Source organism: Aotus nancymaae, unplaced genomic scaffold (genome assembly GCF_030222135.1).
Source record: "Aotus nancymaae isolate 86718 unplaced genomic scaffold, 86718_ANA_hifiasm-v0.15.2.pri h1tg000032l_0, whole genome shotgun sequence".
NCBI classification, from domain to species: Eukaryota; Metazoa; Chordata; class Mammalia; order Primates; family Aotidae; genus Aotus; species Aotus nancymaae.
This window is the reverse complement of record NW_026988445.1, coordinates 15,120,302-15,191,792: the sequence shown is the minus strand read 5'-3', so window position 1 is coordinate 15,191,792 and position 71,491 is coordinate 15,120,302. Positions and strand designations below refer to the sequence as shown.

The window sequence follows — 71,491 nt, the reverse complement described above, 5'->3', positions numbered from 1 at the left end:
TTTTCTCCAAAGACATTTTGTTAATCTATACTCTCACTTACAGCATTTGAGAGAATAGCAACAGCTGGGGAGGCTATATATGTCTATCTTTGCTCTTACATAGTAGAATGGAGTAGTGAAACGAACACTAAGATAGGAGTTGAGAAATTCATGTAGAGCCCATTTGGTGTAGCACAAAGAACAGAGAGTTATGGAGACTTAAAGACTTCAAATTGATGGATTGATTGATTGAGATGGAGTCTTGCTCTGTCACCCAGGCTGGAGTGCAGTGTTGTGATCTTGGCTCACTGCAACCTCTGCCCCCCGGGTTCAAGTGATTCTCCTGCCTCAGCCTCCTGAGTAGCTGGGATTACAGGTGCCCACCACCATGCCCAGCTAATTTTTGTATTTTCAGTAGAGACAGGGTTTCACCATGTTGGCCAGGCTGGACTGGAACTCCTGGCCTCAAGTGATCCACCTGCCTTGGCCTTCCAAAGTGCTGGAATTACAGGTGTGAGCCACTGCGCCCAGTCCCAAGACTTCAATTTATTTGTGACTCCACTATCCATGAATATGGTGAAGCTGGGGCAGTTCACTTAATTATCCTTAGCTTCAATTTTCTTAACTATGCAAGTGGGGATAATGCTCCCCTACAGTGCTACAAAGGTTTAATGAGATAATGTATATAAAGGGTAGACGTTTTGTGTTTGCCAATTCTCATTTTAGTTTACTTTTCCTAGTCTACATTTCCCAGCCTCCCTTACAGTAAGGTGGGACCATGTGACTGGGCTCTGGCCAATTGGATGTGAGCAGAGAACCCACAGGGTTGAACACATTCCTACCTCCATCCCTTCATCTGGAGCAACAGGAATGATGTGGTGAGACAGTGTAGGACAGCGGAACCCAGCCTGTGCCCTCTGTGGAGGAGTGCCTCTCTGCACTCTGCCTACACTGGACTTGGATTATACTTGAGCAAGAAGTATTTATTTTTTTTTGAAATGGAGTCTTGCTCTGTCACCCAGGCTGGAGTGCAATGGCACGATCTTGGCTCACTGCAACCTCTGCCTCCCAGGTTCAAGCAATTCTCCTGCCTCAGCCTTTCAAGTAGCTGGGATTACAGGTGTGCATCACCACGCCAGCTAATTATTGTATATTTAGTAGAGATGGGGTTTCCCCATGTTGACCAGACTAGTCTTGAACTCCTGACCTCAAGTGGTCTGCCCACCTCGGCTTCCCAAAGTGCTGGGATTACAGGCGTGAGCCACCTTGCCCAACCCAAGAAATAGACTCTTGTGTTGAGGTTCCAGAGCTGGTGGTCAGTGCACTATAGCCAAGCCCACCTTCACTGGTACAAGGGTTTCATCAGTGTTGTAGGTGTTCTGGAAGCATATATGCTCTTTCTAGGATCTAAACTGGGTCTGTGGCTTATGTAGTCACCTCAGGGAAGTTCTTTCTGAAGGCCTTAGCATCCTCATTAATTAAATGGGAGTGCTGAGCTTGATGAACCAATCCAGATGTCCTTCCCAGCTCTCATACCTGATGGCTTAGAATCACTGGAGAGCAAGGTAGAGTCTAAGACCTTGGTGCCTTGGGCACTGTGATGCAAAGTAGCAAACGTAAGAAGCCATGTTTGCTAGTTTTTGCTTGCCAGCAGAATTTCTCAAAGCCCCTGGCTCTGTGTGGAGGTTCAGTTCTCTGAAAAGATTCTTTAAAGACAAAACAGGATACAGCACACAGTTCCCCACACCTCTTGCCTGAATCACTACATTTCTTAAAAGATAAATGACTATGGTCATTTATACGGGGCCAGTAGTTATGCTTCTGTAATTTGTAACCAGATGTACTCTTATATCCAGACTTTGATATGATTCTGCTTCAATGTAACTTCTGAGCAAATTTGATGCAATTTTGCATGTACTGAACCGCCACCATTGTATATAAGCAGCGGGCTGAAATACTGTACTTGAGCAGTCTGTCAGGCCAGTCTGATAGGCCTTGGTCTGTAGTTCTCAGCAATATGTCTAAATATAATAAAACTAATTTTAATTCTTTAAAAGCTTAACTTTTTGTTTCATTGACAGCGTAAATGCCCATAAACCTCACCAGCAAGGCTGCATGGCATGGGGTTATAAGCATGGATATCAGAGTCAGACTCCACAGTTTCAAATCCTACCCACCCACCCCTGCCCCGATAGAAGCTGTGTGAACTTAGGCAAGTGACTCAACCTCTCTGCCTCACTTTTCCATTTTTTGTTTTTGTAGTTTTCCTCAGACAGATCTTGCACATATATTGGTAGATTTGTACCTAAGTATTACATTTTGGAGGGAGCTAATTGCCAGAAAGTTTTTTCAGGCGGCCTCAGGGTGACCCAGTTCTTCCCCCTTTCTTGTTTGGAGTTCTCAAGAATAACTATAGAACATGCTGGGAGTGCAACACGCTGAGATAAGGAGGAGCTGATTGGAACAGCCAGGCTTCGTTCCTGGTCGCCCAAGAGCAGGATGGCCTTCAGTGCTTTAGCCTAGCATGTCGTGTTCCTCTGAGGGTATAAAGCCCAAGGTAAGCTGCCTTCTGGGGTCCCTCGGCTGTGGTGCAAGTGGGGTCAAGTGCAGTTGAGTCTCCATCCACCCTGGGCAGCTTTTCTGAGCCTCGGGGGACTGGCTTGTCATGAATCCCAGGCTTCTGTTGTCTCTCACTGCCTGTCTGTGAGTAATAGACCTGCTTTGTGTAACTTGTGTGCATGAGCGTTCTGTCTCACTGGACTTGGGCAAATAACCCTTTCACAGTAAACTGGCTTCACCCTACTATAAATAGTATCATGATTTTAATATCAAATTCTACTTGTTCATTGCTGAGACATAGGAAAGCAATTGACTTTTGTATATTAATCTTGTATCTTGCAACGTTGCTATAGTTGCTTTTTAGTTTCAGATTTTTGTGTTTTTGTTCTTTCAGATTTTCTACATAGACAATCACGCCATCTGCAAGCAAAACCAGTTTTATTTCTTTTTATTCTTATAGCTTTTATTTCCTTTTCTTTTCTTATTGCATTAATGAGGACTTCTAGTATGATACTGAAAGGAGTGGTGAGAGGAGATCCATTATTTTTTAAATGAAGACAATGATGGAATCTACCTAATAAGAGTCTTTGAGGCTCAAGGAACTAGCACATGTAAAGCGCTTAGATGAGACCTGGAACTTAGTAAGTGTTAGGTAAATGTTTGTTAAAGAAATAAATTACTTAGAACTCCCTGTGTCTAGATAATACCTAGACTTGGTGACTTCACCAAGTCCAGCTTTAGGCAGGATGCTCCCCTCAGGTAAGAGAGCTGGGGACAAGGGAGTTAAGTCTGATAAGCTATCCTGCCCAACATGCTCCTGGCTAGACCTATGCATCACAAGGACGGGAAATGACCCAGACTCATTATAGAAACTCTGTTGCTTCCAATTAGAGGTGAGAATGAAAGCCAGAGCTCTTTTCTTTACTTAATTTTCTTTTCTTTTTTTCTTTTTTAGAGATGGGGACTTGCTCTGTTGCCCAGGCTTGAGTGCAGTGGCACAATTATAGCTCACCGCAGCCTCAAACTCCTGACTTCAAGCAATCTTCCCACCTCAGCTTCCTGGATTGTGTTTATCTTTGGGCCACAATCAAGAGACTTGGAAAGTGTTTGAAGTCTTTCTCATTTAAGGAAAACTCTTTAGGAAGAACTTGTAGATGACACAGTAGAATCTTTAGATGCTTGGGGTTCATCCTTAACTTGCATTGTCACTGGGCAACCTTCAGCATGACCTTGGCACAGGGCAAGTGTGTGCTGCCTCTGCTGCTGGGGAATTGAGAGTGTAATGAATTAAAATTATTGCGTGTAGAACTGTATAGAATTCAGCAAAATAGCTTTACAAGAGTGCCATTCACAGTCCAGTATGCTGAAGGTGGCAGTGATTTCCTGTGGTTTTAGCAGGAGTCTGACCAGGAAAGAAGTGCTCCAGCACATCCACAGGAAAAAAATTATGACCTAGATCCTTGGCACCTCCATTGCCTGCTGGCTGCATCCAACAGTCCCCAATAAAGTTCCTTCCAGAGGCTGAGGTGGAGCTAACATTGAGAACAGAACTGAATTAACCTGGTCAAGGAGAGGGCAAGATCAATGTCTGATATTCACGCTGTCATTGATGGGAGGGAAAGATTGTTCTTCTGTGGCACCCAGTGTGCCACATTCTGCCCTGGGAAAAGCCGTAACATGAAGTGACCTTGCACTGTGTGTTGTTCCTCTCTGCAACAGAAACTTGTCCACCTAGAGGGAGGAGCAGGGCCACGGCCAAACGTCTGAGGACATTTGCTGCTCACTCAGCCAGTCTGCCCCGGAAGCTCACCTGGTGTGCTGCAGAGCTCCCGTCGGAGGTGATTAGTGATTTGCATGCTCCCTGTCTCTCTTTCTCTCACTCTCACTCTTTGAGAGACAGGGGCTTGCTCTGTTACCCAGGCTGGAATGTAGTGGCACAATCATAGCTATCTGTCATCTTGAACTCCTGGACTCAAGTGATTCTCCTGCCTCAGCCTCCTGAGTAGCTGGCACTATAGGCACGTGCCACCAGGCCTGGCTAATATTCTAAATTTTTTGTAGAGATGAGAGTCTTGCTATGTTGCCCAGGCTGGTCTCGAAGTCCTGGCCTCAAGTGATTCTCCTGCCTTGGCCTACATGTTCTCTTAAATTCAGGTTAAAGGGCCAGCTGAGGGTCAGTGTACATCCTAGGCAGCATTGGTACATGGCTGATGCTCAGTGAAGGGGTGAAGGTTGGTTGTTTGAAATGATAATCCTTGGCCGTTCCTGGCAATGGTTCAGGTGAGAGCTGCTCAGGGTCCAGAGAGCATCGGGGCAGATGCGCTGTAAGAAGTCTGCACTGCTGCCGGGCCTGCCCTGCGGGAGCCTCTCATGCCCCATGCCTTTGTGCAGGAAGCATCTCCCTGGCTTCCTTCTTCAGCTCATCAAGGTGGAGGGCCTGGTGGGCACTTACGTCAACCAGAGTGCTGAGGAAGGCTTTCCTTCCCGAGGAAGGCTGTCCACCTACCTTCTGAGTTATGGAATTCAGAGCCAGGCTCAGGACTCCGTGAAGGGTCTGAGCACATTGGGCACTGCAGGAGCCTGCTAGGAGCAGTGGAGGCTCAGGGTTGGGGCCTGAGGTGAGTGAGGACCTTGGAAAAATTCAGCCAAAGTTGATAAGAAGGACAGAAGGGGACACTTGGTTCAGACCATCTAAAGGGCTCCCTCCTGCTGCTGATGCAGAGGGCAGGGGACACACCAGCTACTGCAGCTTGTCCAGCTGGCCCTCGGGTTGGCACGTGGCCACCACCCACATGTCAGTGGCAGGACCAGAAGCATGGAAGGGGAACTGTTTGCAATTCGTGGTTTACCCATAATTGCTGCAAAGTGGGGGAGCCCTGAGTGGCTTTCCACCCAGTCCTAGCCTGGCTTGGAAATGGGATTTGTGCTTTCCAGGGAGCCTGGTTGATAGCGTCAAGGAGCAACTATCGCTCCATCTCTGAATTTGAGGTAATGTAGCAGAAAAGAAGCCAGACAGGCCCAAGCTGAAATCGCAGTTCCAGCACTGAGCATTTGTGTTGTCTTAAGAAAGTCTCCAAATATCACAGTCCTCATTTGTGAAAAAAAAAAAAGAGGCAAAATTTCATTGCTTGGTGGTGGCTATGACAGAGCTCATGCGCTCAGGACAGCTCTTACGTGGAGGAGAACCCCTGAGCTGGTTGCCAGCATCTCTGTGTCTCCTCTGAGCAAGGAGTTAAGCTTCTCAAGTAGTAAACCTCTTAGAGACACATATAGAGGCAGAAGTTACTGAAATACACACGTGCCAAACGCTAGGGCATGCTTGAGTGTGAGCAACACTGTAAATTGGAAACAGCCTTGCAGCAAAGCATGACTAATTATAGCACTTGGGGACCTTATGGAAGCTCCTTGGTAGCATTCGGATGACTGTATTAAAGAGAACATTCTAGAATTTTCAGCTGAGCTTCAGAGGCTGAGTGTGACATGGTGTCACTTTGTCCTTAGGGTTTGTACTCCCTCAGCCTGGGAGGTGCTATATTTGCACATTTCAGCCCCCTGAGCACTGACGGATGGTGAGTACAGAGCAGCAGGGCCAGAGCTGCACACTCTACTTCATTTTTCCTTCACCCTGGGCCACAAGCTGGCAGGCTTTCCTGATTCCGAGCTGACTCTGATCTGAGCTGACTCTGTGAGCACTGTTTTGTTCCTTTGGGGGGCATGAGCTGATGGGGGCTGGCAGGGGAGTTGTCTTGGTGGCTGGGTAGGAGGCTGGGAGAGAGGAGAAAGGGAGAGAGAGTGGGAGAACTGCAGTTTTTGATCTTGGAGCCCCTTTCTCACCCACCAGGCAGTGCCCCCGTCACCCACTCCTTCCTCTCCCAGAAGGTCCTGGCTGGGGCTTGTCTCTGCGCCGCTTCTCTGGAATGACGTAGCCTCATTTTGTCCTCAAGTTAAATGAAAGGTACACATCCAGCACACATATTCCTGGTGGGTTTTCTGGCGTCCACACCTAATGCTACACTAAACAGAAGCATATTTTCTAGGTATAAAAGTTCAGAATCTTTTTTTCTTTACTCTTTCCCACTTCTCTTAAGCGTAAGGAGCCCGCATATGTAGCAGAGAAATGTCTCCAGTTCCTTAGGCTGCTGGCTCAGCGAAGTTCTGACTGGCAGATCGCTGGATGGAAAACTGTGTTCCACACACAATCTTTGTAAGAAGTACTGCCCTGTTATGGACTGGAGGAACCCTCAGCACCCATGAAGTGCATTTGACTGAGACAGACACCACCCTGTAGCCAGCTACTGTTTATGGAGCACCAACTTTGTGTTGGGGACATGGGCAAGTGACTCCTCTAGTCCTGGCAACCGCTCTGCCAGGGAGACCCTGTTAGGCTCATTTTACAGTGTGGAACCTGGAGTTCGCACAGGCATACTAACTTGCTCAAGATCATGCAACTGACCCTAAAGCACGCTTCTCCTATAGTACTGTCCTGCACACCGGCCCCCAGCGGGTGCACAGGCCCGGGTGGGGGAGCAGGCCACAGAGTTAACGCAGAACATGAAATGGGAGTCATCGGATCAGCAGCACAGATGACACTGGAAGAGCCACAACTTAGACCTGTATGGATCCTTTTTTTTCCTTTCTGCTTTTAAAATCCATATCCCGAGGCTCAGAGTTCTCACCCTAGAATCATTGTGACTGGGAAATTTTTCTGCTCCAGGGTCTCCTTTCCCACGGACAAAATGGAGGTAATAAAAACAACAGCAGGATTCTGAAAGTTATGCAGCATTAATGTCCAGAAGATATTTACTGTTTTTGAATGACTGCTAGTTGAGGGCTTTTATGCTGATAAAAATAAAATGCATGAAAGCCCAAGATAGCCACAAGCTGTGTGTTTAATTCAGAACTGAGCTGTAGAAGAGAAAAACGGCAGCCAAATTCAACCAGGGATTAAGGGAGCCTCCCATTAGGAGAGAAGACCTTGGACTTCACAGAATCCATCCCTGTAAAGCATGGGTGAGTGAGTGACAAGCCTTTCAGCCAATGAGATTCCACATCAGAAGCAATGACATCATGGAGGCAAAAGCTTATTCGTTGTTGGCCTCTGAGACCCAACCCCAAGCTACTGGCATGTGTAAAAACTGCTTTTCATTGTCGTGGAGGACACAGTGCACCCCAGAACAACGCTTTATCCAGCCTCTAGCAACCAACTGCTTCTGAAGACCCTTGTATGCTCTCTAGATGGGGGTTGTTGTGTGTACCCCAGGGGTGTTGTGCAGCCCTGGGGCAGTTGAGAACACCTGTGATGAACAGTGCGGCTCATGCATTTTCCAGTCGGTTTTCCCGAAGAATCCTGCTCCACCTTTGCGGTTTTTCTAGTGTCGCTGCAGGACAGACGCAGTCTGTTAGATCAGGAGCTGAGAAAGACCAGGACCAGGAGCAGTTTGCTCATTTGCTTAGCCATTGGAAGTTATGTATATATTCACCTCTCAAAGCAGCTGCAATCCAGACTTTTGCAGTTTGAAGGCTCTTCTCCTCCCCAGGGAAATGTGCCTCCCCTGGGCACGACAGAGGTGGAAAGAGCACTGTAGACTCTATAGATAGCGGAAGTGGAGGGTGCATTTATCTCATGGGCAATTCCAGTGAGAGATGCTCTGCATTCCTGCCCCAGGACAGCATTTCCAGCTGGGAATGGAATCTTCTTTGGCTGAGAGGGTCTGGTCAGAACTACGAAAAAGGGTGATATGATGCATGCTTGGCTTGTCTGTTATTTTCACATTTTGAGGTCATGTGGCAGTAAAACTTATGAGAGAAAGAAATTCAAGGCCACAGACTTTCTTTTCTTCATGTATTATTATGCAAGGAAAGGCCATTGGATTTGAAGTCAGAATCGGTGTCTGAAACAGGCTCCCAAATTACCAGATGTAGGACTGGACAAGGCCTCTTTGGGCCTTAGCTTTCCCAGGTATAATGAACTGTTGATAAGAACACCTATCTTACATAGTTGATGTGAGGATCAAATACAGTGATTTGTATGTAAGTATTTTGTAAGATATAGCGGACTTTAGCAGTGTTATTAGATTAAATCACATACAATTGCTGATTTTGGCAGTAAAACCAGTTGAACACGAGCAATTTCATATGATTCAACCTACCAAGTATTATATAGGGCCTGATGCCTAGATGGGATTCTAGTGGATTCTGTGGTATGCTATGCAGCCACCTCCTTTAGGACTGAGCATTGATTCCCACAGCTAATGGAACTCTGTGTAGCTGACAGCTCCAGCTCAAGGCTTTCAACTGAAGCTCTTGCTAGGAATTGCCCTCAGTGGTCATGAGCCTCACTTAAGGCCCTCTCCTCTTCCTGGGGACAGCCCAAATTCATTGGCTGGTCAGTGGGGGATAAATATCTCCTTGCCAATAGGTGGGACGGGAAGCCTCTAAATGGCCACCTTAGTTCCAGGGCTTCCTTTGGAGACATTTGTGGCCTTTGCTGTGGCTGCATCAAAGCTGAACTCCCTCCTCTGCCACCCTTGCTTCCTTCTCGTCCTCTGCTGGTGTTGATCCCCGGTAAACTTTCTGCAGGCAAACCTCCATCCTAAGTGTCTGTTTCCTGGGAGCCTGACCTAAGAAAGAGATCACTGAATATTTTTTGAATGACAGATGACAGACTTGGGCACCTGGATGCCTCATGTTATTTCATCAGCTATGTGCCCAGCCCTAGACTTGATGCTGTGGACATGAAATATAAGACACCGTCCCTGGGCTCAGTGACTTTATAACCTAATTTGGGAGCTAAGAAGCCCGACACTAATGGAATAGAATCGTAAAGGCAGTTGTTTGCTTACAGCAAGTTTTATTCCTGAAAAAAAGGCACTCATAGTCATCAACAGTATAAATTAAATCAGTTATATCCTTCAGGAGCAATGGTCAAGTTGGTTTTTTTTGTTTGTTTGTTTTTGTTTTTTGTTTGACGCCTGGGCTGGTGAGCAGTGATGTGGTCGCAGCTGGAGGATCTGCCTCTAAGATGGCTTCCTCACGTGGCTGTGGGTTGGAGGCTCAGCAACTCTCTGGCTGTTGGCAGGAAGTCCAGGTGCTCCCCATATGAACCTGTCCATGGAACTGCGTAAGTGTTCCCATGAGATAGCAACTAGCTTCCCAGAGTGAGTGATCTAAGAGAAGGAGGAGGAAGCCTTTTAATCCTAATCTTAAAAGTCATTCAATGTGCCTTTACCCCATACTTTTTGTTAGAAGGAAATTTAGGGTCATATCTCAAAACCATTACAGCCATGATTCTGCCTTCTGGAAGAATCTCTTGCTATTGTTCTAGTAGTGGTATCAGTAGCCACACCCAGAATATTTTCCGAGACGTCATTATCAGGCCTGATCTGTTTTTCTTCTTTATCCTTGTGGCTGTTTGTCAACTTGATGAGACTACATTGAGTTTAATCAAGAAAATTATTAGGAAAACCAGTTCCTTAATCTGATCATTGGTGGTTATTTCATTCAGCTGAGAAGTTTACTAGGCCTTTGTCACTAAAAGTCTTTTAAATCCCAAGTAATAGGAAATCTTATCTGCTACTGCTTGGGATTTAAAAATAGCTGGCCTTTCTAACCCTTCAATACTCACATTTCTCTACAAATTCTCTTTAATTCTGCCTACTCACCAGTCAGCCAAAAAAAGCCAACAGTAGCCAATACGACTACACGGTTCTATCCCATCATTTCCTCAAGAGGCCCTGCTTGGGAGGCACATGGTCTGCCTTCCAAATTATTGTAGGTGACACTTTTACCAACTCCTTTGTCACTGAATACCGTGGGGTGCCTTCTTTCCAGATGGGGCCCACTCTCCCCCTGGCCCCACATATGGCTGCTAAGCAAGTGCCATATTTTATTTTCCATGGTGGAAACTCACTGCTGGGCTCCAATGACTATATCAGTTAGTATTTGGTCAGAAAATCAGAAACCACTCTTTATTTTAGTAGAAAAAGGTTTAATATAAAGAATGATAGATATACTTACAAAATTGTTGGAAATGTTGGAGGAACAAAAGTCAAGAGAATAGCTGTTGGATTTGAGGAAATTAGAAAGTGCTGAATTGTAGGATGCTACCTCTAGGAAGTTGGCTACCTGCTGAATTGAAGCAGGTAACTCAGGAGCTCTCCTAGACACTGCAAACCCTGTGTCTGTCATCTGATCACACACCTACCCACTGTTGTTAGAAGAGAATAACGCTTCATCCTTTGCTTCCATTCTTCCAAATATCAGGTACCTACCAGTGAAGCTAGACCAGAAACTTCCTGTAAAGAAAGTATAAGACATGCAATTGCTGAAGGCCAGGAGTTCAAGACCAGCCTGGGGAACATGGTAAGACTCTGTCTCTACTAAAAATAACTTAAGGAAAAAAAAAAAAGTATATTTTCAGGGTACCAGCCGTTGTAACACAGAAAATATCAGAAGGATAAGAATAGTGCTGAGTAGAAACAGACAGTAGAAGGCAAAAGGCAGCAGCCTGGAAAAACTAAGCTTGCTTGAATCTGGAGGAGAGATAGGACTTGAGTATGTAAGGGAATTGGTGATGTCTTTGCAAGTGAGCAAAGTACTATGACTCGATCATGCACACTCCAATCTTCCTAGCGGTTTCTGGCTCAAAAGTGTTCACTAAATGCATGACAAATGAATGTAGGAGGGAATGGGTGTGGTATATTCATGGAAGGAGACATCTGCATAGAAAGAGAGGAGTGTACTGAAGATTAGGACATGATGCTGTCTCACATGGTGTTTCACAGTTTTCAAAGTAAGTTAGCTTTGACTCTTTCAAAGTATTGGTAGGGTGGGGGTAGATTATCTAGGTACTTGAAAACAGGCATGAGCATTTAAGTTTGAGGTGTTGAAAACAATGACTGGGATGGGCGTGGTGGCTCAAACCTGTAATCCCAGCACTTTGGGAGGCTGAAGCGAGCGGATCATTTGAGGTCCGGGGTTTGAGACCAGCCTGGCCAACATGGTGAAACCCTCATCTCTACTAAAAATACAAAAATTAGCTGGGCACGAGGCCGGTGCCTGTAATCCCAGCTAAAGGGATTTAAATCCTTTGCCCATATTTAATTGGGTTGTTTGTCTTTTTAATTATTGAGTTGTAAGAGTTCTTAGTATTTTCTAGATACAAGTTCTTTATCAAATATATGATTTACATATATTTTTCCCATTCTTTGGGTTGTCTTTTCATTTTCTTGGTGTTACTAAGTTTTTAAAATCTGTAGAAATAAGGGTTACTGTTGGTGCCACACTTAGATGGTTTTTAGGAATGAAGTTATATAATGATGGAAACATTTTCAAACAGCTATTTTAAAAATATCTTCTCTAGCACACACCTTTCTTTCTAAAAGAGTTATTCTCTCACTCCTGTTAAAACCTTACCTTTACTTTGAAGACTATGAATGTTGTAAAAATTTATTTAAATGTCTTAATAATATCTGCTGGGAGGCAGACTGTTGAACGCCACGTGTCATCACGAAACATATTGGCCAACTGGGAACATCTTTTACGATAAAAATTATTGGTTTTGACGAGGTTTTAAAATATTTGGCCATGAGGCAACCCTTGTGCTATAAAAATTTCATGATCATCCAGAATGAAAGTTTAGAGATCTTATTTTTATAAAACTAACCACACTGGTGACATTCTGCAGCACTTGTTGCATTGTGGTCAACTTGTATGCCACAGTAACTTTTATTCAAATGAATTTCAAGGGAGGAGTTTATTTGTAAATCTAATCCCATAATTTCTTGTACTTGAAGAAGAAAGTTTGAGTCAAAGCAGCAGCTCCTGTGGCTGCACCTTGCAGTCTTCTTGTGGGGCACTATTTTTATTCAAGTTGTTATTTAATGTTGAGTGCATCTTCTCCAGGGTGTCTTTTAGGGGTTCACAAAAATGTGATTTGAAGATATATTTCACCATCGGCCGGGGGCGGTGGCTCATGCCTGTAATCCCAGCACTTTGAGAGGCTGAGGTGGGTGGATCACTTGAGGTCAGGGGTTCGCAACCAGCCTGGCCAACAAGGTGAAAGCCCATCTCTACTAAAAATACAAAAAGAAAAAGTCATATTTTACCATCAATACAGAACCTAACAAATGCTATAAGCCTAGGCCTGCTGGGGACATCTGTACTGTCCTCTAATTGTATAGTAAGCCTCCCTGGCTGCATAACTTGTTCTAATGCTTGCTTCTTCAAATGCTCACCAGTATTTGACTGTGTGTCTTTCAATAGTATCTACTAACAAAGGATTACATTTTAGTCTGTTGCCAAGTTGTTTTTCATATTTTATTTCAGCCATTTTTTTTTTTTCCTCTGACAGGGAAATCTAATTCCCTAGTAGGGAAAAAAATAAGGGTTTCCCAAATGTTAAGTGATGTTTTTAGTCTATTGCTGTGAAGTGAGACAATCTGAAGGAAGTTTTTAGATTTGTCATTAAGTGCAGTGAGCTTTTCAAAGTGGTGGATTAAATATTTCCTCACTGTAACCACTGCTGAGGAACGTGTAAAGGTCTGTCCTTTTATGCATGTTCTTGTTTAGCTTCTCAATGTCTTGATGCTTTATGCTATCATTAGCCACTATCACTGCACAATACACACATAGGAGAGATTAATAGTGGGTGTAAATCCAGTCTTTACATCTTCTTGATGGTTTCAGTGTTTGTGGCTGCATGCTCGCCTGGTCTGTCTCAGCTGAGACCAGGAGTTCGAGACTAGCCTGAGCAACATAGTGAGAGCTTGTGCTGAAAGCTTGTGTCAGGAGTAGGGAAGAGGTCATCGCTGCTCTTTTCTGCTGGATCAGCTGGCTTGCATGGTTAACTTTATCTTCCCTCTGCAGTTTCTTTGCAGGAGTCTTTGATGTCCGTTTTGTAAGCATGAATCTAGGTTAAACTAGACAATCTAAATGGACACAGGTAACTGCATCACACAGCAGCTGTGGAAGGAGTGAAGGAATGAAAAAATGAGAGCCGCGGGCTCCCTCCATCCAGGCCCCCAGGATAGCTGTGCATGGTGCCCAACAAACAGTTAATTTAAAAACAATGTAGTTTATGCATAAACATTATATCAATACAAATATTGATATAGTTTATAGGCCAGTATCAGCAGCTCAAACCTGTAATCTCAGTATTTTGAGAGGCTGAGGAGGGAGGACTGCTTGAAGCCAGGAGTTTGAGACCAGCCTTGGGCAACATAGCAAGACACTATCTCTACAACAAAAATTTTAAAAATTAACCAGGTATGGTGGCATATGCCTGTTGTTCCAACTACTTGGGAGGCTGAGGTGGGAGGATCACTTTAGCCCAGGAGGTCAAGGGTGCAGTGAACCATGATTGCACTTTAGCCTGGGAGACAGAGCAATACCCTATCTCAAAAACAAAAGATAATAGATATATTTTAGAAAACACATACTGTAATTTTGTGTGTCTGCTTTTCAATGTACATAAATAGTAATATGCTATAGCTATCATTCTGTTTCCTTTTTTACTCAGCACAATGTTTCTCTGTCTGTGTTTTGTGTGTACACGCAGTGTGTGGTTTCACACTGCTGCATAGGATTCCACAGTGAGTACCCACCATGTGATATGCCTCACCTAGAAACAGGTGCCTAGGCCCCCTCAAATCCCCAGTACCAGGACAAAACTGGGATGAACATTCACACATTCATTCTTCTCTAGGACATCTGTGAGAACTTCCCTGGGAGATGTACATATATGTCCAGCTCCTGAATATATATATATATATATATATGAACGAGCTGGATTGCTGAGTCATAAAGTATTCATATGCCTGATGGAATAACAATCACCATGTTGCTCTCCAGAGTGGCTGCACCAGTCCACCCCATTCCTGCCCCAGCAATGCAATTAGCCTCCTGGCCTCATGCCCAGTTTTTGAATTGTTGCAATCTCATAGGTGTAATGTGATGCTTTGTTGTTTAATTTTTATTTTTCTGATAATAATGAGTTTAAATATCTCTTTCGAAGGCTTGTGAGTAGTCCTTTGTATCTCCTCTCCTGTAAATTGCCTGTTCATACACTTGGCACATTTTTGTTTTCTACTGGGCTTCTCTGTTTTATGCTGTTGATTTATACAAGTTCCTTGCATATTCTAGATTTGTGTCCTTTGTTTTGGATATAGTACATTTCTTGTCCCAGTCTGTCACCTCTCTGTGGCATGGTCCTGCAGGTCAGTGGTTCAGAACTTGGCTCTAAAGGCCTGAGTTTGAATTCTGGCTGTGCCTATTACCTATGGGACCCTGGGCAGATTAACCTCTCTGCATCTCAGTACCTTATGGTACCCACCTCATGGGGTTGCTAAGAATATTGAATCAGTCAGTATTTTAAAGCACCCAGAACAGTGCTTCACACATAGTATATATGAATGTTTGTTAAATAAGTACAAAATATTAACTCTGTCCTGGGGTTCTTGGTTGAAAAGAACTACTAAGTTCCAACACTATTAATCAATATTTAATTTCTGTTTCATTGTTCTGTTTGGGGGATTCTTTTTAAGTTGTTCCTCTTCACTCCTAAGGCACAAAGGTATTCTCCTACATCATCTTCTATTAAACTTGTAATGCAGCCTTCCACATTTGGATGGGATCCCATCTTGATTCTACTATTATACATGGCTTTAGACATCATCTGTTATTTTTTGCCACGTGGCAAGTGAGTTTTCCCAGCCCCATCCTAGACAGTCTGTTCTTCCCTCAGTGATTGTGGAGCTGCCTTTATCACAGCCCCAAACACACCTGGGCCTGTGTCTGAGCTCAGGACTGTGGCTGTTGCTGCTGCACCATTGTCATGCTGTTCATTAGTGTGGCTTTAGGGAAAGTGTTAGTATCTAGTAGGTCAAGTCTCTCTCTGCTCTTGTTTTTCAAAATAGTTGGCTATGCATGGGCATTATTCTCCCATATACATTTTAGAATGAGCGTATCAAATTCCTAAAGAAGTCTGGCATTCTGGCATTGATTTTGATTGGTGTAGCATTAAATTTATACATCAGTTTGAGGAAGAATAGATATCTTTATAATATTACACTAATCCAGCTGAAAGCGTGAAATATCCCTTTTCTCAGATCTTTAAAAAAATGCCCTTTAAAAGAGTTTAAATTTGTCTCGCTCTGTCACCCAGGCTGGAGTGCAGTGGTGCGATCTCGGCTCACTGCAACTGCTGCCTCCCAGGTTCAAGCGATTCTCCTGCCTCAGCCTCCCAAGTAGCTGGGACTACAGGTGCATGCCACCATGCCTGGCTAATTTTTTGTATTTTATTTATTTATTTATTTATTTTTTAATTTTTTAAAGACGAGGTTTCACCATGTTGGTCAGGCTGGTCTTGAACTCCCAACTTCAGGTGATCCACCCGCCTTGGCCTCTAAAGTGCTTGGATTACAGGTGTGAGCCACCACACCCGGCCTATTTTTTGTATTTTAATAGAGATGGGGTTTCACTGTGTTGCCCAGGCTCATCTTGAACTCCTGATCTCAGGCAATATACCCGCCTCAGTCTCCCAAAGTGCTAGGATTACAGGAGTGAGTCACTGTGCCTGGCTGTTTTTTTTTTTTTTTTTTTTGATTTGGTGTTTCCCTCTGTTGTCCAGGCTGAAATGCAGTGGCTTGTCTTGGCTCACTGCAACTTCTGCCTCCTGGGTTCAAGTGATTTTCCCGCCTCAGCCTCCTGAGTAGCTGGGACTACAGGAATACATGTATTAGCTGGCTAATGTATTAGCTGGTGAATTTTGTATTATTAGCCAGCTAATATATCACCATGGCTGGCTAATTTTGTATTTTTAGTAGAGACTGGATTTCACCATGTTGATCAGGCTGGTTTTGAACTCTTGGCCACAAATGATCTGCCCGCCTCGGTCTCCCAAAGTGCTGGGATTACAGGCGTGAGCCACCGCGCCTAGCCTCTGTCTTAAGTACTCTTTAATTTAATTCCTAGATCCAATATAATTTTTGTCACTATTGTGAATCATCATCTTATTATTATTCTCTTGCTGACTTTTGATGGTTAAGGGAAATGATATAAATGAGTTTTATGTTTTTCTAGTCTTTGATGATCTTTATAAACTCCATTTGGTTTTTTATTATAGATGATTCTACAGTCTGCAAATTATGACCTTTTAATCTTTTCCCTTCCCACTCTTCTGCTCTTTAAAAAAAAAATTCTTGCACTGTTGGCTGAATCCTTCAGAACTATGCTAAAGGGCAGTCCTGGACGGGAGAGCATGGTCTTGCTTTCACACTTACAGGGAGTGAGGATCAAATTTTTCCCTTAGCAGAGTATTTGCTCTAAGTTTTCTGATGTATAATCTTTTCTAAGTTAAGGCATTTCCTTTCTATTTTTAATTTCTTCACTTTGTTAAGAGATTTCCCCCACCTTAATAAATCCTTATTCAACTTTACAGTGTCTCTTCTGTAGAAACTGAGATAATCATAGGATTGTTCTCCCTTATTCTAGCAATGTTAAAAACTACATTGACAAATGCTTTCCATGGAACCATTCCTGCCTTCCTGAGCTGAATACTATTTGGTTGTAATGTTTCTTAATACACTGTTAGACTCAGTTAGATTGTGTAGCATATTAACTTTCCCTTGGAATTTTTTGGTAATGTCCACCAAATTTTCAAGGGATAGCTAATATGCTACACAATCTAACTGACTCTAACAGTGTATTAAGAAATGTTTTGGTAGACATTACCTATGAAACCATCTGGGCCTCACACCCCAGGTTTTGCTAGGCAGTGTTTTCATTGTGATTTTATAATTTTCTTTTAGTTTAATATAAATATATTTGTTAGTATTGGTTTCCAGATACAGTTGACCCTTAAACAACATAGGTTTGAATTGCACAGGTCCACTTATACTGGAGTTTTCTTCCGCCTCAGCCAACCCTGAGACAGCAAGACCAATCCCTCCTCTTCTTCCACCTCCCCAGCTACTCAATGCGAAGACAGTGAGGATGAAGACTTTGATAATAATGGTCCGCTTCCACTTAATCAATAGGAAATGCATTTTCTCTTTCTTAGGATCCTCTTAATAACATTTTCTTTGCTCTGGCTTACTTTACTGTAAGACTACAGTATATTATATATATATATAACATACACAATATGTGTTAATCAACTATTTGTGTTATCAGTGATGTTCCTGTCAACAGTGGGCTATTAGTCAAGTTTTTGGAGGGAGTCAAAAGTTATACGTGGATTTTTGACTGAAAGAGGGGTCAGTGTTCCTTACTCCCATGTTGTTTAAGGGTCAGTTGGATATGGTATTTCAAAAAGATACTTGATATTGATTTCTAATTTTATTGTTATGTGGTCAGAGAATATATGGTATATATATATATAAAATACTGATTCCTTAGAATTGACCATTGAGGTACATAGTCAATTTTTAGAAACATCCTATGTGTGCCTGAAAAGAATGTGTATCTTCTTTTTGTTAGGTATGGAGTCCTGTAGATAACTCATAGTTCAAGCATACCCTATGTCTTTGCTTATAATTTTTGTCTGCTTGACCCATTAGTGTTTGAGAAAGGTGTACTAAGTCTTCACTCACAACTGTTGATTCACCCTTGCTTCATGTATTTTTTTTTTTTTTTTTTTTTTTTTTGAGACGGAGTTTCGCTCTTGATACCCAGGCTGGAGTGCAATGGCGCGATCTCGGCTCACCGCAACCTCCGCCTCCTGGGTTCAGACAATTCTCCTGCCTCAGCCTCCTGAGTAGCTGGGATTACAGGCACGCGCCACCATGCCCAGCTAATTTTTTGTATTAGTAGAGACGGGGTTTCACCATGTTGACCAGGATGGTCTCGATCTCTTGACCTCGTGATCCACCCGCCTCGGCCTCCCAAAGTGCTGGGATTACAGGCTTGAGCCACCACGCCCGGCCTTGCTTCATGTATTTTGAGGATATACGGTTTTGAATTTAGGTGATTATATCTTTTTGCCAGTAGCATATGATCCTTTTTAACTTTAATTCTATTTTATTAAATGTCGAGATTGATACCCCAGTTTTCCGATTTGAGCTAAACTTTTCTCACCTTTTATTTTCATTCCCTTAAAAAAATCTTTTTAGAAGTGGAATGGTGGTTATCAGATGCTGGAAAGGGAAGGGGACTGTAGGGATGAAGAGAAGTTGGTTAAGGGGAACAAAAATACAGCTGGATAGAAGAAATAAGTTCTAGTATTCAATAGTACAGTAGAAAATTATTCTTAACAGTAGTTTATGGTAAGCCAAGCATGGTGGCTCATGCCTGTAATCCCAGCACTTGGGGAGGTTGAGGTGGGTGAATTACTTGAGGCAAGGAATTCAAGACTAGCCTGGACAACATGGGGGAAACTTGTCTCTACAAAAGAAATAGAAAAACTAGCCAGGCGTAGTGGCACATGCCTGTAGTCCTAGCTACTTGGGAGAGTGAAGTGGGAGGATAGCTTGAACCCAGGAGGTTGAGGATGCAGTGAACCGTGACTGTACCACTGCACTCCAGTGTGGGTGACAGAGTGATACCTAGTAGCCCCCAGTGACTACTGTTTCCTTCTTGGTGTTCATAAGTTCTCATCACTTGGCTCCCAGGGTTAATCTTCTTAGATATGTCCACTGGATTCCCATCACCTACAGAATAAAGTTACAGCTTCTTAAGAATCAATGAGAAGGTTCATTGTTGACAAAGGGCCTGTTCTGTGCCAAGGGCTGGGAGACTTGGTGAGCCAGCCAAAGCTGCCACCAGGCTGCAGACAGGAAGGCACCGGGCTCTAGCAACGGGTCCCCAATTTTGCTTGTGAGCTGCATTCCACTGGCCACAATGTCTTTCATAGAGATGAGGTATTAATAGTATTTGAGGAAGACTTTATGAGGGAGATTGGACTGGAGCTGAGCTTTGAAAGAGGAATGAAATCATTTGGGGGATTCATCCACAAAAAACACAGAGACTGGCCAATATTGATTTGCAGGGTAAGTTTTGGGCATTGTAATGGGACTAGTCTTGTTGGACCAGTAGATTCTTCTGCTGAGTAGTGTGAGGCTAGAAAGACGTGTTCTCATGTTCTCATGTTAAGCTCTAGAAGTGAGCCTCTGCTGTGTGTTTCTGAATGTACTGGGGCATCCATGTGTGTGTGTGTTCATGTGTGTGGCCTAGAGGACATGTGAATGAATGTGAATGTATGTCAGGGTGAGAGAGTGTGTATGAGTGTGCATAATGTGTGTGCAAATGTGAGTGGGTGTGTCACTTTTAGAGAGTGCTAAGGTATAGACTTGCTGCATTTCTTGGTTTTTATCTAGATGGTATTAAAACTCAGAAGAATTAACGTTGGCATCATTTGTACTTACAGTTCATCAGCTGTTAATTTTCCCTGTCCAAGCATAGTGGAGTAGCCACACTGATTTAACATTTTTAATCTTCACGTATGGTATATTTTGGAAATTTGAAATTAAGCAAAAATCTTGAAGAGTGGGGAAAATAAGTACCCTTTGGGAGATCCACATAGGGGACCAGGCCCCTTTGGAACTATGAATGGGTTCTCTGCCTCACATCCTGATACAGTGTCCAGGGCGAGGGCATAGTGATTAAGGTGAATACAGATTGAGTGGGGGCGGTGTCTGAGCTGAAATGGAGTCAAACTGATCCGGACTCATTCCGAGTTTGGGCTGTGGTGGCCTTGGAGAACCTGGTAAGCATTGTCTTATTGCTGGGTCAATTTCACAGGCTTCACTTGCCAGCTGGAAAAGGAGAGAGGGGCTCTGGGTTCTATCTACCCTTGCTCTCTTGTAAGTCACCAAGATCTTGGCATTTTCCCCTAACTCTGAAGTGGTCCTTCATTCACAAAGGGGGATCACCTGAAACTGTCACATGAGAAAGTCCATAGTTTGTTGTTTTAAAGACTATATGAGAAAAGTGCTAGAAACAGCTACTTGAATTTTAACATGAAGGCCCATGTTTCAGCTTTCTTCCAATGGCCAAACAATATGGTACCTTGGACCTTATACTAAAGCAAGGCTAAAAGCTATTTTAAGTGCTTGAGGTTTAAAGTGTCTTATTTTGGGAGAAGAGGGAAAAGAGGCTAAGTGTGGACATGAGGGAGAGGTCACCTCTTCACAGATATTTCAATTTCTCTTGAATCTTAGTATCTGAGATGATTACAGTGCAGTGCCATTGATGGCAGGAACTTTCCATGCGAGGAGATGTCAAACTCTCTCTCGGATGGGCCCCACCCAGGTGACTTAGCCTGGACTGTATTTATGCTTTTCATTTTATGCTTGGCATATAGATGGAGAATTGGTCTTTTTTAATAAACTGGACATGTAAACACTGGAAAAAAATGACATTTGTTGCCTTTTGATGTGCTAAAGAAAAGTGGGAGTCTCCAAAAAATTATCTTGGGCTTAGTCTTAGTTAAATCGACAATACGCATAACTTACCAGCTGAAAGTGTACAGGTAGTCATGAAATTGTGTGGTTTTCTGACACATGTGCCTCTAGCTTGCATATCATTACCACCCAGCAGTTGGTCTGGAGCAGAATGAATTTATATCTCTTATTGACATGGGGCCCATTTCACATCCTTATTAGCCAAGAGAGTAAGTGGATCAAACTGGAGAACCCATACATTTTGTAAAAATATTTAAAATTTTTTTTTGTAGAGACTGTGACTGTCTCTAAAATTTTGTTTTTAATGGTGACAAACGTTGTTATCAGAATTGGCTTCTGTTTGCTCTGATTCAAGGGTCAAAAACTGAAATACCTTCAGAGGCCCAGGAAGGACTGGCTGTGACTGGGAAACACGGCGTCTGAAGGGAACAAGCAGCGAGTTATTTGCTCTGGCTGATTTATAGACAGTGTCACCTGCCTTTCCAGTTTATCAAGAGACTCTGGAGATTTTATGAGATTTGAATTTTAAATTTTGGGCTCCAGCAATCTGTGATGGGCTGAGTACTAGACAGCTGGCTTCTATCCTCACATTTGTGGGGTTTTTATATTTTATTTGTAGAGACAGGGTCTCACTATGTTGCCCAGGCTGGTCTTAAACTCCTGGCCTCAAGTGATCCTCCCACCTCAGCCTCCCAAAGCATTGGGATTATCAACGTGAACCACCACACCCCATTTATAGTTTTTTTGTCATGGTCACATTGAGGGAATGTGTCCTCTTTCTGGGTCCACAAGGGGGCGTAGTTTTAAGGGCAAGAACTTCCCAGGGCCACGCCACCCGCCACCCCATATCTCTCTCCATCTGGGAGATTCAACGGCTCTGTTCTAATTTTCGCAGGCGCAGGAAGAACCAAAAAGTCAATCACTCCAGCGGAAGTTCTAAGGAACTCCTTTCATTGGCCCAGGGTCTTAGAGAAGGTGGGATTTCCTCCCAGGTTAAAAGTCCCCTTCTTTCACACCCCTTTGGACTCCATGTTTGGATCCGCTTCCACCCTCGTTGAAGCAGTCTTTCTCTCTCCTGGATTTTCCCCTCTGGAGTCCACACTCCAGAGTTCCCCTCTAGAGTTTCCCCTCTAGAGTACCACACTCTCTAGTGGAAGCCTGTCTTTCCCTCCTAAACTCCATCCCCCTCCCCCTCCCCCTCCCCCCCTCCCCCTCTCCCCCTCCCCCTCTCCCCCTCCCCCCCTCCCCCTCCCCCTCCCCCTCCTCCCCCTCCCCCTCTCCCCCTCCCCCTCCCCCTCCCCTCTCCCCTCTCCTCTTCTCTTCTCTTCTCTTCTCTTCTCTTCTCTTCTCTCTCTCTCTCTCTCTCTCTCTCTCTCTCCCCCTCTCTCTCCGCTTCCACTCAGTGTAGAAGCTGCTTTCCTCTCCTGGATTCCATCTTTCTGGATTCTCTCACTCATTGTGAGAGGAGCTTTCCTTCTCTGGTTTTCCCCGTTCTGGGAACCCTTCTCACTCAGTGTGAAAGCGGCTTTTCTCTCTCTCACTCAGTGTGAGAGTTAGCTGTTCCTTTCTCTCTACCTAAATAAATCACTTTGTACAAACACTTCAGAGTCTGGCATTTGCTTTTACAAGTGCACTGTGCTGTGGTCTCTCTCCCATTCTTGGGGGAGTGATAGACCAAGAACCTAGAGAAACGTTCTCTCAGGGGAACTGAGGGGTCCCGTGAACCCCAACATTACAGTATGGCCAATAACTTTTCAAAAACATCAGTGGAAGAATTCTTGTTGGTGTGAATTGGAAACAAAACTCAAAGAACATGGCCTAATTTAACAAGTTAGTTTGAAGTGCATCTATCAAGCAGAAGACCAGCAAGAGAAAAAAATAGTGCTCCTAGGAAGAGGCAACAGGTTGCATAATGTTAAGGCAGGCGTTTTGCCCACCTGAGGGTAACTGTATGCCCTGCTGCCTTTCTTGGGGCCTTATGACTCTGTGGTCATCTGTTTCCTTGCTACTTCACTTTGGTAGGCAGAGTACTTTCTGCAGGTTTTCTCATAAATGAAAACTGCAGGAATACCAAAGATGGCAATGTTTGCATTGGTGATTTATAAACAGCAGCATGTTCAACTATAATAAGAATGATTAAAAACACACCACACACACACACACTTCCCCCAAACCAGCAGCGTGGTGCCAACATTGATGACTGAAAGTCAACTCAAATGAGACGCTGAGACTTTTGAAGTATACCTAGATGCTTATGTGTCTCATGTTGGGGTCACTGGAAGGTTTTGGAAAGCACGCTTTTTTTTTTTTTTTTTTTTTTTGCTTGTTTTTGTTTTTGAGACAGAGTTTCACTCTGTTGCCCCGACTGGAGTGCAGTGGCGCAATCACGGCTCACTGCAGCCTTGACCTCCCAGGCTCAGGTGATCTTCCCACCTCAGCCTCCTGTGTAGCTGGGACTACAAGTGCGTGCCACCACAGTTGGTTAATTTTTTTTTTTTTTTTTTGGTAGAGACAGAGTTTCAGCATTTTGCTGGGCTGGTCTGGAACTCCTAGACTCAAGTGATCCTCCTGCCTCTGGCTCCCAAAGTGCTGGGATTACAGTCCTGAGCCAGTGCGCCTGGCCTAGCAAAGTTTTTGTTTGTTTATTTTTTGCTCGAGTTCTCCTTTCTGTGATCCAGAGACTGTCAGCTGTTCCCCTCTCTGTAGCCTCTATGTGATGCATGAAAGAAAGCATTTTAGACAAAACTGTTGAAATATTTTGCTGTTCTCTACACTGTATTTGTAAATACATATCTTGTTGGGTTTCTGTGTTTGTCTTCTGGACTTAAAATTTGGAGCTGCTCTTAGGGTGGCATTGCACAGTGTGGCCTAAGGAACTACACTGAGCTGCCGCTCGCTGCAGTGTGGAGCCCTGAGAGCGGCAAATAAGGACTGAAGGCCAGTACAAATGAAAATGGTTGCCGGGATAATGGAGTTGCTGTAATTTGTTAAATGTATACATAGTTTCGATAAATACCACATTCTTCAATAAAAAAGAATTTGAGATTGTCAGAAAATGTGTGTGTGTATATCAGTGTGTATGAGTATGTGTGTGCGCGTACCTGAGTGTGTATGAGTGTGTGGGTGTGAGTGTATGAGTATGTGTACGTGAGTGTATGAGTGGGTATGAGTACGAGTGTGTGTGTGGGGTGTGAGGGTATGAGTGTGTATGTGAGTGTGTGTGGCTGAGTGTGTGTGTATGCGTGTGATTGGTTGTGTGTGTGAGTGTAAGTGTGAGTGTGTGATTGAGTGTGAGTGAACATGAGTGTATGAGTATGTGTGTGTATGTGCATGTATGACTGGGTGTCAGTGTATATGTGAGTGTATGTGAGTATGAGTGTGACTATGAGGGTACGTGTGTATGTGTGGATGAGTATGTGTGTTTGGGTATGTGTGTACATGAGTGTGTGTGGGTGTGAGTGTATGAGCGTGTATGTGTGTGACTGAGTGTGATGTGAGTGTATAAGTGTGACTGGTTGTGTGTATGAGTGTGTGTAAGTGTGTGGTTGAGTGAACATGAGTGTGTGTACGTGAGTGTATGACGGTGTCAGTGTATATGTGAGTGTATGTGAGTATGAGTGTGACTATGAGGGTACGTGTGTATGTGTGGATGAGTATGTGTTTGGGTATGTGTGTACATGAGTGTGTGTGGGTGTGAATGTGAGTATGAGTGTGTGTACGTGAGTGTGAGTGTGGGTATGAGTGCATGAGTGTGAGTGAGTGTGGGTGTGAGGGGTATGCGTGTATGAGTGTGTATGTGTGTGGCTGAGTGTGATGTGAGTGTATGAGTGACTGGTTGTGTGTATGTGTGGTTGAGTGAACATGAGTGTGTATGTGTGTACGTGAGTGACGGTGTCAATGTATATTTGAGTGTATGTGAGTGTATGAGTGTGTGACTGCGTATGAGGGTAAGTGTATGTGTGTGGATGAGTATGTGTGTGAGTGTATGTGTCTTTGGGTGTATGTGTACATGAATGTGAGTAGGTGTGAGTGTATGTGTAAGTATGCATGAGTGTGTATGAGTGTGTGAGTGTGTATAAGTGTGAGTGTACGTGTGTGGTATGAGTGCATGTGTGTGCATCAGTGTGAATGTATGAGCATGTGTATGAGTGTGTGTATGACAATGTGTGTATGAATGTGTTAGTGTGAGTTGTGTGAGTGTGAGAACACATGAGTGTGAGCATTTCTGACCAGCAATGGCCTCTTGACAGTCCCCTCTGTCTCTGGTCAGTGTCTTCAGCTGAGAAGGGACTGTGTTGCTCTTCAGTCTGGCCTGTGTTGGGTACAATGGACAAATCTGGAAGCTAAACCTGGTTTTCTTTTTCTTTTCTTTTTTTCTTTTTTTTGAAACAGAGCTGTGCTCTTGTTGCCCAGGCTGGAGTGCAATGGCACGATCTCGGCTCACTGCAACCTCCACTTCCCGGCTTCAAGTGATTCTCCTGCCTCAGTCTCCTGAGTAGCTGTGATTACGGGCACCTGTCACCACGCCTGGGTAATTTTTTTGTGTTTTTAGTAGAGATGGGGTTTCACTATGTTGGCTGGTCTTGAACACCTGACCTCAGGCAATCCACCCGCCTAAGCCTCCCAAAGTGTTGGGATTACAGGCGTGAGCCACCGCACCTGGCTGAAGCTGGTTTTTTAAATTATCCATGTCCTTTCCACTACCCTCCTCATTGCTCCCAGTGTGGGGTCTGTCCTATAGCCCACTGAATCCCCTTTCACTGACCAGCACTCCCTTCTTCCTATCCCAGGAGCACACTCCCCAAGAACTTGTAAGCTATTTTCTGATTGTTTGGAAAGACAGTGGATTAGCCTGATCAACTCATTAGAATGGAGTTCACTTTGAAGTCATAAGACCTTTCTCATCTAAACTCTAGTGTGTGCTTGTGCAAATGTCAGCTGAATTGATATGGTGAACACCCCACCATGGGGTCACCTCTTTATAGCTCTCAAGGGATAGTGGGATAGCTGCCCAGCTCAGTGGTCAGGCCCTGCCCTGGGCACTTGGACTGAGTCCCAGAAGCCTTTTTGGTCCATGCGGGTCATTTATATTATCTGATCCCTGGATGGAGAGGGTACTGATACCTCCTGGTCCGCACTGGGCATTGGGCAGTCTGCATGAAGTCAGGCATGGGAAATGTACTGTGTAGACCTGCCCTAAAGATGTCTGCCCTGCTAAAATAAGAGACCCATTACCAGGCCCAGGTGTGTCCTGGGCTGAGCTCGCTGCAGTGTCTGAAAATGCAACTGAGATTTCTTTATTCATGTCTTAGAGTTTGTTTCTCTCTCCAAGCATAATATCCTGTTCTTGTCTCTGTCAAATTTCATTCTACTTTTTTTTTTTTTTTGAGACAGGGTTTCACTCTGTCACCCAGGCTGGAGTGCTTTGGTGCAATCACAGCTCACTGCAGCCTCGACCTCCCAGGCTCAAGGGATCCCCCATCTCGGCCTCCTGAGTAGCTGAGACCACAGGTGTGTGCCACAATGCCTGGCTGTAGAGATGGGGTCTCCCTATGTTGTTCACGCTGGTTTTGAACTCCTGGCCTAAGCCAGGAGTTCAAGAAGTGATCTTCCCAACTTGACCTCCCAAAGTGTTGGGAGCCACTGCACCCAGTCAAATTCCTTTCTTAATGGTTTCTGCTTCTCCAGCATATTACAGATGAATTTCAGTTTAATCCATCACTTTCCTGGCCTCTTGTCCTTTTCCTAGTATTTTGCCATCTACAAACCTAAGGAAACTATTATCCACTATGTCACCTGGAACCTTGATACAAATTGTGGAATTAACCTGCCCCCATGCAGAATGCTATCGAACACAACTTTCTTAGTCCCGCAAAGCCAACACAGATCTCGGAAGAGAAAAGCTTGAATGTACTGACCCAAATGGCTACTGATCCACTATGCAAAAACCTAAAAGTATTAGCAGTTAAATCTGGGTCTCATAGTCTTCTCACAGACAAATCTTGAGCATTCTGAAAAGCTTCTTTGAAGAGAGAATTAGTTCTTGATGTTCTGAAATATACTGGTCTCTCTTATCATTTGAGGTGGATGAATGGCTGCCGTTTTGGAATCTGCATTGTGTATGGGCAGGGATGTGGGAGTTACCTGTTACCTGTTACCTGTTCCCCTCCCCAGGGCCTTTCCCTCCCCTTCCCTCCCCTTTCTACCCTCCCTGGGGCATCTCTCACCCCTCAATCATCTCCCCATCCACCTTCAGAGGACCATTTCCTCTTAGTGACTGATAATTAAATTCCTGAACAGAGATCAGGATGCCAGGGATTTTAACAGCCAAGACTCAACCAAGGAGACCTTGAGAAAGCAGCAGGCACACCTGTGTTCAGATAAGCTGACTTTCCTGTGTTTTGCATTTGTGACATCCGTCACCATGGGAACAATGGCAGTGCACCTGTCCCACTTGGCAGGGACTTCGGTTGGAGCCATTTCGCACCACACAGCTTGGGACTCAAACTGCCACGGAGGAGTCAAGAGACCTGTGCGCTGCTCACCTGTTCTGAGTGTGGCCTCCAGTAAACTTTAGCTTTTCTGGGCCTTACATGTTTTCTATGTTTGAAAGATGAAAAATACGTCTAGACTTCTACTCATTCCTGTTGACTCTGGTTTAAACTGATTTATTACAAACTCTTCATCCAAGTGTTTTTTGTTTGTTTGTTTGTTTTTTTGTTTGAGACCGAATCTCACTCTATTGCCCAGGCTGGATTGCAGTGGAGCTATCTGGGTTCACTGCAACCTCTGCCTCTTGGGTTCAAGCAATTCTCTTGCTTCAGCCTCCCAAGTACCTGGGATTATAGGTGCCCGCCACCACTCCCAGCTAATTTTTGTATTTTTAGTAGAGACAGGGTTTCTCCATGTTGGCCAAGATGGTCTGGAACTCCTGACCTCAGGTGATCCACCTGCCTCGGCCTCCCAAAGTGCTGGGATTACAGGCCTGAGCCACCTCGCCCAGCCTCAGGTTTTCATAAGTTATTAGCAATGCAATTGCATGACCCCACTCTTCCCTCTTCCCAATTATTTGCCCTCAGAGACTCCCTAATGAATGACCTGAGGTAAAAGTTGGGACAGTTGGGACTCATTTGGCCATTTGCTAAATGTGTTTTCCAGCACAGGGGCTGAAGGGATGGCCCTGAGGCTGGTATCCCAGCCCTTCTCAAGGCCACATAAGAGTGAGATGGGCAGTTGAGGCCTCAGAGAGATTCTGTCTGCTCTCTGAGCTGCAGGTTTGGGGCATGTGGGCCTTGCCCAGGTAAGTGAGTGTGTCTAGCAGTGCATGTGCAAAATACAGGAAAAGGGGCCCTTTGATATTTCTAAAAACAAGTCCAATATGAATTCCAGTGTTTTATTAATATTAACCACCCGGAGAAGAGGGCGGTGGCTTGGCGGTTCCTGGAATTTGTTTCATCTCTCGAATTCCTGTTTGCATCATGGATCCTGTGTGCTGCTCAGACTGTGCCGGCGCTCGGCATTGCTTGGATACAGAGACCTTGGCCCTCTCTGAAAACGCTGATTTATGATCCTTTTGTTCCTGCTGTTTGATGTGAGAGCACGAAGGGAGGACTCACCAGGGGGGTGCATGCATGGCTGGCTGGCTTGGCCTCCCAAGATAGAAGTCCCTGAAGCAAACAGACTTAAATCACTTGGTTGTTTTGAACCTCCGTAAGTGTCTTATTGAAGCTGAATTGTTGTGACAGCGATACTAAGTCACAAAGTGACTTTCTGGGGAGATGACTGTCATGCTGTATGGATTTCGTAAGAAAGGAGAGTACAGGAGACAGGAAATGCCCTTAGAGGCAGGCTGCAGGGCCAGGCTTCCTGAGGCCCTCGGGCAGAGGTGTGGCCCACGGACCCTGTGCCTCTCAGGCCACACAGGATCAAGGGCAGACTGGAGCCTTGTCATAGTACTCCGTGACAGTTCCTTTGGCTCTGTCTTGTTCTCTCTGTTGGAACTCAGCTCTCCTCCAAAGGAAGTCTGGGAGGCCCCAAGGAAGGGCAGACAGCCTGGGGGATGGGCCCCTGAGGCTCCTGGGCACCAGCCCCCTCCTCACTCCCATTTGCTTGGGCGCTGTCTGCTTACATTAAGGGGATGGCTTGTCCTTGCTGTCTGGTGCAAGGTCTCATGGCTGCCAACGGCGGTTTCCAACCTGGAGGCACCTCTGACAGCTGTGCTGAGGCCACTTTCCTTTCGTGGAGTTGCAACGCTCTCAGTGTTCTGAGTGGGTTTCAGGGGAGGATGGTACATAGCAGGCCGGCCCTCTTTGCAGCCATTCTGATTTCTTCTAGGGTGCAAAGGCTAACATCTCTGACTCCTTTACAACCGAAGATCCAGAGGTCACTTAAGACTATGAATCTGCTGACCTATGAGGGGCTTGCTTTCTGAGCAGAGCCAAACAGAAAGAGGGGAGAACGTGGGCCTCAGTTTTGCTACTGTGACTCAAACATGAGCCAGACACCTCAGCAGGGGCTTCTCTGTGCCATTGAGGTTACTGGCTGTAGCAGAGAACAGCTCCTTGTCATTCCTGGGAAACTAGCCTAGGGTTTGCTGCTTCAGCTCTCCTGTGAATTCGGTTAACCAATTACTGTCCCTGGCGACATCTCCGTGGGCTTGAATTCACTGGAGTAGCTGCTGTGCTGTACAATCAAGCTCTGTCTGATACAAAGGGTATGGCAGGAATTATCCCAAAACATGCTATAAAGTGGTTCATGGGTTGTTTTGTTCCATGGCGGGGGAAAGGGGAAGCATACATTGTTAAGGGCTTAGCGTAGACAGACGGGCTGGCAACGGAGATGTGGACAGAGTCAGACGGTCAGTTGGAAGGTCCCTGGAGAACTCAGAGCTCTGTGTGTCATTGATGTCTGTGAGCAAATCTTGACCCCTGCCCCTCTGGCTCATGCTGGCTCTGAGAGTCGACTGGGGAGGCTTCTTGCCTGCGAATACCCTTGCTGGCTGTGCCCATGACTTCCACCAGGTGTGGCTATGTCTTTCTTGCAGGTATTGGGACATTTTCCCTGTTACTAATTAGTATTAATTTTGTTAGACACAAAATTCAAGAGGATGTCACCAGTTCCTGAGAGTCTTACCTCTGGCCGAACTAGGTTCTCTCCCAGGTGCTTGACTCCTCTCTTGGCTGATTTACAAAAAGGTGTCCCAATCATGACCTCATGGGTTGTTTGGAGGTTTAAATCCATCGACTGCAACCTCCCTCCCAATATTTGTGAGCTCAAGAAAGAGTACAAATGGAAGACTCCCTCCCTTCCCTCCCAGCCTGATCCGGTTCCAACCTAGGAGTCCACACACCTATAGCACGTTCTGCCTTTGGAAGACAGACCCGGGGAGAGGACTGTGTGGCCCTGGAGGCAGAGCTGGGTTTGCGGCAGGAGATTCTGGAGTCTGGCTCAGACAGGGAGATGCTCGAGGTCCCTTGACTTCCAGACTCCTCAGCCCCCAGGGAGGGGAGCAGCCAGACAGGAGCCCGGGCAGCACCCTTAAAATGTGGACCCCGGGGCCTGTGGTGGCCGAGGTCTAAGAGCGACACTGCAACAAGCCTCCCCTATGAATCAGGATGCTTCCTGTTGCAAGGAAAAACTTAAACCCCTCAGACTAGCTTGAAGAAAAGGGAGACTTTGTGACCTCACTTAGCTGAGAAGCAAGCAAAGCAGCCTTGGGCAGGTTGGACAAAAGGGCTCAGTGATCGGGTCAGGGTCGTCTCTCACCCTCCCTCAGTCCTGGGTGCAGGTGGGGGGACTCAAGCTCCTTCTAAAGGGGGGACTTCTTCCTTGTGTAGCAGAAGGGCACACATGTCGATCTTGGACCAGCCACTTCAATTCTTTCAACCTCAGGCTCCTTGTCTAAGAGGCGAGACGTATACAGGGTTTAGGGAAATGAGCAGAAACATTTTCATGGAAAGAAGGCTTCTAGCCTCTGGGGCCAAGGGGTCCAGGATGCCAAGAGCTCTGCCATGCATGTGTCAGCCCCACGTACAAGGCATTATGCCAGGCAGTGGTGCCCACAGTAAAACATTAGACTGGGTGGTGGCCTGTATGGCATTAGATGATTCTGGGAACATTTAAATGGTGCATCTTAATACAATTAACACAAGATACTCACCACTCTGGACTTACAGATTAGTATTTTCAAACTGTGTTAGTTTTGGATTATATAGTGTATTAAGGGCTTAGCGTAGACAGACAGGCTACCTGTCTGTCGTCTCAGTGTAACACCTCAGGACAGAGGAAGACGCTTTCACTATGCACACGGGGTAAACAGCAGGCCTCAAGCCAGCCCCTCATTGAGTCACATGGAGGGTGTTGGATCAGCCAGGCTAGGGCCAAGTGTGGGAACCTGTGATGGGCGGCCCCACCAGAAACATGTGGATGCAGGGAGAGAGCTCTCCCAGGGAGGGAGGGCACAGTGACAACGCCATGTGGGGTGAGGTGCGGGGGCTGGACAGACAGAACAGTGTGTGCCCCCCACATCCCAGCCCTGCCCAGAATGGCACCTGCCCAGCCTGGGCTCTCCCGGTTCCCTCCTTGGAAGGCATTAGTCATGAACAGCTCTGCATGGAGCAGTCACTGAAGGTCCTATGTCTTTATCCCACAGAGGTTTGATGGCGCTCCAGTTTTCATGCTCCATGCAAGTGGGAGCCTAATAATACAGTTGACCCTTGAACTGTGGTTTGAACTGCGAAAGTCCACATATACATGGATTTTTTTTTCAGTAGAAGTAACACTGAGTGTGCTTGCTTCCCTGCCTTCCCTTCTGCCTCCTCCACTTCTTTCACCTCTGCCACCTCCAAGACAGCAAGACCAGCCCCTCCTCTTCCTCCTCTTCCCCAGCTACTCAACGCGGAGATGATGAGGATGAAGATCTTGATGATCCACTTCCAACTTAATGAACAGGGAATGTATTTTCTCTTCCTTATGATTTTCTTAATAACATCTTCTTTTCTCTCGCTTACTTTATTGTAAGAATACAGTATACTCATACATATAATCTGCAAAATAGATGTTAACCTACTGTTTATATTATCAGTGAAGCTTCCAGTCAATAGTAGGCAAATTATTACTTAAGTTTTGGGGGAGTCACAAGTTCTAAGGGAAGTTTTGGCTGCACGGGGGGTTGGCACCCCAGCCTCTCGTTAGCCGAAGAGTGAGCTGTATATGAAACCTTGATCCTGTGAATTACCTGCAGTCATTACCCTGCTTCCCTCTCCCCCTCCCTCCTGCCTCCCCTTCTCTTTCCCTCCCTCCTCCTCTCTCTGCCTGTGTTTTTCCATCCCTCCTACCCTGCAGATTTAATTTCTTGTTTTCAGCTGGATTCATGTGTGAACAGATGTTTTGATCATTGACTTTGCCTAAGTGCTAAGCCAGCCAACAAGTTAAATGCAGCAGGCTAGTAAAAAGTCCACAAAGTGCAAAGCAAAGCGAATTGTCTTTGGTATTTCTGCTTGTCTATTATCACATTATTTTTAGGTATCTTTCTCTTTTCAGCTGCAGGCTGTATTTTTCTTGATTTATAACATTTGAGGGATTTCCTCTGCCCACGTCCAATACGAGGCTTTAAACCTTCAAATCCAATTACTTCCTAATTAGATTTCTGGGCTTCTTCCGCAATTAGTAAATGAGCTGCCATTTCATCCATTGGGAGAGTCCTTGGCTCTTTGTTGAAAGTGGTCGTTCAATTTTCTTTTCTTCCTCTGGGTAGGCATTCCAGGGCTGACTCTGAAATAAAGCACCTGCTCAGTCATCTGTGGGCAAGAAGTCCCTTCCTTGTCCTTGGATATTGTCACTGGTGCTGCCAGGCCTGGCTGAGGCTGGCGTTTCCCAGTATGCACTGAGCATGCAGATTCTCCACAGCGGAGGCAGTGGGTACCCTTGAGGCTTGAAGGACATGGTTTAGGGTAGAGAAGAAGGAAATTGCTTTTACAGATGGCAGTTTATATAATCCAAAGCTAACACAGTTTGAAAATGCTAATCTGTAAGTCCAGAGTGGTGAGTATCTTGTGTTAATTGTATTAAGATGCACCATTTAAATGTTCCCAGAGTCATCTAATGCCATACAGGCTGCCAGCTAGTCTAGTGTTTTACTATGGGCACTACTGCCTGGCATAATTCCTTGTATGCGGGGCTGACGCATGCATGGCGGGGTTCTTGGCATCCTGGACCCCTTGGTCCCAGAGGCTAGAGGCCTCCTTTCCATGAAAATGTTTCTGCTCATTTCCGTAAACTCTGTATACGTCTCACCTCTTAGATAAGGAACCTGAGGTTGAAAGAATTGAAGTGGCTGGTCCAAGATTGACAGCTTGGGTCAGGTGTGGTGGCTCATGCCTGTAATCCCAGCACTTTGGGAGGCCGAGGCAGGCAGATCACCTGAGGTCAGGAGTTCGAGACCAGTCTGGCCAACATGGTGAAACCCGTCTCTACTGAAAATACAAAAATAAGCCTGGCATGGTGGTGCACGTCTGTAGTCCCAGCTACTTGGGAGGCTGAGACAGGAGAATTGCTTGAAGGGAGGCAGAGGTTGCAGTGAGCCAAGATCGCACCACTGCACTCCAGCCTGGCCAACAGAGTAGACTCTGTCTAAAAAAAAAAAAAAGACAGTTTGGTAGTGGCCTGACTCTCACCTGATGCTGGTCACTGTGCCCAGAGAGGGGCCCTGCGCTAGGCTGAGGGGACAAGAGAGAGTTGTGTCCATTTTATTCTGTTGGTGTTGGAGGATTCAGTGTGTGCACTTTCTCTCTTGCACACTTACTCACACACCCACACACCCCATCCACACGTGCAATTACTTTTTTCCGAGGACCTTTCTGCATTTCATCTGATGTCCTAGCCTTCCCCAGAGCAGACTTGAGCTTCTAAGGCTCATTGGCTCAAACCACAGATTCTCACACAGGACTTTTCATTTCTCTTTGTTTCACAGTTGGAGAAGGAGCTTGGAGACAAGAGTGGGCTTTTCTCCCTTCTTAACCCAACAGAATGGTAGACATAGACTCACTGGACTGTGAGCAACTTCAGGCAGGATCTAGTCGTTTTCATGTTTGCGCTTCCTGTGGAGACCACAGCACCTAGCATGCAGTAAAGCCTCCACAAGCATGTGTTGAATGAATGGAGAGCGGGCAGGCATCAGGCTGCACCGATGGGCCGTGTGGTCTCTCCCCACATTAACATTATGAGGCTACAGTGGCATAAAACATTGCCAGAAGATAAAGGGCCTAGAGACCTCAAACTTAAGGTGGAACAGGTAACATTTCAGGTCTCAGCACTGTGAAAAGTGGCCCATTGTTTGAGCTGTGAGTAAGCAGAGACACCTTCCACATGGGAGTTTCACATCCTGCTTTAGAGAAGGTCAGAGTGCCCTTCCTGTACCTGCCACTGCTGTTGTTATTTTTTAAGTGTCTTTGACTTAAAATAGTCAACACGCCAACGTGGTGTATTTTGGGGTGGCGTGTTCCGACCACCTTCATTGTCTAACTTAATCCTCCTAACAACTGCAGGAGGTCACTGTTTGCATTTTGCTGATGTGAAAACAGGCTCAGAGAAGTCGTAAAATATACCAATCTCTTACAGCAGCTAAGGGGACTTCCTTCCCTCTTGTCCCCTTTTCTTCCTCCTCAGATCTGGTGACGCAGAGGGAGTGCAGTAAGGGTGTGAGAGGAATGGAACGCTCCTTGGGGATATTAGTAAAGAAAACACACCTGTCCCAACGGGAGTTTCCCTGTGGTGGGAGACAGGTACCCCACAGCAGATCGGGCCCTTGGGTGGCCCCGGCCCTGGGCCCTGGGTGCTCAGTGAGTCCATAGAAGCTTGATCTTGACTCTTCCGTTTTGTGTCTGCTCCGTTCTCCTGCTCCTCTCTTGACCTTGCATCTCTGTTTTTTCCTTTTCATCTATCTGTTCAGACCCTGTTCACCCTCACCTTGACCTCTTGCTACGACTTCTTGGTTGGCCCCTGCCTCTGTTCTGTCTGGCTCCAGTCCAGCCTCCGCTCTAGGTCCTATCTTTAGTTCCCAAGACCACATTTTCCAAGTTTGGACCCCCCCGGGCAGGGCTGCAAAACCATCCACAATCTTGTTATTCCCAATACATTTGCCCTCGTTTCCCTTCCTCTGCAAGTTGACCCCTGCTGGCTAACAAGGATGCCCTTCCCTTTCTTCAACGCAGATCCTAGGCTCTTTCAAACCCTTGCCTTTCCATTCATCTTTTTTAAAAGCACTGCTCTTCCTCCTCCTACCCATCTAAATGTTGTTAGGATTGTGGGCTTTGAGGTTAAAGAGATCTGTGTTAAAATTATGTTAGTGTCACTTGGCTGGCTGGATTTGGCCTTCAGTCAGAGTTTCTTCGTGTAAAAGGAAAATGGTAATGGCAATTGCGTAGTGTTGGCAGAGGAGTGGCATCTGAAGAGCTCCTTGCAAAGCACGAGCACAGAGGCTGCCAAATGGGAAGACTCGAGTCAGGGCCATTGCTATCCTCTGTTCCTAAGGGTCCAGCCCCAGACCTGCCTTCTTCCTGAGGCTTCTTCGTCTTTCTTAGCTACACAGTAGTCAAGTTCAACCACACTGAGGACACTGAATCTGGCCTTGAGTTATTTTCCATATCGTGAATGGATGAGACATAGCTCTCAAACTAGATTGTACACTTAGAGGCATAGACTATGGTTTTTCTTTTTTCTTAATTTTTTGAGACAGAGTCTCATGCTGTTGCCCAGGCTGAAGTGCAGTCGTGCCATCTCAGCTCATCACAACCTCCACTTCCTGGGTTCAAGTGATCCTCTCACCTCAGCCTCATGAGTAGCTGGGTCTACAGGCATGTGTCACCAAGCCAGCTAATTTTTTGTATTTTTTTTTTTTTTTTTCGGTAGAGACGGGGTCTCTCTGTGTTCCCCAGGCTGGTCTTGATCCACCGCCTCAGTCTCCCAAAGTGCTGGGATTACTGGCGTGAACCACTGCATCTGGATGATTTCTCCTTGTTCCTTTTGTACACCTATAGCTCTTACAATTTCTTGTGGTCGGAGGTAAGGGGAACACGGGGAATTTTCTTCATCCGCAGTGAGTTCAGGTCCTCTGAATTTAGGCTCCTGAAAGCCCTGCAGCTCCCATAAGACTTAGGGCTGGGGCCACCCACCTGGAGAGCAGACACCCAGAGCTGGATTTGCACCGAGCAGACCTGTGGCCAGTGGAGGGTGTGCTGTGTCCTGGGTACCCAGCCACTTACTTATAGGTACCTGGTATCATAACAGCTTGCTGGGTGACAGGGGCTACACAACTGTGGTCCACAGGGGTCAGCCAGCCTCCTGCTTTGCACGTCCTGTAGAATCTTCAGAGGCAACAAATTGGAACAGGAAAAAACGGATTTTTTTTTCATGAAACAGGCATGTGTTCCGTTTAATGAGAGGAATTCAAGACTCAAGCTGGAGACACTACATGAACTGACTTCTTGACAATGTAATTATAACCCATTTTTCACCACTAAATTGAAATCACTTAGCCAGGCACTGGCCCGGTTTTGGTGAGCGTAAGGGAGCGGCAGCCTGCCTCTGCCTGCCAGCAGTGGATGTGAGACTAGCTTTGATGCTGGAGCACTAGAGGGCACATTGGTGTTGGAGAGCCTGCCTGCATTAAGAATATTCCTCAGAAATGGTGTACAATTGGTTTTTATAAATATTTACATTTGGTTGACATTATTGTATCAGAAGCACCGCGTTTCTCACTGAGCTTGGAGTGCCCCTGAGTGCTGCCTCTTTTAATTTCCTAAGCAGTTAATTGTCTGTAAACTGTAATAGAAGATTTCCTAGTTGAGGCAATAAGCTATTTTAAGTGAATCCTTTTGGAAGGCAAAAACTCCTTTTGCAGTGAAGAAAAATCTCTCCTAATTGATCCCTGTGGTAAATGAGGGTTCCCTTGCTGTTATATATATATATATTTTGAGACTGAGTCTTGCTCCGTTGCCAGGCTGGAGTGCAGTGGCACGATCTCGGCTCACTGCAACCTCTGCCTCCCAGGTTCAAGCAAGTTCTCCTGCCTCAGCCTCCCAAGTAGCTGGGACTACAGGTGTGAGTCACCACGCCCAGCTAATTTTTGTATTGTTAGTAGAGATGGGGTTTCACCATGTTGGCCAGGATGATCTCGCTCTCTTGACCTCATGATCCGCCTGCCTTGGCCTCCCAAAGTGCTGGGATTACAGGTGTGAGACACTGCGCCTGTCCTACAATCTTTAATGCCTTGGCATTCATGCCTCATCTACCTGGTTCCTGAGGAGGCAGACACCTGGGGGCAAGGCAGGGCACTGGCGAAGTGCTGGTGCTTCCAGCTCTCACACAATCCACTTGGAAGTCTTGAGAGGTAGGTATTGTGAGGTTTGTTCTTGGGTTCTTGCCGAGTTTAAAAAGGAAGAAACTGAGGCCAACACAAGAAGATCCAATATGAAGAGTTTATTCAGGCTCCCGGGCGAGGTTCTGCGGTCTGACAGGAGGGGCCGGAGAAGTCGCACGGACTCCTCTCAGACATGAGGTTTTATAGGGAGTGAAGGAGCTCGATTGGTTGTGGGAGAGCAGGGCTACTATTGGGTAAGGTTACAAGCCTTTGTTTGCATACAGGACTTGGCTGCTATTGGTTAGAATTACTCAGCTGCTATTGGCTAGAAAGACTCGGCTACTGTGGGCTAGAAAGACTTGGCTACTATTGGCTAGTCACAAGACCCCGCTTGCATACTGGGTTCTTTAAGGGAGAGCCAGGCTGTGCAAAAAGGGAAGAAGGGAACATGCCCGAGCATGTCCGAGCTTTCGGACAAAAGGTCGGGGGAGGTGTGCGTCCGAGCTCCCGGTGAGGCAACCGGACTTACAGGTATTATTATCCCCATTTTGCAAGTGAAAAAAGTGCGGCTCTGAAGAGGTTAAGTACATGTCTGAGGTCGCATAGCAGGTCAGGGCTGTGCCAGGAGTCAGTCCAAGGCCACGGCGCCACCTGACCTGGAAGGAGGCCCCAAGTGCTTAAAGCCCTCCTCCCGGCGCCCAGGTCTTTCCATGAGAAACAACCTTACGGGGTGGCTTTGTCTCTGGATTTCTAGGCCACACTCTTTTTAAACTCCTTGAAGCCCTTCTCAGCGTTAAGTCCTCTTGTCCTTCAAAACAGGTAGATAGAGCTGGGTACAGTAGCTCAGGCCTGTCATCCCAGTGATCACTTGAGCCGAGGAGTTGGAGGCCAGCCTGGAAGCATAGCAAGACCTCATCTCTAAGAAATTTTAAACACATAGCTGGGCACGGTGCACACGCTTACAGTTCCAGCTACTGAAGAGGCTTAGGCAGGAGGGTCACTGGAACCCAGGAGTTCAAGGCTGCAGTGAGCCATGACTGTGCTGTTGTACTCCAGCCTGGATGTCAGAGTGACACTTGACTCAAAAAAAAAAAGAAAAGAGAGGTTTTCTCTGGATGAGTGTGCTTGGGTGGTTCCACCATGGCATGCAGTGCTGTGGCTCAGGGTTTCTCTCTTGCCCTCTTTGATGCCTGGGGCCTGTGCCAAGCAGCCTTGACCCATTTTAACCAGCAGCTGGGGTTAAAGTTCTTAATGACCAGCAGCTGGGGTTAAAGTTCTTAATGACTATATATACGCTTTTTGCATTTTACAAATGCGTTAAATACAACCATAAAAAATAAGCTTCAAATTTACAAAAACCAAGATAGTAAAAGCTGATGGGATGGGAATTTTATTTCCATGTTTAAAATGCTAACTCAACAGATTTCCTTTAGCATTCGTTTAACTATCTAAATGTTTGGAATGTGGCTATGTTTCTAAAATTAGAATTAGGATGGGCATGGTGGCTCATGTCTGTAATCCCAGCACTTTGGGAGGGCGAGGTGGGCGGATCATCTGAGGTTAGGAGTCTGAGACCAGCCTGGCCAATGTGGCGAAACCCTGTCTTACTAAAAATACAAAGATCAGCTGGGCATAATGGTGGACACTTGTAATCCCAGCTACTTGGGCGGCTGAGGCAGGGGGAACCGCTTGAACCCGGGAGGTGGAAGTTGCAGTGAGCTGAGATCAAGTCATTGCACTCCAGTCTGGGTTATCTCAAAAAAAAAAAAAAAAAAAAGTGGAATTAAGCTTTTATTCAAATGTGTTTTATTAGATGTAATTGGTCTGGCATCAGACCGTTGTATAAAGTGTATGTGATATAATTTTTACAACAAATACCACCATAGCCAGCCCAGATCTTTTGAAATGATGTTGAGTGCAGCATTAGCACCCCAAGATGTTATGGAGGCATTCTTCAAAAAAAAAAAAAAAAAAGTAATGTAACCAGAGCATTTGGGAAACAATGAGTCAAACAAAGTTAAATACTTAATTTTTTTTTCTTTTTAACTGCAGGACTCCCTCTAAGATTCAAATATGCTAAGACATACTTGTATTAGCTATCTATTGCTAGGTAACAAATGATACCAAAGCTCAGTGACTAAAAACAATAAACATTGATACCACTCACAATTTCTGTGGGTCAGGCATGTGTGAACAGCTTGGTTGGGTTGTTCAGGCTCGTGGTCTTTCCTGAGGTTGCAGTTGAGATGTCGGCTGGTGCTGCATTATCTGAAGACTGGACTGGGGCTGGAGGATTCACTTCCAAGATGCCACATGGCTGGCAAGCTGGTTTTTGGTGGGAGCCCTCAGCTCTTCTCCATGGGCCCCTCTCGACAGGGCTGCTTGAGGGTCCCCATGGTATGCAGGCCAGCTTCTTTCAGAGAACAAGGAAGAAGCTGCAATGCCCCACAGTGGGGAAACTTGAAAGTCAGAAATCATTGCCCCTGCCACACTGTCTTAGTCCATTTGTGTTGCTATAAAGGAATACCTGAGGCTGGGAAATTTATAACAACGAAAGGCTTACTTGGCTCATGGGTCTGCAGGCTCCACAGGATGGTGCCACATCTGCTTCTGGTGAGGGCCTCAGATGTTTCCACTCATGGAGAGGGTGAAGGGGAGCAGGCATCCCATGGTGAGAGAGGAAGCAAGAGAGAGGAGGAGGAGCCAGTTTCCATGGGAACAAGAATGAGAGTTAACTCACTCTGTGAAAATGGCACCAAGCAGGCTCCACCTCAAACATTGGGGAGTCAAATTTCAACATGAGATTTGGAGGGAACGAATATTCAAACAATATCACATAATCTGTCAGTCACACTTACCAGCCCTGAACTGATGTGAGAAGGTACCCTACAAGGGTACGAAGACACAGAGGCAAGACCTTTGGGGGCCACCTGGAGGCTGGCTATCAATATCAGTCAGCCTTAAGTAGAGGTTATGATGTCATTTTCCCCCAACTTCCTTTACCTCAGGTTGTCACAAAATCCCTTTGTTTTCCAAGTAATGAGTATTCCTGGTGTGTGCTGACCCCCACTGTTCTGGCCCAGGTTGCTCAATTCAACCGCTAGCTTGGGGTGAGCCACTGCCTACCACCCTGCACAGTGTCAGGAGACTCCTTTGTATTATGGGTGTGTGTGCGTGTGTGGGGTGTGTGTAGTGCATGGTGGAGTCTGGCAAGGGATGACAGCTCTGGGTGAGCTGCCCAAGGGGAAGGAGCTCCTGGGCACTTAAACTGCACCCTCCAAGGGGCTCTTTCCTCGAGGCAGGGCTGCGTTAGGGACCACCTGGACGGCTCTCTCCTTCGTGGTCTCTGAGTGCCCTGGAGGTGGAGCTTCTCTCCACTGCTTGGTTCCTTCCTTGCCTTCTGCCACTTTGCGTCTGGATCCACCGTTTCTCCTTCATGTGAAAGCTGTCCTCCTGGCTTTTTTTTTTTTTTTTTCCACAAGAAGCTATGGTGGTTGAATTAGAAAGACGGGATTCTAAATCCTGGTGTGGTGGCACACACCTGTAATCTCAGCACTTCGCGGGGCTGAGGCGGAAGGATTGCTTGAGGCCAGGAGTTTGAGACCAGTTTGGGCAACATAGTGAGATCCCCATCTCTACAAAGTGCTTCAAAATTAGCTGGATGTGATGTGCACACCTGTAGTCCCAGCTGCTTGGGAGGCTGAGGCAGGAGAATTCCTTGAGCCCAGGAGATGAGGTTGCAGTGAACAACAGAGCAAGGTCCTGTCTGTAAAAAAACCCACCTGAGTCGTACATGGCAAAGGAAGTTAGTTCTTCCTTCTTTGCTGTCAGAAAGGCTCTCCCCACAAACACAACTGCCTGGTCAGCACTCCTTGGGGAAGGTCTTTCTTTCTCCCTGCCCATCCCAGAATGGGTTAAATCTAAGGCAGGAAAAACGAGACTAAAAAAACTGGTGTTTTCCATTAAGTTAGGTTGAACATTGCCCTTCTACCCTGGAATGTTGCTTTGATCACAGGCCTGTCTGTGCGCATCTCCCCTCAGACAGAACTGCAGCCTTCTCAGTAATCAAGCTTCTCTGAAGCGCTCTTACCCTATCCCAAGACACCATGTTTTTCCTGCTTCACTTTAGCAGTGATCCTCCCGCCACCTCTGCACACCTTTTACAACCACAACTGCCTTGTATATTTCTGCTCTAAACTTGGATCAGGCATGTGCCTGCTGCCCCTGTCCTAGAGAAAGCGTGAGGTCATCGAATGAGCATCTGAAACTGTGGCCCTGACGTATGGAGGCTGGCAGGCAGGCGTCCTGAGGCAGCTGGGCCGAGGGGCTGGAAACGTGGCATGCCAACTCCTTGTTTTTCCAGGAACTTGCAGGGTGCATAGGGGAAGGCCCATAAACTGCTCAGTATTGCAAGTTACTCTATGCTAGAACAGGGAAGGAAATGCAACTACATTGTTGCGGTCATCACTGAGCACGTGAGCTAGTGACGAGTGAGCATCTTTGCAAAGCAGAGCTAGGCAGGGTTAGAGGCTCTCTCTCTCTCTCTCTCATGATTTACGTTTCCATCCACCTCACTTAACGTGGCCTCCTGGGCAAAGCTTACTCATCTGTGGATGTCTTTTTCCTCGCATCATTTCCTTCCTTCTCTGAAGAGCAGATTTCCATCTGGGTGTCTGGTAAGAGGGGAAGGGAAAATAGTTCCTGGACAGGGTGGTTCTGGAAGTTAAGAGCTCCCTCCTCTATATCGTCAGTCTCCAGACCTAGAGGACATTACTCTTTTCTCCCCACACAATTGGTGATAAGCACCAGTGTTGTTATGACAAGGAAAAAAAGGTGGTTTCTAATTTTGGCAGAAAGAATGAAGACTGACCTTGTCAACAAAATGCTTATCGGGGAGTTCTAAACTATTTTGTCAAAGAGCTGGCTTCCCAACTAGAGGGCTGCCCTCCCCGTCCTCCAGTAAATCTGCTGATATTTTCACTTGTTGATACGTTTTCCTAAAGTGCTGTGCCATGATTTTTTCCTTAATTGTCTCTTGGAGCCTCTTAGCATGTTTTTCTTGAGTGAAGGATGAAACCTCTGAGGCCTGGAAGCAAGAGTTTAAGTAAATTGCTCTCGAAGACTCTTCCCTGGCTTACTGTGGCCCACCGATGCTTCACCGCTGAAAGCAGCTTCCCATGAAAGCCAGGGGTGGTTGGACGGGGGACAACCAGAATGCCATCAGCCCACTCTGCTTCTGGAGCTCAGCCCGTAAAAGAAGAAGTGGTCTCACTCTAGCCTGGGCAAATAGATTCCAGGGCTTGCGAGAGGGCACGTGACTTTCTGGTAGCAATACTAATTTTGGAATACAAGAGTATTTCAAAAAATTAGAATATTCTTTACTCCAACACCAAACCAGTTGTTGGAACTGGTTTGCTCCCAGATTTGCAGAACAGCAGCCACCCAGGCCCCAGGTAGATGGTTGGAGGGGGTGGTGTGAGGCAGAGTGAATCCTGCGTTACCTGAGTCACCTGGGCCAGGTGTAGAGGTCTGTAGGCCCTAAGCCCCAATCTGAGTGAGTGAAATGTCTCAAACCATCTGTGCTCCCCTGCCAGAGCCACTGGGTGTTCAGGTTGCAGCTGCAGAATGGCTTGTCGGGAAGTTGCGCCTGTGTCTTTGTCTTGGTGGCATGCTCCATCTCTGGGTCCTGTCCCCACCCCTCACCCCCCCGCCTGCCTTCATTATCAGTCACTCTGTTATTCTTATCTGTCTCCCTTGCCACATTATAACTGGATTTCGTGCAGGCAATGTGTGTGCATGTTTATCTCTGTGCGTGTTTATCTCTGTGTGTGTAGTGTTTAACAGAGCCTGGCATCTAGTAGGGACCCAAAATATGTTATCTGATGGAATGAGGGAACAAACCATTGTCCTGCAGCAGAAAAGCAGCAGCATCACTGTCCCCAGTGAGCTCAGAAGCATTCAGCCAGAACCCCTCCTGAATTTTAGAAAGACCTGGGAACCGGTAGCAGGTCCATGCGCCTGGCATGAAGTCGGTAGGAGCTGGTGGGAGGCCGGAAGGAGGAGGAGGCAAGAAATAAACAGGGGTAGCAGAGAAGTCCTCAGTTCATCAGGAAAACCTTTATCCATGAGTTCAGTGAACATTCCTTGTTGTCCCTGGAATTCCAGTTGTAATAAGATGCTGGGTGGTGTGGCAAGTGAGTGATTATTGAGGGTGGGTAAAGGCTGATGAGAGCTTCTTGCAGAAGCAGAATTTTTTTCCTCCTGGCTTTCTATCCCACTTTATTGATGAAACCAACAGTAAGAAGGTGGCTGCTGGGGTAGTGGGAGGCCCCGGGGGAGGCAGTCAGACCATTCCTGGGCATACTCAGGGCCATAGATGCTGGAATTGCTGCTGAGCACATGCCCCCAACTGGTTCAAATCTTTTCTACACTAGACTGTGTTAAAACACATGCATTGAATGACGAGACCCCCCAAACAGGCTTTGTGTGAGCAACATGGCTGTTTATTCACCCAGGTGTGGACGGGCTGAGGCTGAAAACGGAGTCAGCGATGGAAGGTGGGATAGGTGCTAGTTTTATAGGTTTGGAGTGGGCAGTGGAAAGTTACTGTTTAGGGCAGTTTTTGCAAGCTGGGAGGGGGTCGTAGGTTTGTAAGCTGGGAGGGGGTCGTAGGGTGTGGAGTCAAGAGGCTGACCAAGGTCAGTTACAAAGTCCAATGGCCTTATCAATTAGGGCTGGAATAAGGAACCTAAGAATGTCTCAAAGTTAAGTAGGCACCAAAGGGGTTGATCATTTCTTCCTCTTTTCATGGTCTTCCAGTTACTTTAGAGTTTCCAGGAACTCATCTGGAGTGTCTGTGCAAGTTACAGCGGTTAACATGGTGTCCATGGCACCGTCAGTCAGCCTAAAAGACCTTACAGACTGTTTTTGCAGAGGAGGGAAATTGATAAGAAAACCAGCTCATATTAGGCATTTAGCAAACGAAGAGAGGAAGGTGATGTCCAGGAATCAGCTGATTCAAGATCACCTCTGACACCAGTGCCTGTTCTGCAGTGTTTTTATGAGTGAAACTTCTTGGTTAAATGAGATCTGATATTGTATCTTAACACAAAAAACAATGTATATGGGGTTGCTCTGGTGGAGTGGCAGGAGAGGACCCAGAGACCCACCCTTGGACTCAGTCCTCCTCCCTCATGACCAGCCCCTCTAGCCTGCAGCTGACCCAGGTGCTCAGCCAGAGACCCACTGCCCAACCCTGCCCATTGGCCTCCCTCCCTCCAACTTTCTTTTTATTTTTGTAGAGATGGGTTGTTGCTCTGTTGCCCAGAGTTGTCTCAAACTCCCGGCCTCAAGCAATCCTCCCACCTCGGCCTTCCAAAATGTTGGGATTACAGGCATGAGCCACTGTGCCTGGCCAGAAAGCTTTCTTGTTAAACCAGTTAATCGAAGCAGGAAAGGCAGTGAAACAGACCTCTCGAACACCAAACTTGGAAGGAGTGATTTATTCGGCTGGGAGCAAGGCGGCATAGTTGCCTAACAGCCAAGCTCGAGCTCACAAAGTCCCTGCCCTTTTAAAGGCTTACAACTCTAGAATTTACATGTGAAAGGGTCTTGGGCCATGGAGTAGGCGTGGGGAATAGTGACTAGGTGGGGGTTTGATCTTGTTCAAGTAAAAACAGTGCCTTCCGGAAAGATGCCTCCACACCATGCCTGCCATCTATAGGAGGGTGATTAAGGTGGCTCCCGGTCTGCCAGCTGTTACTCCTATGAAATGCAGTGTGGAAGTCAATGCGGGGATGGTCTTAGATGCTTAAGGGTGATTAAGGGTCTCCTCACTCACCCCACCCTTTGAGAATCTCACTTACAACATTAGTGAGAGTTCTTACTCTCATTCTCATTTTCATGATCCTCTGAAGAAACTGATAATGATGCATGTAATGTAATTGTGATGTGGTTCTCTGGTCTATCACAGCAGTGAAAATTTCTCTAATCATCTGAAAGAACAGGGGACGCAAACAAGGGAGTAGCAAACAAACACCTATTACACAACACTTGTGATGAGAGTCTCGAATCCTCCTAAGGTTGAGAACCAACCTCCAAACAAGGACTCAGGGTTAAATCCGTGCCATGCCTGCACAGGCACGGGTGCCAGTTTGGTCATGCTCTTACAATATCCTCAACTGCTTGACCCTGGTCATCTCTGTGTAAGCAGCAGTTGGTTAGATTGAATTTTCCACAGACTCCTCCTTCAGCTGCTAAATCTAAGACCAACTGGCTCTGATAAATCCCGTTTCTCATTTGAGTTTCTTGTCGAGCCAAAATGGACAGAGCTTTGCCCATTTCATTAACGAGTATTTCCAAGGCAGCCTGCAACCAGATGATCTGATTGAGCATATAGATAGGAGTCTAGTGTCCCCATGTGGCCAGCCCATAATACTTAATAATTCTTTCCTGTGGCCACGCATTATCTTCCCATTCACCTATCTTTAGACTTCTCTTCTGGGTGGAGTAGACTGATGTTCTAACAGCCCAGCTGTCTTGGCAGACTTAATGATGCCTATGACACAGCTACCTGTCCATCTTTTAGGCAGTTGTACATATGCTCTTTTGCATAACTTTGTTTCCATCCGAGGGAACCACGGCCCCCACCCCCCCACTGGAATGATAGGCATTTATGGCAGTACAGTCATCAAACCTTAGACTGATCTGTTTTGGGCTTCCCCCTTCTCCTCTGTTTTAGCTATTAACTTAGTAGGGCTGTTCCATCTCCCTGTTAGAAGTTTAATTTCAAAAGTCGTATGTGTAGGGGGTCGTAGCAGACATCAGGCTGTCCATCCCCTGGATTACACACACCTTATACTGAGTACCATTATATAAACGGTTCCCGTCTGTGTCCCTGTACATTCATAATAACTGTAGAACAAAAGAATGGCAGTAACTTTACATGCTGCCTCAGTAACCTGGTGCACATGCTGAGAGCATTTTCCAAGATCAGTTAATGTCCCTACTACTGTACAAGTCCACATATGAAGAAGAATAAGTCCCATGACGAGTTTCCTCATGCTTTGGCCGTGTGTGGACCAGCCAGCCTCTGGAATGTCGCTGGAGCAGGACTTGTCGTCCTTCTTAAGGTGATTCTGCAGTCGTTGTCTGGGTCTGGTCTAGCCTCCCAAGTTTCAGCTGCTGCTGGTTTCATGCAGCTGTGGTGGATTCAGGCTGGGACTCCCTCTACCTTTATGGCTGTGGGGGTGGTCAGGATCACAGTCTGGGGTCCCTTCCACTGTGGCTTCAGAGGGACTGCATTCCAGACCTTTATCCACACGCAATTACCTGGTGAGAAAGGGTGAACTGGGGAGAATAAGCTTACAGGGCATTTTTTATTTACCCAGGTTGAAATATCCTGAGTGATTTTTTTCCTAGAGCTTGTAGCTGTCATCCTAGCTCAATCTCTCCCCACTCCTGAGGAGTTCCTGGGAGTGCCTGCAGTATGGGAGGGGCCTATGATATAAAACTTCATAGGGGTGATGATACATCGTGTGATGCTGTGCATGAGATACTCTGTGATACTCCGTGCGACACCGTGTGTGAGATGTTCCATGATACTGTGTGATGCCGTGTGTGATACACTGTGTGATGCCATGTGTGATACACTGTGTGATGCCGTGTGTGATACACTGTGTGATGCTGTGTGTGAGCTACTCTGTGATACTCCATGTGACACCCTCTGTGAGATGCTCCGTGATGCACCACACAGTATGTGAGCCACTGTGCACCGTGTGTGAAGGGCTTGGCCTGGTGTTTGTGCATGGCGAAGGTTGTCATCTGCTGCTGCTCCATGGAGAGCGTGTGGGGAAGATGCCATCAGGAGGGACAGGTGCCCTGCTTGTTCTGTGTTCTGTCCTCAGAGGAAAGTGAGCTGCTGCAAGAAGTCTTACCCTGTGATTCTGGACACAGATGGAGTGGTTTTGTGTTCCCAGAGGAACCCTTGCTCTGGGTGTATCGTTAGAGGAAACGGCCCAGGACGCCCAGTTCTGTCAGCGGAGCCACCGGTGGGGCTCAGGGTTACCTGCCTCTCACCTTCAAATGCTGCCAACACAAACGGATGGCTGGTTACCTGGGACACCAGACTGCACGGTTGATTAAGTGAGAGCAGAGCTTTGTGCCCAGGGAGCAGCTAGAGGCAGTGGCAGGCGGAAGGGAAGGGTTGTGTAAACACGCTGAATTTAAATACGGCTGTGTGTTGATTAGATAAGGGCCCAGGGCCTCAGCCCACTGAGCAGCACGCGCTTCCAGAGAGGTAATGGCCCTGTGGGAAAGTCTGGGGCAGGACCATCCTGGCTCGGGGTGAAGGGCGGATTTCCCTGAGGTGTCTGTGGCTGCTGAGATAATGCCTGGTGACAAGGGGACTGATGTACAGGGACCAGAGTCCACAAGCAGAGGGGCCTCTCTGCCCTGGCCCTGCTCGGTGGAGTACAGAGAAAGTCAGACATGAGCTCTGCCCCCCGGGAGTTTAAAAGCCTAATGAAGCTTAAGTCAAGAATTGTAGGTTATCCAAATCCCAAGTAAACATTTGGAGGGGTCCCCAAACATCATGAGCCGGCATTCGCAGGCTTGGAAGTCGCCCCGGGGGAAGAAGGAGCGGGCTCTGGTGCACACTTGTCCCGGCCGGGTCTTCACAGCAGTGATCTTCTCGGGCTCACTAAGATAGAGGGCATCTCCCTCATTTTGTGGATGAGGAAGTCGAGGCCCAAGGCGATGAAGAAGCCTCTCTCACATCCAGTCCCGGAGACAGAGCTAGGAGTCAAGTCCCGTTTGTCTGAAGTCAGCGCCCATGGGAAGGAAGGAAGGCAAGCAGGGAGAGGGACCCCTGAGGGAGTGAGCAGGTCCACTCCTGAGTGCCCCCCCAGTTCCTGACCCCCACACCCTTGAGTAGCTCTGAGTCACACAGGGACTCTCCCTGAGGCTCAAGTTAGGGCCTGGTGTGCGGGCTCAGTTATATCTCCCGGAATTCACACATCCTAACCCCAGCACCTCAGAATGTATTTAGTAGATACAGTGTCTTCAAAGAGGTAAAGTGGGCCTTCATCCAATCTGACCAGAGTCTTTGCCATTAGAGAAAATGAGGACACAGACACACATGGGGAAGACCCTGTGAGGACACCGAAGACGGCCCTCTATAAGCCACGAGCCTGCTGACACCGGCATCTCAGACTTCCCGCCTCCAGACTGCGAGGAAATAAGCTGTGCTTACGCTGCCCAGTCAGCGGTGCTTGGTTCAGCCTGATCAACGGATACACCAGCTTTCTCCAAAAGGCAGGCACGGCCGGGCGCGGTGGCTCACACCTGTAATCCCAGCAGTTTGGGAAGCGAGGTGCGTGGACCACCTGAGGTCGGGAGTTTGAGACCAGCCTGACCAACATGGAGAAACCCCATGTCTACTAAAAATACAAAAAATTAGCCGGTCTTGGTGGTACGTGCCTATAATTCCAGCTACTCAGGAGGCTGAGGTAGGAGAATCGCTTGAACCTGGGAGGTGGAGGTTGCGGTGAGCAGAGACTTATATTCCATGTCTCAAAGTCCCAGCCCTCTTATCACATGGTTGGTCTTTCTAGCATGACCATCCCCATACTGAGGCAATCTAGGAACCATCATGGACCACTTCATTAGCATAAAGTCAGGGCCTCTTGAAAAACAAAGACACTCCTACTACATGGGAAATGCCAAGGATTTAGAGTTGCCCTCCCAGGAGACTGGGACAAAGACCAGTCATTAAACAACAATGGCAGTTATATAACACTGCCTCTTAGCCTTCCTGTTTTATCTTTTGGATTATCTATTTATTTATGTAATAGAAATGGTGTCTTGCTGTGTTGCCCAGGCTGGTCTTGAGCTCCCGTGCTCAAGCAATCCTCCCACCTTGGCCTCCCAAAGTGCTGGGATTACAAGCATGAGCCACTGTGCCTGACCTAGATTTAGATTTAGATTTAGGTTCTAATTCAGGCATTAGCTTGAGAAAGTAATGATATTCTCTAAAGAAGGAAATAACCAGAGCTGTTCTCCACCTGCTGACTCACTCGAGGCTTGGCGCTCCCACATGTGGGTGGCTTTACTGAGATAGAGTATTGTAGGTCACTTGTGCTATGTGGACCTTGCGGGGCTGTATCACTCTGCTCCTCAGGCTCACGTGGCAGCCTCATCAGGAACATGGTCAGCTGCAGTGGCAGAGGGAAAAAGGATTGTGGCAAACCAGGTACAGTCCCTTGGGGCTCTGCCAGAAGTAACAGACATCACTTTCAATCACATCTCAAAGGAAGGCTTGTGGCAGGGGACACCTAGAACCCAATCTAACAAGTAGAAAGATGAATCGCATTAGTGGTCACAGAGGTTGACTGGAAAGAGACAAGGATGGAAGCTGCCGTTACTGTCTAGGTGAGAAAGGACCAACGAAGAGACAGGAGTTACAAAGAGCAGAGATGCAACAGGCAGAGCTCAGGTAAATGTGATGTCATCTGTGGAGAAATTACACGAGGAGGTGAGGGGGAGGAGAAACTAGAGGTTCCTTAGGGTCTAGCTTGGGTAAGGTGGGGGTGCTGGCACCCAGGAAGCGACGAGGAGCAAATGGAATGCTCTCTGCTTTGCAGGATGGTGCTGGTGGCAATGTTCACTTCCTAGGCCCCCAGACAGTAGTAGAATATAGAGAAAAGATGAGGTTTCTTCATCATAAACAATCAACTAATCAATAAGCAGGCAGCCCTCTTCCCTTGAATGTCCTGTGTTCATTGAAAACCAGAGGACTTTGATCACTGGGGATTGTGTTGCATAACTGGTTTCAATGCACTATTGTTTTCCTCTCTGGTTTTTTTCCACGATGGAAATGATTTGTTTGCCACACTGGGCAGGAGACCATATTTAAATGTTTCCTGGGTTTGATCTCCAAACAGGGGATTAACTAATGCTGTGCTAAGGTGCTGAGTAGTGGTAAACAGGTTCAATTAACTCTAAATATTTAATTAACTGCTGTTGAGTCCGAGAGTAGTCTAACGTGTGGGCACCTGCTGCTTTCCAGCTTGGTCAACACCAGAAAGCGTTACATTTTGTACTTAAAAACTCAGAGGAGTTTGACAGCAGAAGAAGCCGAGGGTGAAGGTGGAGAGGCTGAGAGCCAGGAGTTTCTAACTTATTTCTGCTTTTGCCACAAACCTAGGCAAGTGATGACATGTTCTAAAGATCTTCCAAGTGTTCAAGGGCAGAGATGGGGAGGAGGTAGGGGGTCACATTTGCAGAGATTCAGACATTTATGGAGAGCTCCTCAGAAAAGCTGTGAATGCCAAGCCACCTGCCTGAGACAATGAGACGCACGTTTCCTCCTCTCTTTGCTATGGGAGTGAACAGAGACCACGACTGTTCGCGGCAGGAGCCTTCATAACTTCTCTGCCCTTCACCAACCAAAGTGGATTCTATCTTTGCCAGCTCTACTTCTGGGCTTTTACAATTTATAATCAGGGCAAGGGAGAGAGAGAGAAATGAAGAATCAAGAAGGAAGGTGGTGGGGAGATAGTTGGGAATTACTGCAGAAGAATCAGAGATTCCTTGCAGGAGAGAATGAAGAGTAGAGGTTAAATAAAAGAAGCAAAGAAGAAAATCAGGCACACACATGGGCTGCCAGGAGGCAAGGCTTTGGTGGGAGCAGAGAGTAAGAGAGAAGTTTTGGAGAATCAGTGAGAAAGCTGGAGAAAGAGGCTTGAGAAAAGTTTCATAGCACGTTAAACTTCACCCTCTGTTGTGCCTTGAAAATCTAAATAGTAATGGAATACATTTTCCTGAACATTTTCAGTAAAACAGCCTTTCTTTGAGTTGGTGAGTTTTGAGCCTCTCTGGAACCCGAGATGCTCTGAAGCCTGGATCACTGTGGAAGTAGCCTGCTGGGGGGTGGAGGTTGGCACAGAGGATGCCAGGCAGGTGGTCACCCCCAGGCTTCAGCTTACCAATCTGTAGCCCTATAAGGACCCTGCCTGTTCCATCCTGTCCTTGTGCTCCTCAGCTGTAGCTTTCTCGTTCGGCTGTGAGCTCTTCGAGGCAGGCCTGTGTCCTCACCCCACTGTCCCTCCCACTCACTGGTGTGCACAAGAGAGGTCAATCGCTCCAGCTCTGTAGAGCAATAGGCGAGTGTCACGGTCAGAGCGACCCCTTCTTCTCCAAGACAGGAACGCTTCGCGGCCTGCTTTCTTTCTTTTCTTTCTTTCTTTCTTTCTTTCTCTTTCTTTTTCTTTCTTTCTTTCCTTCCTTCCTTCCTTTCTTCCTTCCTTCCTTCCTTCCCTCCTTTTTTCTTTTTCTCTCTCTCTTTGTTAATTTCATTGTTTTTTTTTTGAGATGGAGTTTCACTCTTGTTGCCCAGGCTGGAGTGCAATGATGCAATCTGTCTCACAGCAACCTCCACTTCCCAGGTTCAAGCGATTCTCCTGCTTCAGCCTCCTGAGTGGCTGGGACTACAGGCATGCACCACCATGCCGAGCTAATCTTTGTATTTTTTTTTTTAGTAGAGACAGGGTTTCTCCATGTTGGTCAGGCTGGTCTTGAACTCCCAACCTCAGGTGATCCACCTGCCTTGGCCTCTCAGAGTGCTGGGATTACAGGTGAGAGCTACTGCGCCTGGCTGCCGTATTTCTTTTGAAGCTATTCTTCCCCCTCTCCCCTTCTTGCCTATCCGCAGATGATGGGCTCACCAACCACATCCTGAGTCCTCTACACAGAAAAGCAAGAAGCATTGTTTTTATCCCTCTGCCCTCCCCTTTCCCTTCCCCCACCACCAGCAGCTCAGAAGCCAAAGACTCCTGCAAATAGAACTCTGCTTCCTTTGCTAGCTTGTGGCTGATGGACATACGTGGCATCCACTTCAGCTTCCTCCTCTGCACCTTCGGTTCTGCACCAGCTGGAAAGCAAGGCTGCACTTCCCAGCACCTTTGTGCTAGGGTTCTGGATGTGATGTGGGTTCTGCCCATCAGATTAGTCACATCTCTCTGTCATGAGACAAATTTGAAGCTGGGTTAAGCTGAGAGACAGAGGCAGGGAGGGACACACCCATGTGGGGGCAGAGCTCCTAGAAAAAGCACTACAGTTGTAGCCCTGGCCTCCTGGTGTGACCAGGCCTTCCCTGATTGTAGCAGAAGGCAGGTCCTTCCGCAGCCAGCCCTGTGGCTTTGGGAAGCGAAACTGCCTCCTGATGATTCTGCGAGTCATGAAATTCCCTGTGAGTACTCCCTTTCTGCTTTCAGAAAGACTTGGCTCTCTGCTGCTGAGCCCTGCCTGACACTTATGAGCACCCCAGTTGGGTGGGCAGCTGTAAGAGGCCGGCCCCCCATCCAGGGGTGGCTTTGTGACAAGGTCCTGGCCGTGGGCAGGTCTACAGAAGTGGCTGGTGGGGCTTCTGGGAATGGAGCAGCAACCCTAGCTGGCTGCTCAGCTCCTTAACTGTCTGGCTGCCACTTGCCCTCTGGGATGCGGTTGGGAGGCCTCAGCTTGAATGCTAAGAGGCAAGCAGGAGAGGAGGAGGTCGGCTCAGGTGTGGGGCGGGAAGAGGAGCGCCTGGGATCCGGGATCCGCGGTGCCGCCCTGCACTTGAGTGGGAGCCTTCAGAGGCTGCCTCTCTCCACCTCTACTTCCCTGATCCCCTCTCTTCCCCAGCACTAGGGAATCTTTGCTCCATTGGGTCTTTTATTTTTATCTATATGGTTCAATGAAAGCCTTTCTACTTTCTCTGCATTGATTTTGCAGGACAATCCAAAGGTGGGTCTGATGCTTTTATGGTTTGGATTTCCTGGGGTTTATTTTCCACATGAGCAAAAATAAATGTTAAAACTCCTGTTTGTACCTTTAGATAACTAACCTACCATGGTGGTTACGGTGGGCAGGTAGAGAATGAGGGAGAGGAGAGAGACTTTGGAGTCAGACTGAGCAGCTGCAATCTGAGCTTCATTACTTACGAGCTGTGTGGCCTTAGGGGAGTAAATAAGCCTCTCTGAGCTTCAGTTTTCTCATTTATAGATTAATAAAAGCAACAGTACCCAGCTCATAACCACTCAGGTGTAAGGTCTGACCTCATCGTTGGCGGCATGGTAACCTCTGTGGCCCACCATACAACTCTGGAGGGCCTTCTGGAATTAGAAAACCTGAAGTAACTGGAAGACCATGAAAAACCCTAACTAACCCGAGACATTCTTCTATTGTTTCTTCTTCTGGCCTCAATTGACAAGGCCACTGGGCATTGTAACCGACCTTGGTCAACCTCGTGACTCCAGACCCTACAACTCCCTCCCATCTTGCAAACCTAAGACCCCCTCCCAGCTTGCAAAAAACCACCCTGAACTGTAACTTCTGTAACTTTCCACTGTTTACCCCAAACCTGTAAAACCAATTCCTATTCCTGCATCCTCCACTGATTCTCTTTTCGTATTCAGCCCGCCTGCACCCGGGTGAATAAACAGCCATGTTGCTCACACAAAGCCTGTTTGGGGGGTGTCTTCATTCAGAGTTGCATTTAACATCAGGTTGTCTGAGGTTCAAATAAGGTAATGCTTGTAAAAATGAGACTAGTTCATGGTACTTATTAAGAGCTTAATTTAAAAAAACACAGCTCTTATTGTAATTACCTTTTGTTTTTTCATTTATAAAGAGGACAGAGAAAATCACCATAAACTTACTAATATAGAACTGGCTCCAGTTCAGGGAATTCTATATTAGGCAGACCCAAGTGGGCCTTGTTTCTAGAAGTTAATAGGAAAATAGAGGGTAAGAGGGGATCTGAATGGTTCTGGGAGCAGCACAGGAAAGCAGAAACCAGGTTCATTTAGAGAGATGTGGGAGGACAAGCTTCTGTCTCTGGCTGGCTTCTCTCCCTCTCTGGAAGCTTCTTCTGCAGCAGATGGACTATGCAGGATTCCCTCTCACCACGCACAGATCGCAGAAGGCAGGCCCAGGACTCCCACTTAGCACAGATTTTATGTCTGTTAAACACACATGACTCTTCTTTGGGACAAAGACATTCTGGGTTTAGTAGAGGCTCATCATCAGACTAAAAACAGTCTGGTGAGGCCTAAGTTGGGTGTCTGAGACTCTTCTTGGTCCATAGGAAGAAAGGAAAATTCACTCTGCCCACTGATTACATAGGCCCCAGAATATTAGAAGTTTGGGTGATCTTTTTGTTTTATAAAAGTACAGCAGGCCACTTAGAACAAAAGCATGGAATGGCTTAGGACTGGGAGAAGAAATACATTTTTGTCCCTCTAAATCTCCTGGAATTGTTTTCTCAGTTTCTTCTAGATCCATACTCATTTCAAACTCGATTTCTAGGTTGAGAATTTTTTAAATTTAGCTGAATAATTTGAATCCATCCCTCATGTTGACAATCTGTAAGTCAAAAATTTCCCATAACACAAAGAAGAATTTGCAGAGGGGAGGTTCAAGAATGCTTAAAATTTTTATTGAAGGTTTCCTTTATTGCTCACAACTTTGCTTTGGGGTTCACTGAGAATTAACATTTGCGGATGGTGTGGGCATCAGAACTGGACCTCTTCTGTACAAGGCTTTGATGCCTCCAGCAACAGGGTGGCTGTCTGTAGAGTGCTTGGCTGTGGCTTTGAGTTTGAGGGCTGGCTCCAGGCCTCCTGGGGGTTTCCCCAGCCCTCCACCTTCCCACTGGTCACTTCCTTTGTGGTTTCCAATGTGTCATCTCTCAGAGTGCTGCTCAAATCTGTTTTGATTGCGGTGGTCAGTTCACAACTTAAGAATGAGTATATTTGATCAAAACTTGTTCTCCCATTTTGAAAACTTCTAAGCTCTGATGTCTGCCATGAAGAATTATGTTCATTGTATTTGATAGTACAATAGGGAATTTACAGTTAACAATTATTTACTGTAACTTTCAAAGTGACTAGAAGAGAAGAATTATAATGTTCCCATCACACAGAAAAGATAAACGTCTGAGCTGAGAGATACCCCGATCACCCTGACTCGATCATGACACACTGTATACAGGTATGAAAATCTCACATGTACCCCCAAAACGTGCACAACTATCATATGTAAATTTAAAAACTATAATTAAAAAGAATTATGCTTATTGAAATTAGTTTTGAGGGAATTTTTGTCTTTGTTGTCTGACTAAACCTGCTTAGTCAAAATATAGCCTGTCTTTAAATTCCTTTGCCCATGTATGTTCTTCAGTTAGTTTCTTTAACCTCATTTCCCTCCACATCACCTTCCTCCCCCTCTGCTAACTTGTCTTACGTGTGCCACTGCTTCCATCTTCCTTCTGACCTCTTAGGAGAAGCGTCCCTATACATTTTTCTTCTCATCTTATATCTGATTTATAAAGAAAACCGGCACTGTCACACCCTCTGTGCTCACCTGAGTCATCACCTCGCGAAGTGATGTATCCCAGGAGAACATTTGAAAGTAAGTTTTCAGTTTCTTTCAAGGACTATTTTGTCTCTAGTTACAGCACATGGAGCCAGATAGCAGATGAAATACATTTCTTTCTTCATGCTTGACAACACTAACTGCGGCTGGGCAAGGTGGCTCACGCTTGTAATCCCAGCACTTGATGAGGCCAAGGCGGGCAGATTGCTTGAGCTCAGAAGTTTGAGACGAGCCTAGGTAACGTGATGAAATCCCTTCTCTACAAAAATGACAAAATCAGCCTGGCGTGGTGGCAAAAGCCTTACAGTTCCAGATCCTCTGGAGTCTGAGGTGGGAGGATCTGCCTGAGCCATGAACTATGGTGGCACTATTGCATTCCAGTCTGGGTGACAGAGACCCTGTCTCAAAAACAAAAACTAAAACAAAAAACCAAACAACTCCCAGTGTAAAAATAAAATAAAAGAACCAAGTGCATCTTTCTTTATTCGACCTTATAGTCATACCGACCTGCCGTCTAGCTTTTGTCTCTCCTCCGCATCCCACATCGCCTAAGTTTGTTTGTCCCAAAAACTTCCCACAGGAACATGAACACGAGCTCTCAAGATATCCATTGGTTTAGGGAGGAGCAGCTGACTGAGAGTCAGGTCACGGATGAAGGTTAGAGAATAGCACACTTCCACACTAAGACTTTGGATTCAGGGGAAAAATGTGGGTTCTCTTTCTAATTAGAGGGGCATGGCAATGAGTGGGAAATGCAGCTTCTTTAGGGAAGAAGCCAAAGCTTCCTAGCCTTATAGTTTGGATAAGAACTAAAATTAAGACTCCAGCTGGGGGCTGCAGTACCCAGGTCCTGGACGCTCAGGGTAGCTTCTTTGAAGGCCAGTTTTCCGTTGCACACCATGGGGGTGACCACATTTTGATTCAGGGCTTGAGTAGTCATTTCAGATACATTTACTAAGTGTGTATTGTGGATAAATCACACAGTGTTTAACACAAAGTCTGATGTCCCAGGCCTAGCGCCCCTCAGGGAATAGTAATTTAGTGAGACGGTGAAGCAAGTTCATCTGCGGTTGTATTTCAGATAGGACATAACCACCAAGGCAGAGATTCCAAGAGGGGAAGTGAGTGTTTGGAAATGTGGCAGATCACCTCCTTTTGAGGGCAGAAAGGAAGAGAATTCTGGAGTCCTAAGAAAGCAAGATAGGAAGGATTAATTTTCCCAGCATAAATTTTGGGAGTTGAGGAATTTATGGGAGCAAAAATAAAATATTTAAATTCCTGGGTGTATGATTCCAAATCGTATTACTTGGGTGTTTATTCATAATATGTATTTTACTTAATGAAAAAATGAGTACTCTATCTCTATAACTGACTTTAAGAATAATTAACTACAGGGCTATTCGCAATTCTGTTGCTCAAGACGACGACTTTATTAGGTCAGCTTTCTCTCCACTTCCATTAAGAAGTCATTAATAATTTCTCACCAAATCACAATTATTAATAATTTCTTAATGGCCCTGAAAAGAAAGCTGCCCTAAAAAAGTCTTCTCTTGGGCAACAGAATTGCAAATAGTACTGCAGGTAATTATTAATGAATCAACCCTCTAATCCTTAAAGAGATTTAACATTAGCCAGGCTTTATCACACCACCTTCCCACACTGCAGTGCATGTGAAGATGACATCAATGGAGTAGTTGTTCGGCTCCTTCCTCCCGCTCTTGTGTCGAGGCTGGGGAGCCAGTTGCCACAGGTCATCAATTCTTTCTAAAGAATAGTCACTCCTGCTCAGAAATCTGCCAGGAGCACTGGGGCCCTTGGATACTCAGGGACCACATGCAGGAAAATGATTTTACTCCAGGAAGATCAACTTTTCATGAGGCTTCTCTCAGGGCTGTCCAAACCTTCCTACTGGCAGAGTCGGGATTCTGCCTCTGAAACTTGGACTCTGTCCCATCGAGAACACGGTTAGGAAACTAGACTACCAGCCCCTGCTGCGGAGTATCCACCTGCTCAGGAGAACCTGTCCCCAGGTGGGGAGGGTGCTGCTTCCACGAACGTCACCGTGGGGCTCCGGCGCCATCACCTGCCTCTCTGGCTTGCAAGCCGTGCTTCCTGATGGCGGTCCACTCTTTAACAGGTGAAGTCCAAGCTCCTGCATAACATTTGCTTGGAAACCCTTTACCGATGAGTTGTTTCTTTCTTTTTTTTTTTTCAGAGAAATAATAGGAGTCAGCAATATTTCTCAGGGAGTAATAAGGATCCTTCAATAGTTCCTTTTTTGCTTCTAAATAGGAGTAGTTTTTAAGAGTCAGTATATTTAATACAGGGGTCAACCTCCTCTTTTCTTAGTTTTCAAACCACATCGTCTTCTCTGTGGCCTTTCACTCATCTGCAGGTCTGGATAAGCAAACAGGAGCCTTCCTTTCCTAGGGAGTGGGCAATCTCTTTGGACTCGGACACCAGGAGGCCAACCAGCATTGCTGGGGGCCTGGGGTGTAAGCAGTAGGGCAGGAAAAACAGGGACAAACAGATGGGCATTAAGGAAGGGGTGAGTGAGAAGGGAGGGAATGCAGTGGCAGCAGCCAGATGAAAAGAGGGCTGAAGAATGGAAAGCGAGCCTTTTGCTGAGTGCCACCTGCGGAAGCTGCCTCTGGTCTGCACAGAGGCCACTGACTCTAGCAGCAAAGGGGATGCCCAGGAGAGGGCAGTGCCTGAAAGTCAGAGCTCCACACAAAAGCGGCAGGAACCCAGCCTGGCTGTCTTGGTCCACCTGTGTGTCCTTACCAATGGCATTTCCTGAGGGGCCGGAGGCTGGGTGAGTCATGTGTATGGGAAGCTCTACCTTTATTACAGCTGCTTTTCACAGAACCAAGTATTTCCCTACTTAAGCCCAGGCAGGGGAAGTTGGAAGCAAAGCAGGGTCCCTTGGCAGGAGACTTCTCCGTCCTACAACACATGGGCCTGATAGGGACCAGGGATGCCAAGTTAGAAAGGCCCAGGCACTTCTTCAGAGGGCTGCAAATAGGTCCTGTCCAAGCCTGTTCCATCACCTTCTTACAATCTATGAGCTCCCAATATAGGAAGAATGGGCCTCTGCAACCAAGCTAAAGAGGTTGCCTCAGGGCTCCTGTACCCCTCCCCTGGGCAGGTTTGCCACCTAAGGAGGAGGTGCCACTTCTGCTGTGAAGTGAGGGAGCACAGAGACTCTCCCAGGACCTGACAAGTGACCAGCCACCTCTGTCACCAGGAGTGCCAACAAAAGCACAAGGGGAGCACCCTCTGGGGCTCGGTGGGCGCTCTCCACTGAGCCTGGCACAGAGCAGATGCGCGGTAACCCCTGTGGCCTGAATGGAAGCAGTGATGGCCAGGCCTGAGGGCCAGACTCAAAGCACCAGCTGAGAGGATGAGAAGGTCCAGGCCAGCTCAAGGGAGCTCAGGGCAGGTGGCCACAGCTGGGCCACTGAGACTGGGCTTGCAATCAGGCCTTCAGATGGAGGGGAGGGGGGTGAGCAGCACTTCAGAGCTGGAGGGGCCAGGCTGAGGGGATTATCACAATCAGCTCCTAACCCACCTCCTGCCTTCCTTGTCCCCTTCCAGCTTCTCTCTCATCTGATGGTGAAGATACTTCCCTAAAGCTGCCACCTGACCACATCGTTCCTCTGCTCAGATCCCTTGATGGATGCTTGTAAGAAGAAAGATAGTTCCCGTTTATTCACCAGATCGAGGTCCAAGAATGACTCTAGGTGCCTGGTGGAAAGATGGATGTCAAGGAACATGCAGGCCACTCAGCATCAAGGCAAGAACGCATTGTGGAGGCAGCACCGTGACTTCTGTTGGGGAGCAGAGACTGGAGAACAGCTCTGACTCCTCCCAACACCGATGCCACCTTCTCATGAGCACCTCTGGACTCCTCCCAGCCTGGCCTCTGCTTTGATTGCAGGATTTGCTCCGTCTCCTCTCTAATGATGCCTCCATCTTTGCTCAGGTCTGAATTCTCATTGCACTTCCCTCCAGCCCCCAGCTCAGACACGATCTCCTTTCTGACTTCTCCTGAGCTTTAACAGCTGTCTATCCTCTCCTTGTCCCCAGACATTTCCTGATGTGACCAGGCAGAATTCCCCAGTGACTCTTCCAGGAGAGAAGCTCTGTTAATCGATTGTGATAAACTCGCAGTGCCTCAGAGTGGGCTCCAATTCATATACGTGGAAATAAAGCAAAAATTGAGAAAGTTCCCCTGAAAAGAGTTATCTGAGGAGGTGACAAAGGAAGGCTTAATACAGTAGAGCTCCCTTTCTGGGGGAATATGTTCCAAGACTACCCCCACCTCCCGTGGACGCCTGGAACCTCAGATCGTACGGACCCTTATTGTCTGTTTGTGTTGCTCTAAAGGAATACAGAAGGTTGGTAATTTATAAAGGAAAGTGGCTTCTTTGGCTTATGATTCTGTTGGCTGGAAATTGTCAGGATTGGGGATCAGCATCTGGCGAGGACCACAGGCTGCTTCCGCTCTCAGCAGAAGGTGAAGGAAGCCTGCGAGTGCAGAAGTCACGCCCCAGGGAGGAGGCAAGGGAGAGAGGGCAGGTGCCAGGTTCTTTTTAGCAGCCAGCTCTCAAGGGAACAGAGCAAGAACTCATTCTCCAGTCTCTCAGGGGAGGGCTGTAGTCTATTCCGGAGGGGTCCGCCCCATGACCCAAGCACCTCCCATTAGGCTCCGCCTCCAACATTGGGGATCAAATTTCAACACGCAGTTTTCAGGACAAACATCCTAATGATAGCACCTATAGACCTCTATGGGGTGTTTCCTTTGCACATACGTACCTAATAGGAAGTTTCATTTATAAATTGGGTGCAGTAAGAGATTAACAATAATAGTAAAATAGAACAATTTATGCCAGTCTATTGTAACAGAAGTTCTGTGAATGTGGTTTCTCTTTCTCTCAATGTATCTGACGGTACCATACTCACCTGGTTTTGGACCATGGTTCATTCAACTGCAGATTCGGGGGGCTGCCGTATCTTCCAGGGATAAATGGGTCAGATTCATGTGGAGCAGGGGCCTGAGGGGTAGGAACGGAGTTGGTGAAGTGAGAAAGTGGGGCGCGGGGGGGATTCGCCTGCGGAGTCTGCCTATTGGATTTGGATGGTCTAGGGCTGGCTCAGCCATGAGCAGGATCTTAGGCAGCAGCTCAGTGGGGACCCCAGGAGGGTCATTTCAGGCGAGATGTGAGGTCTTGGAACAAAGTCTTGGGAATTTGAGGGGTCTGTAAAAGCATACGTGTAGAAAGCAGGGAGGCTTCTCTGTGACGACCCAGAATGAGCACAGTGGGGCTCCCGTGGCTCTGAGGCACAGCCTTGGTCACAGGGAAGGCTCAGCGTGTGACTTCTATTAACTGGGAAGGTTTTTCCAGGATGCTTGGAGGCCCTGTCACCGACTCTACCCAACTTTATAAATCCTTTCTCCAAACACTTCCGTGAGGTTTGGCTTGGCTGAGTGTGTGGGATTTAAAAACAATCCATTTCTCTGGCTCTAGAGTGGGTTCTGTTTTCCTCAGCAGCCCTCTGAAGTACCCAAGAAAAGGGGATGGGTCTGTAGGGACTTAATCGGCTCACCTGACCCATCTGGGCTACAGTTAGACTCTGCCTGGCTGTGAGGTGGTCTGCGAGCACACACTGGTGACACTCACCTCTCCAGTGGAAAACCCGCTCAGGCAGAGAGATCATCTCTTTCCAAATCTGAAAACAAGCCTCTGCTATCTCCGTTTAGAATTCCCCAGGTTCTCCGCCCTCACTTCAGAAAGATTTCACCTTTTTCATCAGGGCCATTTCCCTTCTTCCTCTCAGAGTGGTCTGACTGGCCCAGATGAGGCCCAGAAGCTGTAGGAGGCTCCGAGGCCTCTGTGTCCCCTGCAGAAACACAGCCCAGGGTCTGGGTCATGGGCAGGCCAGGACATGCTCTATGCACGGGACACCCTCCCCGCCAGGAGACAAGGCCAGGGACGGAGGTGAGGGTTGGAGGAAGTGGAACCCAATGCTGATCCCAGCTGACTCATGAGTCTCCAGACCCAGAGGCACTGTGCCTTCGAGCCCCACTGCTCAGCGGGGGAGATGGAGCTTAAAAATGGGACCCGTCTCCCGCACACTCTGTCCAGAGGAGCCTGGCTGCCAGGACACCTCAGTGAGGCAGCCGGCCATGAGCAGAAGGCCTCAGACTGAGCCTGGGCCCCACCCAGGGGAGCGTTCCATCTGTGCTGGGTTTGGTTGGTAAGGCCCCTCATTAGTTGTTCCTAGAAGGTGCATGTTGACAGGACATGGACCAGCTCATTACTACCGCCCTGGAGACAGCACAGGCTGCTTGTCCCGTGGTCTGAACCCCCACCCCAACCTGCTTTTCTCCACTGCTGTTGACATTGACACCTACATCCCTCAGAGCGCCCCCATGGCGCCGCCAGAGCATGAGGTGATGAGCAATCTCTGGCCCATTCGAGGACAGCAGCTTGTCAGTGGCAGGTCCCAGGCCATGGTGGCCACCCTGACCCTTCACTTACTGCTAGGGACAACTATCAGTGGCTGGGAGCCGAGGAGAGAGAAGCAGGCAGGTGTCCATTGCCCAGATCTGGGTGTGGCTCTGACTTGTACCTTGTGGCAGTAGAGGCTCCTCTTCATTTCTCAGTCTCAGTTTTTTTCATCTGCAAAATATTCAAAATTGCTGGCACATGTGGCTGTATGTGAGTGTTAATGAGTGTGTGTGGCTGTGTGTGTGTGGATGTGAATGTATGGCTGTGTGTCTTAGTCCATTCAGACGGCTGTAACAAAATCCCTGAAACTGAGTCATTCATAAACAACAGAAATGTGTTTCTCACAGTTCTGGAGGCTGGGAGGTTTGGTGTCTGGGGAGGATCGGGGTTTCTGCTTCCAAGATGGCACCACGTTGCTGCAGTCCCTGGAAGGGAGGGCGCTGTGTCCTCTTGTGGAGGAAGGAACCCACTTCTTCCAGCTGTTTTATAAAGACTCCAACTCCATGCAGGAGGGCTCTGCCCTGGTACCAACATGACGTCCGCAAGACCTCACCTCTTCATTCTATCACATCGGCTACTAAGCTTCAATGCATGAATCTGGGGGACACTCAGCCCCATAGCACTGTGTAGGTGTGAGAGTGTGAGCATACGTGTGCGTGAGAGTGTATGCGAGGGCGTGTGAGCATGGGTGTGTGTGTGAGCGTGTGGCTGTGGGAGCATCAGTGTGTGGTGAGAATCATTTCTGCGTCTCCTTGTTCTACCTCTCACAGGGCGCTCTGAGGGCAGGTGTGGGGCATCTGCCTCCTCCTCCCAGAACAGACCAGAAGGTGGGAATGTAGGTGGCGTCTCTGCCCTCCTGTCCTGGCTGCTCCAGGTCTCTCAGCCGTGAGGAGTGGCTGGCACAGCTTCCCTGACCGCGTGACCTTCTCCTCTTCATCCCACTCATGCCCTTCCTACAAGCCCCTGCCCTTCTGGCTTGCAGGTCCTGCCAGCCACCTGGCAGCTCCTCGGACCTCTCAGCCTCCCTGACTCCCCTTTGCTCGAAATTCCTGGGGCGAGAGGGGCCTTGGGAACGTAGCCCTTGACACTGAACCTGTGCCAAAGCCCCTTCCAAGGGCTCTCCCTTCTGCGCCTGAGCACATCTGGGGTGACAGCTCATCCAATTTTGAATGTTGGGCCTGGCTGCCTTGAGCTGAGCTCTGGGTCCCCAGGAAGTCTCCACCTCCCTTCCTGGCTCTGAACAGAAGCTGAACAGAGCAGGAAGAGGATCTTCTCAGGGCAGCCCTGTGGCTCTCTCCAGTTCCTCCTGTACCTCTCCCACAGACCCGGCCACAGGCTCAGCCACCTGCCAGCTGCACCGTGCAATCTAATGGTGCTGAGCAGAAGGGAGACCTGGGCTTGGAGTTGAGAGGGTCCGAACTTAAACCCCCAACTCTGCCAGTTTCACCTGTAAACTGGGGACCGAAACCTCCTCACAAGCTGCTCAAGAGGACACAATTAAAAGGCATGTGAATGCAGTTTGTGAAGTATTAACTATTTGGCAAATTAGATCATAAGACTCCTTTCTGACAGTGTCTTAAAATCACTTCCTGAGTGTTCCTCTTGTCTCTGCGATTTTGTTAAGATGTAAACTTAATATTAATTTAATTGAAGTTTAATTCAATCTTAATATTTAATATTCAGAAATAAGTTTTCTGCTTCTTTCGGGTGCATGGAAGCCGCTGTCCTGGCTGCGGGGCGGGGGCTGGTGCCCCTGGCTTCTTCCTAGGCTGGCCTCCTCTCTCACTCACTACTCCCTGGGTCTCCTTGACAAGTGATGTAGCTGATGCTCTTGGTCAGCTCCCTGGAGCCGTCCCCACCCATTTCCCTGCTTGCTCATTTCTCACAACAGAGGGCGAGACAGCACCTCGCCTTGCCACTGAGGATGGCACATAGAATACAAGGCCAGTGTGCCGGGCAGTGAGGAGGACATCGGGGTCCCTCTCAGCCTCCTGTCCATTCCACCTTGGAGCCTGGGAAGGAAGAATGGGAAACTGCAGAGGTGCCCACGTCACACTTACCCAGCCAGCCCTGGGATCCTGCCCAGGATTTTTGTTAAGTAAACGATGAATGTTTTCATGGTTTAAACTGCATGGGTCAAACCCAGCCTGCTGCCTGGTTTTGCAAATTGCGTTTTATTGGCACACAGCTACCCTATGTTTATATTTCATCGGTGGTGTTTTTGAGCTTCAGGGAAAGATCTGAGTTGTTGTGACAGAGACTATGTGGCCTGCAAAGCCTTAAGTATTAATGTTCTAGCCCTTTGCAGAAAAAGCTTGCCATCTCCTGATTTAAATCATTGGCTAGTTGGTTTTTTGGTGACTATCAGCCAAATGCATCTTAAATGGTCCAGTAACAGAAAAAGCAGCCCCCAAGAGCTCAGCCAAGGAGCTGAAAGTATCATCTCCAGGAACATGTGGCGAGAGTGCTTGTGGGTTGGTTGGCTTAGAGGCTCTAGTGCATTTTCAAGTCCCATCTTCATCCCACATCTTTGTCGTAGGTTTACTGCATGGTCGTAGGGTAAATGCCACAGGGTCAGGACCCCTTATTCTACAAGAACGCTCAGCAGAGGATGACGTTGATTTCTTGCCATGCATTTTTTTTTTTTCTTTTTAAATTTAGAGCAAAGAGATCTTCCTCAGATGCCTCTTGAGAGACTTCTCCCTCTCCTGTCACAGTCAACAGAGCTGGGCCACATTTCTACCCTTAAACCAGCCACGGGCACATACTGGTCACTGGCCAGAGGGGTGGCTTCACCATAATTGCCTTGGATGAATTCAGATCCACGATTATACATTTTGCTCTTTTTCCCACCAGGAACTATTTTACGTAGAACTGACAGCCCCAGCCAGTCTAGCAACAAGGAGCAGCCCATCCACATGCGATATTCTGAGTATGACCTGGCACCAGGCTCTGTGTTGGTCACCAAGGAGTTGGAGCCCCGCCGAGTGACAGGAATGCATCCCAGGAGCCATGGTCCTGACCACCCGGATAAGGACTAAGGATGCTTGGGAATGAGGATACAGTACCCCGGGAGGCATTATGTCTACTGCCATCTCTTCTTGTTTTTTTTTTTAATCACAAAAACCACCAAGGTGAGGATGTGGAAGAAATATTTGGGGGAGTCGGGCAAGGAGAAGGCTTCCAGTAACACCTGCAACGTCAGACCCTGCTCCTCCCGCCAGGCCCCTGTGTGTCCTGCCTCAGTAGGAACAATAGCTGACATCCATACCACATTTGTCACATGTCAGTGTTTTCTCATTGCTTTGTATGTATTAGCTCATTTAATCCTCCCGGTTACCCCGGATGCCAGGCGTTACTACCATTCCATTTCACAGAAGAGAAACTGAGGCAGAGAGAGTTTAAGTATCTCGCTGAAGGACCCCACTGTGCACACTCGGGTGCCGCATGTTGGCTTGGGGTCTGGTTCCAGCATGATATGCGGCCTCTCCTGAGGGATGCTGGGCTTGAGCGCGTGCCCGCAGGAAAGCTGCCTGAACGCACTGCTCAGTGTCCAACAACCTCACACGTCTCCATAACACATTATTACAGATCCGGCCTGTGCACACTAAGATAGACCAAGAGCTGGATGTGAAGCCCAAAATGTCTTCAGTCTACAGACATGTCCTTTTGTGTCTTTAATGAATGTGAGAGAAGGTTGGAATAAGAATTCAGTTCAGCAAAAGTTTGTTTATCCAACATTTTCTATGTGCCAGGGCCTTCTGTTATGACCTGAGGTTTCAAAATAAATGAGACGCCGTTCTGGTCCTGAGTGACCCCTCAGGGTAGTGGGGGAGTCAGACGAGCAGCAGAGAATAGCAGCAAGGCAGCGGGTGCTGTGACTCAGTGATGCACCCCGGGGGCTCCAGTAGACGGGGAAGCTTCTTAGCGAGACAACGCTTATTCTGTGCCTCAAACCATGAGTGGGAATCCCATCTCCTGAGAAACCTGGAAACCTCTCCAGTTTCTTCTCGCGGTGCTCTCAGTTGTGGGGATATGACCACCGTCATTTCTGCGTATATGGTCACATGGCTTTGCCGAGTTTTCCCATGTGCAGTTCTGATTAAAGGGCATCGACCCTGCATGGAAAGAAGCATCTTGTTATGGTGATAGACAGGGGCTCCAAGTGACCGCCCAAAAGCATGTGGTTGGTGCTCCGTCTAAATCGACTCAGAAATCCCCGCCTTTCAACCAAATCCTGTTGCACCACCAATCTGAGGCATCCCCTGACCCCACCACTGAGCCCCCAGCAGGGCTCCATTTATTTGTAAAACATTGACTAAGCCCCTGCTGTAAGCTTGGCACAGTGTTAGGGACTGGAGATACAACGGTCTCCCAGACAGGCAAGATTCCTGTGTGCTTCCAGGGAGGGATCGCATTTCAGGGAGGGAGCTCGGTCTGGAGGGAGGCTGGGACAGCTCCTACTTGAGGAGTTACTGTGATCCCCAGTGCCACTGACATCTGTGCACATCCAGTAAAGGTGCATTGGATGAATACATGAGCCAGATGAATAAATGAGCCACAATACACAGTTGGCGAAGCACTGATGAGCTAAGCCAAGTAGAAAAAGTACAAGGTCATTTGTCACATTCCACAGATAGAGCAGCTGTGCAACATTTCTTGCATTGAATGAGAGGAGGAAAGCGGCTTACCTTCTCTGATCTGCTTTATGCTCTCTGAAGACAAGATGGAGAATGGGTCTTTTGGCGGGACATACTCATATTGCCATGGGCCAGGTATAGGACATAGAGAGGTAAATAATAAGTAATCTGTTCCCTCGAGGAGCTCTGGGTCTAGTGGTAGGCGGATAAGAAAGGCATGCTGACTAATAGCTTTAGCGGATGTGCACTGCCTGCCTCTGGGCCCTTAGGTGCCCTAGAAGCCCAGGTACAGAGTCCCCGTCCTTATGGAGCAGGCTTTCCAGGCACTAAGTAGTGGTTCGGACCTTGGCCAAGCTGCCCAGACCTGTCACTTGGATTTACTGCCTCATCTGTCACCTGGCACTGTCCAATTATCCATCATAGTGTCTGTGGTGTGTCCTGTCTCTCGTCCCAACCCTACCAGGATGTGACATTCTGAGAGCATACATCCCTCTTTCTTGTCATTGTTGCATCTGAAAGTGACTGAAATGTAGCAAGAGTGAAATATTTTTTTTTTTTTCTGAGACAGAGTTTCACTCTTGTTGTCCAGGCTGGAGTGCAATGGCATGATCTCAGCTCAGTACAACCTCTACCTCCTGAGCTCAAGAGATTCTCCTGCCTCAGCCTCCAGAGTAGCTGGGATTACAGGCATGTGCCACCATGCCTGGCTAATTTTTTGCATTTTTAGTAGAAACGGGGTTTCACCATGTTAGCTGGGGTGGTCTTGAACTCCTGACCTCACATGATCCTCCCGCTTCGGCCTCCCAAAGTACTGGGATTACGGGTATGAGCCACCACGCCTAGCCACAATAAATACTTTTTAGTAAGCAAATAAGTAAGAACAAATGTAAAATTGCAGCTGGTGATGAGCACAATGAAGAAATAAGCAGACTCATTAGAAGGTAGAATGGGAGGGGAGCCAGTCAGGGAAGGCTACTTAAAGGAGGTGACATCTGAGTTAGTACCAGAAGGACAAAGAGGAGACAGTGGCTTGAAATCTGAGGGTAAAGAGCATGAAAGTGTTCCAGGCAGAAAAACAACTTGATCACCTTCCTAAAGGAAGTTTCCCAACTTCAGAGAACTGTGAAGGAAGGAGTCATTCACTCTGTAGGGTAGAAAGAAGGGGCTGAATTGGGAGGTCTCTCTCAAAGGTGGCGCAGGAGCTGGTCCCTGAAAGAAACATAAGATCTGGCTAGGGAGGAAGGAAAAGGCATCCTGCAGTGGGAGGAACTGCAGAAGCAAAGGCCTGGAGGTCTGAGTAGGAATGTCATGCTCTAACAGCACACAGCCTGCCTGAATGATGTGGAGGGGCTGTGGGGAGTGATGGGTAAGTTGGAGGGGTTCTCCAAAAGGTTTAACTTCTAAGTTAGGTTCCTCTGCACGGGTCTGGTGGGAAGAGTTGGTGGTGACAGGCTGTCGTGAGCTTTCATCTCTCTGACTCTCACTTCCATGGATGGTTGAGCTTGGACTGTGTCCCTGAGCTTCTGCATCCTCGTCTATAAAGCGAGGGGGATGCCAGATGGTTTCTAAGCTTGCATCCAGACCTAACATCTGTGATTCCCTCACGACCTGAATAATAAGGTTGGAAAACCAGGTACCCTAGAAAAACCCCTAACTCTCCATGAAGCTTTTGCTGCGGGATGGTTCTTGAGGGGAACTCAATGTACACCCCTCATCACAGTGCACTTGTGATGAAAGCTTTTCCTTCTTCTTGGCTGGTCCTGATGGTGGGTGTTCTGAGACATGGCAGACAGCAAGTGCTGGGCATTCTGAGACGTGCTGGGGCCTGGGGCTCTTGCCAGGTCCAGGTTTAACTGGCACAATTTCTGATGGCTTCAGAGAGGACACTTGTTAGGTCTTGCCTGCCTAATGGAATATGTCACCGTTCTGCAAATAGGATAGCTGGAGCTGAAATATTTTTGGTAAGCAGTGAAAGAGATTACCTGGGTCAAGTTAAGAAAAACCGGTGGAAGGCAAGGAAAGATTGCCCCTTTAAACAATATCACCTTTGTGGGCAGACTGGAGAGCTGGAGAAACTGTGTGAATGTTCCCCCATGCGACCATGCAGTAAGGCTTAAGAAGTTGTTAGGATATGTGATTTTCCCAGGCAGAGGGCATGCAACGATCAAACGCTTTTCCCTGGCTATTCAAAGAGCCCAACCAATCAATAAATTCCTGTCTTTTACCAGGAATGTTGCACATGGTTGTGCAGTGCACAACCTGTATAACCACCCATGGAAACCAGTCTATTCCAAACTTAATTTATTCCACAGGGTTTATTTAATAACTATGTTGTGCTAGACATGTGCTAGGCCATGGGGATAAATGGTGAAATGCAATGGTTCCCAGTCCGCAGGGAAAGACAGAGAGACAGCCCCTCCCTATGAGGGCAGTATGGTAGATGCTTTGATTGAAGGCTCAGGGAGGATGCTGTGGGAGGGCAGAGGGAAAGCCTTTAGCCCAGAATTGGTGGGAATGGAAGAGCAAAAGAGGACAGCTGAGCCAGGAGAGTGTACTCTAAGGGGGAGTGGTGTCCATCATTTGCTACCTTCTCTTGGCCCAGAGAACTGAAGTCTTTTTTTAACTGTGCTATTGTCCTTCCAAGCTCTACCACTGAATACTCACTCTTTGATGTATTTCTTTAGAGACAGGATCTCACTCCATTGCCCAGGCTGGAGTGCAGTGGTACAATCATGGCTTACTGCAGCCTCAAACTCCTGGGCTCAAGTGATCCTCCTGCCTCAGCCTCCCAAGTAGCTGGGACTACAGACACATACCACCACGTCTGGCTAATTTCTGTATTTTTGTAGAGACGGGGTCTCCTGAATACTCGCTCATTCTTCTAGCAGCATGGCATGGCATTAGTGCTTGGAAGAGAATGTCCCTGTGGATGTGGTCGGGAGAGGCGGGGTAGGGGTCACCAGGAGCATCTCCCATCTGCTGCAGGTGTGCCTGCTCAGCCGGCCCCATCTTGCATCCATGTTCGGGGAATCAGCAGTACAGTTCCATCTAACTCCAGAGTCTAACTCCAGTCGCCACGATTTTAATCTCACCCTGTTTTCTGTGGTAATCTTTGTTTAAACAATGTGTCAAAATGTTTTTTAAACCATGAAAATACTGCACAGTGGCAAATCTCTTATCCACAGGGTACTACTGAGCTGGTAACCTACCTAGACACCAAAAAGTAAGCAAAAAGGCTTCTAAGAGCCAGAGCAATTATTATCATCTCTAGACAGTGAAGTAAAGACATCCCACTCAGAGGGGCCATGAAACCCACACCCATGAATGTGTTTAGTCCTCACACAAAATCCCACTCTGGAGGCTGGGAGAGGTGGTTCACGCCTAACTCCCAGCACTTTGGGAGGCCAAGTGGGGAGGATTACTTGAGCCCAGGAGTTTGAGACCAGCCTGAGCGACATGGCAAGAGCCCATCTCTACAAAAAAGAAAAGAAAAGAAAAGAAAGAAAAATTAGCTGAGTGTTGTGGCATGTACCCGTAGTCCCAGCTACTCCGGAGGCTGAGGTGGGAGGATCCCTTGAGTCCAGAAGATGGAGGCTGCTGTAAGCCAAGATTGCACCACTGCACTTCAGCCTGGGTGACAGAGTAAGACTCTGTCTCAAAAAAACAAAACAAAACAAAACAAAAATCCCACACTGAGTTGTTGGAATTAAACCCAGGAAATGCATGTGACTGAACTAATCATCTTCCCCCAGACCTGCGTCTCAGAGCCTACCGTCCTTCTCCACACCTCCGCCCTTCATCCCATCCCCATGTCGTCCATTACAGCCTTCATGTGGAAACCAGCCCAGTGTCTACTCCCTACGGCACCTCTCCTCCCCTAAGTCACCATGGCAGTGACTTGCCCCTCCACCAAGCACTGTGCAGCCTGCTAGGGCTTCCTTGGTTTTTGTTTTTGGGTCACCCAGGCTGGAGTTCAGTGGTGCCATCATAACTCGCTGCAGCCTCCAGCTCCTGGGCTCAAGCCATCCTCTTACCTTAGTCTCCTGAGTAGCTGAGACTGCAGGCATGCACCATCATGCCTGGCTCATTTTTCAAAATGTCTTTATAGAGATAGAAACATGCTATGTTGCCCAGGCTGGTCCTGGCCTCCTGGCCTCAAGCTGTTCTCCTAACTCAGCTTCAGGTGAGCCACCTCACCTGGCCCTGACGGGGCTTTCTAAACTGCAAATCTGACCAATTGTTTATATGAATCATACAATGCTTCTTCACTATCCTGAAGATAAAATCCAAATTTCTTCACACGGCTACACCAGGCCTCTGCTGGGCCTACCTCCATTCCTGTCTCAAATTGTCGTTCCTTACAGCTCCCCGACGGCGCCAGCTCTTTGCATCCCTGAACTTTTGCACGTGCTGCTCCTGGGCTTACACTGTGTGTGCCAGCTGGCAGCTCTCTTTCTCCTTTAGGGCTCAGTTGGGAGATGGCCCCTTCTCTGCCCAGCTGGGTAAGGTAAGTGCTTCGGTGACGTATTGGGATAATCTCTATGAGGGCTGTGATTCTTTACTGAGTCTTTTAGCTGCATGAGGGCATGGCTCAGTCTTATTGATCAAATTTGTAGAGTGTAACACACA

At 47.2% G+C, this 71,491-nt stretch overlaps 1 long non-coding RNA gene across 2 annotated transcripts; it reads left to right on the top strand.

Moving 5' to 3' along the window:
• Positions 1 to 41,834: 41,834 nt before the first annotated feature.
• Positions 41,835 to 67,335, top strand: LOC105722337 (uncharacterized). Of its 2 annotated transcripts, XR_010345102.1 has the most exons (5): positions 41,835 to 41,969; positions 55,217 to 55,323; positions 55,613 to 55,743; positions 59,305 to 60,107; positions 65,079 to 67,335. It is a non-coding gene; the product is annotated as an uncharacterized LOC105722337 (long non-coding RNA). The 2 variants fall into 2 exon arrangements; XR_002479650.2 differs by having other exon boundaries at positions 55,217 to 55,743.
• The last annotated feature ends 4,156 nt before the right edge of the window (positions 67,336 to 71,491 follow it).